Source organism: Quercus robur, chromosome 2 (assembly GCF_932294415.1).
Source record: "Quercus robur chromosome 2, dhQueRobu3.1, whole genome shotgun sequence".
Lineage (NCBI taxonomy): Eukaryota > Viridiplantae > Streptophyta > Magnoliopsida > Fagales > Fagaceae > Quercus > Quercus robur.
Genome location: NC_065535.1, coordinates 32365478 through 32437566, shown reverse-complemented (window position 1 = coordinate 32437566; position 72089 = coordinate 32365478). Strand labels below are relative to the sequence as shown.

The following is a 72089-nucleotide window of genomic DNA, read 5'->3' as shown; positions in this document are numbered from 1 at the left end:
AGACGCTTCTTTTAAGGTACTAGCACTAGATTTGGATGAATTTTCATAAGTCAACTTCTCTGTGTTTATCAACTCAACCAAATCCCATGGACATTGTAAATTGGGAGATATATTAATGCTGATACTTGACAGCCAAATAGATATAAAAAAAAAAAATAAAGTAAAAATCAAATTAAGATCCGCACAAAGTTGAGACCCTTTTTGCAAGTGCCTTTGGCAATAAAGATCTACCCTCCAAGAAATGCAGTACACTATTAGAAGAAACAATGGAGTATCAAGCATCTTATCAGGCCTATAAAATAAAATGGCAATGATGAACAAAAATTGAACACATCATAGCATAATAACAAAGACAAAAGATTGTCAAGGATAGAATTATCAAGTTTGTTTAGTCATTCCATTTTTCTTTGTCCCATCTATTTCCTCCTCTCTCTTTCTTTTATTTCTTTTTATTTAAAGGCACTAGGCAACCAAAAATTGTACTGCCTTTCTATTTCCTGTGGTTGATGCATTGTTTCTTTTTTATTCTACTCGTGATGGGTGCATTGTTCTTTTAAATGTCAATCTCAAGTTTGCCTTGTAAAAGTGCAATGTTGGCATGCTTTGACTTGAAATGCTACTATTTGCTAATCTTGGTCCCATATTCTATTTAGGGTAAAAATTATGGACAATATGGACAAAGTGATGGGTGCATTGTTCTTTTTTCTTGCATATGATTAATGATGCCATATACAAACAATATTGAAAAACAAGTAACAATAATTTTGTGTATCATGGTGTAGGGCTTCGAGTAACAATTGATTGCAAGCAAGAAAATGGACACTTCAAGACAAGAGGGGTAGGGAAACTCGATGAAGAAGGAAAGTTCAAAGTGTCTGTTCATCGTAAGATCGTAAAAGATGGAAAACTGAATGAAGAGTGCTATGCACAGCTTCACAGTGCATCAACTGCACCATGCCCTGCACATAATGGCCTAGAGTCTTCAAAAGTAGTATTCAAGTCCAAAGCCAAAGGAAAATACACGTTTGGGTTGGCTGGTAAACTCAAGTTCTCCCCTGTGACATGCACTTCAACTTTCTTGTGGCCTCACTATAAGTACCCACCACTAATCAAGAAGCAAGAGGTAGAATGTATAGTCAAGCAATAAGCTCACTAATTGTAGAAGTTTCATGTTATTATAATCAAAGTGTTTATTTCAATGGAATTCTTGTTATGTGATCAAAGTGTACATTTTAATAAAATTTGTTCATTTTTTTTATTAAATTCTCTTATTGTCTACTCTATTGGATTGAATTTTGATTGTAATGCCAAGTAACTCATAGGGGTGCAACCCAAGTACACAGATTAGGTGAGCAATGTAAAAGAAAGTGATTAACTGCTTTGCACATGTGTACTTGCATTTTGGCCTTAAACCGCAGAAAATGCAGAAAACACAAACAGTTATGCAGAAACAGTGCAAAAAAAACAAAAACAATTATGCAGAAAACACAAACACAAACAGTGCAGAAACAGTTATGCAGAAAACACAAACAATTATGCAGAAACAGTGCAGAAAAAAACAGTTATGCAGAAAACACAAACACAAACAGTGCAGAAACAGTTATGCAGAAAACACAAACAGTTATGCAGAAACAGTGCAGAAAAAAAAAGTTATGCAGAAAACACAAACACAAACAGTGCAGAAACAGTTATGCAGAAAACACAAACGGTGCAGGAAAAAAACAATTATGCAGAAAACACAAACAGTGCAGAAAACACAAATAGTGCAGAAAAAAAAATTATGCAGAAAACACAAACGGTGCAGAAAACACAAACAGTGCAGAAAACAACAACTAGGCAGAAAACACAAACGGTGCAGAAAACACAAACAGTAATTATGCAGAAACACAAATAGTAATTATGCAGAAACAGTAATTATGCAGAAACCACAAACAGTAATTATGCAGAAATTACAAACAGTAATTATGCAGAAATAGTAATTATACAGAAACACAAACAATAATTATGCAGAAACAGTAATTATGCAGAAATTACAATCTGCAAAATGTACAATCTACAGAAACAGTAATTATACAGAAAAACATAAAAATTTCTGCAGCAACAAATAATTATGCAGAAATTAACACCATGCAGAGATACATCAGACATGCAAATCACTGTCAGTTGGTAACAAAAGGAAATTTATGGATCATCATAACTTCAATCTTAAAGTAAGAAAATTACAAAACTAGAATACTTGGTCACAAATGTGACTAAGTTTGAACATTTGAATGTGACCAAATGTGACGACTAAGTTTTGGACCATCAAAACTCCAGTCCTAAACTAGGAAAATTAAAAAACACTTCCTTGAGTCAAGGGACCTCCACTTGCAACACTTCCTTGAGTCAAGAGACCACCTGCACCATTAATTTTGTCGTTGGAGCCTACAATACTTGATATACTCTCTAAATGTGATGCTAATGCAACACTTGCTGATGAGCCTCCCTGATGTGATGGAGAACTTGTAAAAGCCGACTACAAAAAAACCAATTACACATTACACATATCACAAGCTTAGCATTAAAATTATCAAATCATGCATCTAAACTATTATTAATATCAAAGTAAAATATGTAATTGTAAATATCTTTACCATTAAAAGTTGTGTAAAACTAGTAATATTTCCAGAAGAGATATCCTCAGTTTTCTTTTGTGCCATGACGTCATGTGCATATATTTCCTGTAAAAATTGTACTAGTTTAGCAACAATAATAGTATACTATATTGATATGTAAAAATAAAATAGAATAGTGAAAATAAGGATAATTTAGAAGATTACCTCCTGCACTTTTCTTTTCTTTGTTTGCTTCTTTGATGTGCCTTCCTTTGGTTTCGGCATCTTTTCTATCCATGATTTCGTCCTACGCTTTTTATTACGATAAATCTCCCTTTTCTTTATCCCTTTTGGTATAATCGTAATCGAAGCACATAATTGATCTTCTTTGTCTGCAAAATCGGTGGAAGGCCTAATAATGTCTTTTTCTACATTAGCTTTGCAATTCCTAAGGTCACAAATTTTTTTTTTTCAAATCTACAATTGCTAAGCTTAGAATATTATGGTCTTCTTTAGTTTCACATGCCTCATTCACCAATTGAATATACTTTGGACATAAATCTTGATACCGATCTACATATTCCAGTCGAGTATCCGGCTTAATGTTATGTGTTGTGCAATTTTTTCTGCTTCCATCTTTTGCATCTCTTCTCCACCTCTTCATGATATATCTATTAGGAATCAACTTGATATCCAATACATCAAGAACTTTCAAACAATGCCTACATAAAATACCAAATGACTCAAACTTTCTGCAACTACAAGATAGAGTCTCATCTAATGGATTCCACATGACCTCATATTTTCCATTTTGATTGAAAACTCCAACCACATAACTATGTGTTTGACTCACATTGCGTTCTAGGATGGAAAGTGTCATTACCTCTTCAACTTCTGTCTGAAATAAATCAAATAACTTAGGCGTGTACACTGTTGCTACTTGGTTAAGCATAGGAGAGCTTTTGAGCTTCAATCTTGGAAATTTCTGTCTAGAGTTGTATTCTGCTTCTAACTCCTAATCCCGCTTTTGATTGACAACTGTTTCAAAATGAGTGAAAAACTCTACTATATTGAGATCAGTACGCAAGCAATCCTTCAAGTCAGCATTGAAACTCTCACTAAGCTGGGTTGTGTTCATTCTTGCAGTGAAAGTTCTCTTAACATATGCTTGGGCCCATTTTTCCTTCAATTTAAATAGATCAATTAGCCATTTATTTTCACGAACATCGTACTTATCTAGCATTTCATTCCAAGCTGTAAGAAACTCATCTTCACCGTCATACTCATAGATACATGCTAAGAAATCAGCATTAAATTGAGACTCATTTTTGAGTAAATAACCCAAGTGTTTCTCAGCATTCTGCCACATATGCCAACTACACAATGCATGATATGTCTTAGGCATGACTATTTTTATTGTAGCTGACATTGCTGCATCTTGATCTGTGAAAATAGTGATTGGCTTCTTTTCAGACATTGCTTCTAAGAAGGTCTCAAATAACCATACAAAAGATTCAATTGTTTCATCATATAAAAGTGCACCTCCAAATACAATAGTTTCTCTATGGTAATTGAGACCCAAAAATACTCTAAGTGGCCTTGCATCTCTATTTGTACTATACGTTATATCAAACGTTATTACATCACCGAAGTGGCTATAGTCAATGATCATTATTGCATCGGCCCAAAAGATATTAGTAATCAACTTTTCACAGTCCAATTGAGTAGCGAAATAATATTAAGGACTTTCCTTAAGTTGACGACTGAAATATCTTCCCAAGCTAGTAGCTACCCCATGCTCCATGTCTCTCTGTTGCTTAGTGCGTAAATAGTTTTTATGATCTTGCTTGGTAAAACCAAGATTATCATATCCACCAACTTGCTTACTAAGAAGCTCATAAGATTGCTTTAATCTTAATCCCGATTCATGTGCCAAATCAATTTCAATAGCATGAGTTGCAGCCACTTTCCGTTGTGATGGCATCATGTGCACAGTTGATGGAAGGTGGAGATAGTGATTATGCTCAGCAATAAATTCACTTACCACATATTTTTTACTATCTCGATTAAGTACAATAACCAAACGTGTTTCACAACCACATCTTGTTTCTGCTCGTGGATTCTTTACATTCTGATCTCTCTTGTCTTTGCCTCGAACTCCCTCCTTCGCGCACACAAATCTCCTTGAAGTAACCACTCCAGTCTTTTTACATTTATTTACATACTCTTTTCTAATACTAAAACCAGGCTTTCTACCATATTCATTATAAAAATCATATGCAATCTCATCCGCTTCAAACTCCATCCCTTTTAATGGGGTAGATTCCATGGGCACATTAGAAGGAACATGTATTCCCATCATTATCCCTAGAAAAAATTGAACATAAATTTATTATAACTTTCACCTATCATTTGTTTTCAAAACAGAGAAGATGTAAAAAAAAAATGATTATGTAATGAATGATCAACATAGTAATGAGGATGTACCTCATATGAGAGAGATGTTATATATCTTTGTTACTAAACTTAAAAATTCTTATGTCATCTACTCGGTTTGCATACATTATATTAGAATCAACCTAATTTGAATTGGGTCAAGATGACCAAGCATGATTTCAACTCGGCTTACTCAAAGTCCAGTCAATTTAAACATGACAGTAATAAACATGTTCTTTAAAATCTTGCATCCATAATATGCCATCAAGAATCATTATAAAAGAATCTTCTTATTATGATTAAAGAACTTATTTATTATGAGATTTTTTTTTTTCAAAAGAGAGAAATTTATTAATTTAAATATCTAAACCTTGTGATCAACACCACAATAGTATCCTTTTGATCACCTCTTTATATGTCCATAATCCACATTAAGCGTACAAGTAATCATTTTTTAATTTCACATAAACTCATCATTGATACTATTTTCTTATGAACCGATTATAATAAACTATATTAACAGCTGTGGAAATATATATATATATATATATATTTTAATTGTGCCACTAAACTTATTGATTACACTATGAATTAGGATCATGTGTGTAAGGATTTTAGTGTTGATCCATTCCATAACATTTTATGGTAATAAATTCAAATTTATTGATGTAATTTTATCCGTTTGAAAATCTAGTTAGTTTTTTAGTTTATACTTTCCTAGTCTACTTTCCGAAGTGGTTTCTCCATTAAAGATATTCTTCTTTGATTTTCCACTTCATCACAATGTTATGTCATGCTCAATTGTGCTTTTTATATTACTTATTGATTTGTTAATTGCTTAACTATAATGAAAAATTAATTGTCTAAGTGGATCACTTCACCAATATAATTTGATAATTTTGCTCATTAATTCACATTGGGGTCTAAATAGAAATTTCAATGTTCAATCTTATTTAATTATATGAAATTTTTAAGGAAGACTCTAACTTGTGTCCAGCCATCAAAACAACAATATAAACTCACCAAGACAACAATATAGTGACCTCATGCAATGAGTATGATATGTATCTCATTTGCTAAAATATTTTAGTGACCTCATGCAATGAGTAATGTCATCGTTACCTATTCTTATTTAATGATGGTGACACCCATTCTTATTCACGACATTTCCTAAAACCCGAACCCATATTTGAACCTCACTTTCTCCTTTCCCAACAATAATCATCAGCAAAAAAATCATGGGCAAGCCCCCCTTGGGAGGCAAAAAATAAAAATAAAAAACCACAGAGAATCTTTTTTTTTTTTTTTTTGGGATAAACAGAGGATTTATCTATTAACTAAATAAATCATTTTGAGTTGTAGATAGATTGTGTAAGATCATTTTCTTACGTTAGGCCCACATAAGCTTGTTTCTCTGTGTGTAGCTTTTATTGGTGGCCTAATTAATTTGTCATTAGCTTGTGAAGATGAGAGAATTTTAACCAGGATAATTTGTGCATTTTTGTGGGCAATATAAAGAGTTGAATCACCAGTGCTGTCCATGTGATTTTTGTTAGTCAGTAAGACCACAAGCATAAATTGATATTCCAAGACCACTAATCCAACTAAAATTGCAAGAAACAAAAGACATAGCCAAGTCTTGAATGTCAGCAATCAAATGGGAAATAGACCAGGCAGAACAGAGACCATTGGTGTGGATAGACCAAGCAATCATATATGCCGTATACTAATAAAGATTCAATCTTAATCTCAAAAAAAAAAAAAAAAAAGATTCAATCTTTATCTCAAAAAATTAAAAATACTCAAAGAATCATCCAGCCATTATAAAGATTCAATCATTATCTCAAAAAATTAAAAATAAAAATTTAGATAGACTCTAACTTGCATCCAGCTATCAAAACAACCATATAAACTCACCAAGACAACAATATAAATGCAGAAAAATTATCAAACATCAAATAAGATAAGCATAAACAAGTTTTACGAATATACCTCTGTTTGGCAAGATAGAAACAGAGATGTCTTCTCTGAACCTTCTATGAAGCTTTTTTTTTTTTTTTTTTTGGTTAAAATCTGTGAAGCTTTGAACGTGGGCTACCTTTGTTTCACTTTTCCCTCTAAAAGGTTTTTTTTTTTTTTTTCCAATGCATGGATATACTTCTGTGAAGCTTTTTTTTTTTTTTTTTTGTTTAAAATCTGTGAAGCTTTGAACGTGGGCTAACTCTGTTTCACTTTTCCCTCTAAAAGGTTTTTTTTTTTTTTTTTTTTGTTTTCCAGTGCACTAATATACCTCTACCTCTGTTTCTCCATTTCCCCCCAAAAAGGTTTTTTTTTGTCCGGTTGAGTTAAACAAATCCTCTAGTTTAAGAGTTTAACCCCAGTTAAGTGTAGTGTTTACATTTTAAATGACGTGGCAGGTATTTGGCCGTTGATGATTTAAAAAAAAATCTTGTCCGTGAACTGGAGCTCCTTCTGGATGGGAGAGAGAAACTCACTTATATATTTTCATTTAAAAATTAGTTATTATTACTTTTGAGGCTTGTTATAAAATTTTGGGATTTTTTTTTTTTTTTTCAATGGGAGGCATTGGAACCCTTTTGAAAATGTTTGGAGGGTAAAATAATTATATTACATATTTTCATGCATTGTGTGGGTTTGCGACTGGTAATATCTAAAAACTAAAACGTAGTATTTATTATTACAACGCTCATTTAGAGTCACATCAACTAGCATTTTGGTCTACATTGGTCCATTTTAGTCCAATTTGGTCCACATTAGCCCTTTTTGTCCACTTTAGTCTCATTTGGTCCACTTCGATTAATTTTGGTTCACATTGGTCTATTTAGTCCAATTTAGTCATTTTTAGACCAAAGATTCATTTTTTAAGTATTGGGCTCAAAAATTCATTTTTTTCCCCTTAATTTTTGGGTTGAAAAGTATGAAATTTAATTCTACTTGGGCCAAACTCTTTAATTTTGGACTTAAATACAAGCAACATAGACATTAGAAATTAGAGATATAGGCCTTAAAAAAAATTGATAAATATTTAAAAGATTATCGTAAAATTCAAGTTTCAATAATATAGGCATTATACTTAATTATATTTGGAAAGAAATAAGAATACTACAATTCTAAACTTATATGATAATTTAAACTTAATGTAAGAAGTTACATGTGTTCTATGAGTCCAAATCTTCTGTCCTATTCTTTCTACTCTACAAATAAAAACATATCATATGCTCATCTACTTAATTAAAATGCTAGATCTATGTCATTTTCTTATTTCAATTATTTTCTTATTTAAATTTATAATGAGATTTTGATTAAAAAAATCATCATATTCCCACCGCCATCAACGCCAAACTTTGCTGGAGTGGCTGTCTTCGTCAACACCATTAACGCCTCCGGTCACAGCCATCTGCCGTCGCCAAGCTAATACCACCGTTCACTGTCCTCTTCAATTTCAAACAAATTTCACCTCTACCAATGAAACCAACCACTTCGTCCCTCTCATACCCAATAAAAATCCCACCCAGCATCAAAATGAACGTTATATTAAGGTGTCTAATTCATATTATTCAAGCCTTCAAACCAGCCTTGTGGCTCTCCAAAATAGATCTCTTCAAGTTCAATCCCAAACACAGTCCCATATATATACAAGGCCAAACTCTCAACCGAGAAGCACCTCTTGATCACAGTCACCTTTGTACAACAAACTTATGGGCAAGGCTTCTTCATTAGCATTGCTGACAAACTCTCCAAATTGAATTCAGATTCTCAACGATTGCAGAGCAAAAAAGGTTTAGAACTTTCCAGTCTTGCAATTCAAAGATTGAAGTTTTCTGGGATTTTTCAAAAGCTAACTTTGATGTGGGACCTGAGCCAATCACTGGCTTTTTTTTAATGGGTATGAGAGGACGAAGTGACCAGACCATGCCCAAAGGGGTTGATGGTGTCGGCAAACTTTTGATTGTGGTTCCAGTGATTGACTGGTAGTGGGAATGCGTAGAGTTATTTATTTATTTATTATTTTTTTTTTTTTATCTTAGAAAATTGAAATAAGAAATGGCAAAAATTTAGCATTTTAATTAAATAAATAGACATATAGCATATTTTTATTTATGAAGTTTTGAGTGGAACAAGAAAAATAAGACAGAAGATTTGGACTCATGTTCCATAGAATAGGGGAGTACATTTTTAAAAAAAAATTCTTAAATATATTCAAATTAATCATTATTATTTATTGTTATTGAAAACAAAATATATTATATTTTTAATTTCATAAAACTTATAAAAATAGTGGATGAGAAAGAGGAGTACATAATGTCTGTTGTCATAGTGGAGCAGAAAGAGTGGGCAAGACTGAGTAGTTGATTTAAAATTGAAGGTTGTGCAAACGTGCATGTAAAGAAGCTTTGAGTTTGATTAAAGGTGAGTTTGGAATTAGCTTTAAACTTTAGCTTTTAACTTTTAACTTTTACGTATATCTTTTTAAAACCTCATTTTTTTTTTCCCTTTTTTTCTCACTTTTTCAATTTTTTCAAGGTATAAGTATATTTTAGCTAATTTTCATAAAAAAAAAAATTCAGTAATAATCTAGATTAAGTTGTTTCCAAACAAATATTAAGTCAAGTGAGCTTAGCAGGGAACAAATGCAAAATTGTGCATAGGCTGGCTCAAAGTTTTCATGGAGGTCATTTAAGAACTAATAGAGGTAGAACTTATTTCGATAAGTATATATTTGTTTGGCCTCATCTTTTTTTTTTTTTTTTTTTAAGAGATAATTACAATATGCTGCTAATCTCATAACTCGAACCCTCCCCCTTAGACCCTCGAGCACTTTATGCATGAAGAAGTACCAATTCAGCTACAAAACCCTTGACCTTACTTGGACATTGCTTAAGATGGGTGAGTTGAATAGAGAGTTATAGCTCAAGAACAATTAGAGTTTGAAAATCTTAAGGTAAGGGGATCTAGGGCTTCTTATTAGTGTTATAACTTCTAAATTCAATTAGCCGATGTCTTATACGATGAGTGTATATGCTATAACTTTTTTTTTTAGAGGAAATTTATTTTTTTTACCAATTTATAATATTCATTAAGTTATTATCTATATCAATATATATCTAAAAGCTGAAGTGTAGCATATATTGTTGCTACGCTCCAGTTAAGCCACATCAGTGCCATGTAATCATTAATTTTCTTTCTTTCTTTTTTATTTTTATTTTTACCAATTGCCATTTATTGAGTCTCTTCTTAAATTCAGGTGTTACTTTATCTCCAAATCTATTATGTGTCTCTCCATTAACCCAGACTCTTGAGATGCCACTATCATATGAAATTCTTATAGTCATCGATACTTTTATCTCCAAATCTGTTGTATGTCTCTTCATTAATTCAGACTCTTGAGATGCCGCTATTATATGGAATTCTTATAGTCATCGATAGATTGCAACCTCCTCACCTCCTCACTTCTTCTTCTTTTCTTTTTTTTTTTTCTTTTTTTTTTTCTATAAATTTTCAATTGTTCTCTCTTTACAAATTGATCAGTATGGTCTTCAATGGGATGGTTTCTTGAGTGTTTTTTCCGTTCTTTTGGTCATGGCTCAAGTCCGTCTACCAAAACCCAATCAAATGAGTGCAAGAGACAGATAGTGACTCTAAAGCTTGCAGACGAAACTGAAGCAAATGAGAGGTGAACATTAGTAGCCCAAGTCCAAAAGGTATAAACTCACAATGAGTTTTGCTATTTGTATTATTCTTATTCTTTTTTTATTTATTCCCATCTCATTACTAGAAAAAAAAATGTATTTTAATTTTGGGATTTCATAATGAACGAGATTGAGTTTTCATGGTCTCAAAACTATTAATATATATATATATATATATATATTCTTTTTCTTTTTCAAAATTGATTTGAGTTGGGCATTTGATCATGTTTGTTATAAATTGTTTCATGGTTTCCCTTCTCTAGACTATAGGATTGTTACACTCAATATGTTTGCTATATTGTATGATAATTAACTTCAATGTGATGTTTTTATTTTGGTCTTTGTTTTATAGTAAGAGTGTTATTCATTTTCATCAAAGAGAAATTGCTATAGTTCTCTTTTTCCAATCGTCTTATATGTTGAAATAAATTTAATTTTTATCTCTGTTTCATTTGTCAATTTCTCAACAAATGTCAATGATCAAGACTCGCAATCACTGGACGCTTTTTAATCTATTGAAGGTCATACTAGGTAACCATTCTTTTCTTAGAACCTTTTGAAGGAAAGATGAATAAATTTGTTGCTTTTCTTGGGTGGTGCTTGATAATTTGCTTTTTATGGTTCAATACACATCAGCTATATTAGATTTTCATTTCTTTATACTAATAATTTGTTGTTTATTGTTTAATTTGACTGTTGTTGTCCTAGAAATTGTGGGAAAATGGAAGAGAAAAGAAAGTAGAGTTTGAATCTTACATTTTTTTTTTTTTTTTTTTTTTGTTTATCAAACTTGGGATGTAATAGTTAATTTTTTTTTTAATCTTAATTTTTTAAAGGAAACTCTAATTCTTCAAAGTATATCAGTTTAAGTAGACTATTGTGTTGTGGCTAGAATTTTTGTTTTTGGGATCTTAGTTGGCCTATTTGGTTGATGAATAACTTTGGGGATTGTTTAGCTTATGAGCAATTTCTTGGTATTTTATGAGTGTGGAAATTCAGAGAACTGAATTATTTTTCAATTCCATTAGTACCTAGCTTTATGCTAATTGTTGTGTAGATAGAAAACTAATTGGTTCTTGATTTTTGAATACCTATCTATAATACTGTGTACATGAACAATAATTGGGTTTTTAATTTTAGATTTTGAATTAAGCTATTTTTTCAACAACTTGATTTTCTTTTTATAATTTTCTCTTCTTATTATCTAGAATACTATGTACATGAGTTTTAGACAAAACTTAACAATACTATTTCTTTTGGATTTTACTATTTCTTCCCTTATTAAAAACAATATGATATAGCTGATGTGTTCCAATGAAGGCAGAAACAATTGCTATTTTTGGGGCATAGCAACTGATACAATTTGATAACTTCCCGCAGCCATTTGAAATTCATTAACTAGAATGCCAATATACATCTTCTCCGAGGCAAGAACAATTGGCCGAGTTTAGCAAGTTTGCCACCAACTTTGACCACGTTATGGCAATATGGGTGACTCACTTACTTATAATTCATATACGCATTATTTTGATTATATGTGGGAATTCAGAACAATGACAATTGAGTGATTTGTATATGGACACATTGATAAATGTCTGTAGTGGACATGGGTGGAATCAATGGCACATTACTATTTGACAATTTGGTCTTTGATGAAATTGATATAAGTGAGGGTCTATTAAATTTGATCATTTTGCTGAAGTAAGGTTTGTTTAATATGTATTTTATTTATTTACCTTATTGTAAATAAGTTTTTGTACATGGTGATTCTAACCTATAAAACTTCACTTTACTTTTTTTGTTTTTTGGGTGGTCTTATTCTTTTCTGTTGACAACTAACTAGACATCAGTTTAGGAATTAAGGATTTAGCAATTGGTACAAATGTTTCACCTCAAAATCTAGAAGAATTAAAATATGATACAATCTCATCATGGGAAAAAAAAAAGGAAATCTAATGTTGTGCTAGCATGTCCCTCCATTATTGGGTTACAAATATCATATCTAAAAAAAAAAAAACCCAAAATAATATAATGATATATTTGTAGAGATAGAGAGTTGGAAAATACTTCTAGAAATAGTTCAATTTTTTAGGAAAAACTATTTTCAATAAATTTTAGAGAATAAATTATGGATTATATTATATTACAAAATAATAATATATTCCCACGCATCACGTGGGTCTATGACTAGTGTATTATAATATTTGAGGAATACACTTCAATTATTAATGTCATTAGAAAAATGTAAAAATTTAGCTATTGTAATATTGTTTGTGTAAATTAAATTAGCAAATATTAAATTCCTTTTCTAACTTATTAGCATAATTATTCTTTTCACATTCTTGATTGTGTGTGAAATTTTTTTCAATAGATTTTATTTGAAATGAGTAGTTCTAGATCACAATTTTCCACAACTTTTTTGCCACAATTTTGAGTGGTAGATTGTGAGTGGTAACCATCACTTACCCATGACCCAATATTTTTTTCAGCAATCGCACTTTGTCAAGTCACAGTTGTGGCAAGAAGTTGTGAACTCTTAGCCGTTTCCATTGAATATACTTACAAAACAAGTTTTTGCACAAGAGAGCACTTAGAGAGTCCTTGTGGTCCAAAAGACCTCTCTCCTTTTCTTTTGTTGTTGGCTATTTGAATCTTTTGTTGTTGGCTATTTGAACAACTGAGAGAGTTGTGTTCTTGATCTAGGGCCTTTGTTTTGCATCCCCATGAAATTGCCAACATCATAAAAGAGCCATGCCAAGTGCTCGATCAAATACCCATTGTATTTGTTTGTATTAGCCCACTTATGTGAATCCCAGTTTGAATGTTTTGTGAGATTGAAAACACATAGCCAAATGAAAGGAAATCACTATACAAAAAGACTACACATGTTCTACGACTATTGAAGGCAAGTGGGTCATTTGTAGAGGTTGCATAGAGTCAAGGCTAGCAAAGGTTTTGTAAGTTGCTGACGATATATTTTTTTGTGAGTTTTCTATGAGACTATTTGCATCCTATAATGATTTTTCCATTGGAAACGTTTTCATTTGTTTTTTACATCGTGACCAATCCTTATGTCAGTATCTTTATTGCTTTGAGTCTTTGACTGTTGATTTGGTTTTAATATAAATATATATATCTGTTGGGTATATGATTTTTATTTGTTGTGTTTAACTGATAAATTTATCATTGTTGCAAGGTTAAACATTGGCCTTAAACAATATTTTTTACTAAGAAACAGATATATCAACAATTTCATTCATTTCAAATGATAAGACGATTCGTTTTGAAAAATACAAGGACTAACTTGATGCATAAGATTCATTGAAAAAGAACATGACATTTGGGTGATGTGTTTAGGAACCAAAGGTATATTTCAACCCAATTACTAACAATGCCTGAAGAAATTGCACATGGGCATTTCCTAGCAGCAGCTTAATTTTGTATTTCCAATCACATGATGCACACAGTCTTGCTAGGAAATTGAGAAAACTATTATACCCAGTTGTTGCATCTAGTAGGCTTCGTTAGAAATCTTCTGAGTAAACGCTTCCACTTGCAGAATGAGACCAATATTCCTTGACAAGCTGACCAAAAAGTGAACCCTCCTTGTTCATCAGCTTTAATGGCTCATCATACTCTGCTATTTTCCCTGTTAATGCAAAGTAATATATCAAATCCACTATAATTGAAAAGACGGTATAGTTCTTTTACAAGAACGCAGGGATACATCACTCACCATCGCTGATAGCAAGCACCTTAGTGCAGTCCATGACAGTTGGTATCCGATGGGCCACTGTTATTACAGTGCAGTCTGTGAATTCTGTTCGTATAGTTTTCTGAATTAGAGAGTCTGTTACATTGTCAATTGATGCGGTGGCTTCATCAAGCACCAGTATCTGACTTCTTTTAAGTAATGCACGTCCCAAACAAAATAATTGTCGCTGTCCAAGGCTCCAATTTGATCCATCTTGCATTACTGCAATGTTGATTATTAGTTGTGATTTTCTAACCAAAGGAAATGAAAACATACATACACAATTTCTTACCTAAGGAATCCAGGCCCTCCTCTTTTCCGCAAATAGCCTCTCGAAGTTGACATTTTCCTAGAACCTGTAACACAATAATAAATACTCTTAAGTTAATTAGCAAGTGTAAGCAAAGTACAACTGTTATTAGTTCTTGGATGTCAGTATGATGGGAATTAGTTTCCTTTAACCACTACAAGTTGACAGAACATCGAAATTGATAACATTTCCAGCAACCTGCCAGATGACTATAAATATTGAATCCAGCTATTATTAAAAGAGTGTAATAATACAAAAAAGCATCTTAACAAGGTAGATTGCAATGCACATTTCTCAGTCCATCCTAATAATTAAAACAGGTTATAAAACCTTACCTCCCATATTTCCTGATCAGTATGATTTGATAGGGGGTCTAGATTGTATCTCACTGACCCACTAAAGAGTGTTGGATCTTGTGGTATGATTCCTAGACGTGATCTTAGATCATGAAGCCCAATTGTAGAAATGTCAATTCCATCTATAATGATCATTCCCTCAGTTGGCTCCACCAGACGAAACAAAGCACCAATAAGAGTTGTCTTTCCACTACCAGTGCGGCCAACGATCCCAATTTTGTGCCCTCCTTCAAAAATGCAACTTATCCCCTGAAGAACTAGCGGAGCATTGGGCCGATACCTCACCTGATTGATGCCATATAATAATAATTACATTTCCATAATTCAAGAACTTGTTGATGTATAGAGTAATACTCTCTGCAATTTCTTTTCTTTGGTTTACCTTCAAATCACATATTTTCACTTGTCCAACCACAGGCCAATTGTGCATGGGTTGGTGACCTTCTATTTCTTCTGCAGCTTCACTAGGAATATGCATGTATTGTTCTAGCCTTTCTACAGAGGTAATTGAAGTTTCTAGCAAGCTCCAGTTTAGGACAAAAAATACAACATATACATTTAATGACAGACCATATGACAGTGCCATGCCAACATATCCTGCCATCACATAGTAAATGTTGATCAGAAAATACAGTATAGATAGATTTATAAACTAGCCTCCAATATCAGTAATATAGCTTGCTCAATTATATTTTAGAAGCAAAATAAATTGTATCTTGTACTACCCATCCCTGATTTTATAAATCCCAAATTTTGTAGCAAGTCGGGCATGTTGCTGACGCAAAACCAACAGATGCCTTTGGTTGACTAAGCTAAAGGATGTGAGGGTAGAACCATAAAGAAGTCAAGTTTCGGAGTGACTAATTCATGCAAGGAATCCTAAGGAATGCCCAAATGATAAAATAAAAAAGATGGAGGAGCTTCAGTTAAGATGGTTTGTACATACTCACAGAAGAAGCAGATCACTTCTGTTACTGGGAGAGAGAAAATGGAATAATGGTATTTTTAGTTGCAGCATGGGTTGTATTACTGGTTGGAGGGGTTGGATTTACATGTTGCTTATAAGAAATGCATATCTAAAGCTTAGAGAACTGATAATCATGAGATGTAGTAGCACCGCAAGAATTTAACTGAAACATATAAGATTATTATAATTCAATTGGGTTAAGTTGATATTACTAACCAGAGGCAGAAGCTCCAAGATGAAGCATAGTCATGGAAAGTGCTGAGAATGAGAGAACAATTGCACATAGAATTTCCACACGTTGGATCAGCCACTCGTTTGTTGAAAAATTATGAAAGCATGGACTTGCGTTTCTGTCAATAAGGTTCAAGTTCTTTACAAAGAACCGCTCCTCCTCTCCAAAAGCTCTAATTGTCATGGCTCCAGAAATGGATTCGGCAAGATGGCTGGCGATTAAAGACTTGGTTGTACCATCCGTTCGCATTAATTCTTTTGCAGAAGCAAAGTAGTATCTCTATATTTCCAAAAAAAAACAAGTTCAGTATTTATTTGTTGAGAAGGCTGCAGATAATAGGAAATGGAAGACACCTCTGGATGTGGATGGAGATTTCTATTTTGTAAGTATTTCATTATGACATCAAAGAATGTTGTAAACATTCAGAAACATAGAAAATCCAGAGTTTTAACTTATGTTAGTTGACCACCAATGTATTAGAAAATACTAACATCTTAAATGTCAAGCTATTGGAAAACCAAGTACTAAACCACCAATTGGAGAATTGAGAATGCACTGATGCCACACCCCAAGTAAATACATAGGTCATGCAATATGTCAAAATAATTACCAGAGGCATGGACAAGGAAATGTTCCCTTCCAATAAATATAAAAATTTTGTGAAAGAATCATTCTGTTAATTGTTATTGGTGCGTGTATTACCTGTAACAGTATAGTCAGATAAACCATGGGCATTATGAGAAACAAGATTGGCCAAGTTAGAAGAGCTAATATTGCATAGCTAGTGTACATAATCATAGATGCCCCAAGAGCGAAACTTAATTTGAAAGCCACATCAAGGTCGATGACAGTCAAATCAGACGATACCTATAAAAGTAACCATTAGTGTAAGTCCAACTGTGTTTTTCTTAAGGAAAGCATATAACTTCAGTTTTGAACTCTTACCCGGTTGAGAATCCTTCCCAGAGGTGTTGAGTCATAAAACGACATTGGCGCCCGGAAAAGAGAGGTCATCAGTGTAGAAAAGATCAAACGCGATGCCCCAAAACTTAAAGTAACTACGTAAAAGGATCTAAGAAACAAAAAAAGTACTAGGATACATGCAATCACTGAGTAAACTGTGATAAGCTCCACTCTATTTACATGAGAATCCTGGATGTGAGCAGCTAACCAGTAGCTTTGAATAATTTGAACAAATATGAATATGATATGGCATATGGTTGTCAAGGAGAAGTACAAAAAGCCATTGTTCTTATTCAGATACTGTATGTAAGGCTTAAAACCAGTGTCTCCAGTTTCTCTTTCTTCTTGTTTAATCAATTGATCTCCTAGAGATGACATTAACTGCTTCTTGTTATAATTCTTCTTAATTTCACTTTTGGAGGGTTCAAATTTTCTAAAAGAAGCATACTTGGCTTTTCTCTCAAAACCAACAGTGTCATGGTGTGCACTAACAAGATTTTGAAATTCTTGACTAGAAGCCGCCAACTCATCATATTTAGAAGCCCTTAGTATATCCCCTTTAGTCATAAACTGCCAACAAAATGAAGTTTATTTAGTCCTAGAGTTTTTCACTAAACTTCCAGCAGATAATTGAAAATGTTTAGTAAAATTAATGGAAAATGAAATCTCAGTTATTTTTAAGGTATCAGAACCATAGTGGTGAAAGTAACCCCAACCAAAATTAATAAATAAATGAAAGACACAGAGAAAACAGCACAATTTCACTGGTATACCAACCAAAACAGAATCAAATGCAGGAAGGAAGTCAACTTGGTGAGTCACCAACAAGACTGTCTTCCTAGATAGAGCTCCCATCACATATTCCTGGACACAAGGAAAAAAAATAACTGAGATAAATAAAAGAGTACTACTAGAAAAATCCTATTGGATGTTAAAAATAATTACATGAAATAGTGTGGTGGAAGTATGTGCATCAACAGCGCTGAATGGATCATCCAAGAGATATACATCTGCATCCTGATAGAGTGCACGTGCAAGTTGAACACGCTGCTTTTGTCCACCGCTCAGAGTAACTCCTCTTTCTCCTATTTCTGTGAGATCACCATATGGAAGCATCTCAAGGTCTTTTATTAGGGAACATATTCTAAGCACTTCTTGATATCTAAGAATATCCATGGGGGACCCAAACAGAATGTTTTCTTGTATAGATCCTGTCTGGATCCAAGATGTCTGAGAAACATATGCTATCTTTCCATAGGCAGTAACCTGAAAATATAGATCCAGAAAGCTTTATTAACACTTTTATCGTATAAGAATTATGAAATCTACATGTAATTGATGCATAAATAATTAATCGGGAAAATATCGTATGCTCTAGATATTAGTAAGAGGGAGACCTAAGTCTCATGAAAAATTTAAAATATACAATTCTCTACTTGAGGGCTTAGTCTACTCCATGGATAAGGAATAAATGATTACTTACCATGCCCTTGATGTTTGGCACCTCTCCAAGAATTGCAGCTAGAAGGGTAGATTTACCTGATCCAACCTCTCCACAAATAGCTACCTTTTCTCCTGGTTTCACAAACAAGTTAATGTTTCTTAGTATGACATTTTCTGAATCAGTCTCCCAAGATATTTCACTGGCCCTCATAAATATGGAGTGCTCTTGCTCTTTCCCATAGCACTTTCGCCTTGTATTTCTGTTCTCCAACTCAGGCTCCTCAAGAAACTTGACAATTCGGGTTAATGAAACCTTTGCTTCGATGAACACTCCTGCAACATCAGGGATCATCCTAATAGGCTCCTGAACAATGCGTAGACTTGATAGGAACATGAATACATTACTAGTAGAGAGTGGAATTCCAAGGAAGTAGCATGACCAAAAGGTGGCAGTTGATACTAAAATCTGAGATGACCAAAATAAAGACACATAATGCCCCTTTTGTGATAAAACTGGTAGTATCCACTTGGATTCTTCTTTCCTTAACACTTCTATGACATTCTTAAAATGTTTCTCCCAGGCATACAACTTCAAGACCTTCATATTTGCAAGAGCTTCTGTAATGGCCTTTAGCCTCTTATCTTGTGCCACCATAAGCTTGGTCTGATATTTATGCTGCAATTTGGCTAATGGAGAAGTTGCAATCACAGTCAGTATGATTACAATTAAAGCTCCAACAGTTGCCAGCCCCATAGCATAGTAAACAATAGATAAAGCAATACATAGCTGAATGATTGTTGACCATATCTGATGGAACCAGTATGGGAATTCACCTATTCTATAGGCATCTACTGTGACATAATTCATTATCTGGCCAGGAGAATGAGTAACCTTAGCAGCATTTGAGAGTTGCAGTTGCTTTTGATAAATAGCTGCAGACAAGGAGGATCTTACCTGGAGACCAATCAATCTGGTTCGGAAGAACCATTGCCTCTCAGAGAATGACTCTAAACACTTTGCCACAAAGAGTCCTCCTGCCAGTGCATAGCCCTCATATTTAAAAGCTTCTTTGCCATCTGCGATCTCAATGAAGGCTTTAAGAAACAATGGACCAGTGGACACTGTGAGGACCTTGATCAATGCAAAAAATCCAGAAATTAAAATTTCTCTCTTATGGCAGGAAAATATTACAGAGAACATTGAAGGAGATTCATATGTTGCTTTCTGTTTCTGCTTGCTTAGTTGCTCCTTAAACATTAAGTAGCATGTTTGAGCCTGGTCTTCCTGCCTTAACTGCGGAATATCATTTTCCTCAAGAATTTTCTCTTTACCCTGCTTCATTAATGGATTCAACCACCAAAATGTCATAGTACTAAGAAATCCAGCTTTTGCAAAAGGAGTAACATTTTCATTAGAACAATTTTCACCTTTGGCATTGTCGTCTTCACTTTGCAAAGGTGCATAGGAAGTATCATAACTAAAATATGGATCAGTTTCCACAAGCTTGTGTCCCCGAAAAACACACAAGAGAAGCAGGACTGCTCCTGGAAGGGACAAAATATCCAATATCATCTCCATAGTTGCCATTTTGTCCACAATAATAACCCAAAGAGATGAAAAGTAGAGGAATCCAGCATACATGAAGGCTACAATCGAACAAAGCTTTGCAGTTGTGGTGTGCTGAAGGCGTACGCTGTCAATAATTACTGTAAAATCCAGCATCAACCATGTGAACCCTTGGAATAGCATTTCTAGCCATCCATGCAAAGGTAAGATGGTTCCTGTTGCATTGAGTTCCTTATAACATATCCAAAACCCAGATCCCAAGTAAGCCAAACCCAGACCACCATTAAAAATGGCTGAAAAAATCAGAATTGGAGAGAAGCGTTTAGACTGTAATGGCTCTATTCTCTTCCTTAAGAATGTTCTAAACAGTACCAAATATACAAACATGAGCAGAAATAGGAAATTAACAGAAATGACCAAACAATTGTTGATGCATGTATTTGGATCGATTATGGATAGAAAACCATAACTGCATCTCTTTCCAACTTCACTTGAACACTCAGAATTCCCACAGAATACAGTCCAGAAACCCTTTTCCATTCCGATTCTTTCAGAGCAGAAGCTTCTAACAAGAAGCCTTATGTTGTTGATAGGCAATCCAATTTATAGAGCCTAGCAGGAAAGAACAATTAAACCGGTGAATAATTTCAACAAGTTAACAACCATTTCTTACAATATTACAAATAGGTTTTCATCATAAATTTCACTAATATTAATCATACAAAACTATTTTTCTTTCATGTGAAATACAACCTTTCCTTTTCATGCTAGCTAACACTCAAATATGGAGTTTGTAGTTTAGTTAACCATGTTCTGATATGGCACTTTCTAAATGTCCTCAAGAGTATAAAGCCAATTCGATCTTGTATATTATCCTAGTTTCAGTTCATTGTTCTAGAAATCCTACTCTTACTTGTACTACAAGTACTGTAATCCAAGGACTAATACTCCTAAGTTGGAAGAAAAAATGAGAAAGAAAATTTGTTTGAGATTCAAAAGATATTATTACCCCTATTACCTCATTATTTCAAACTACAATACTGGAATAATAGTAATTTACTTTAATATCTTTTCACTTTTCTACCCTTTCTGACGAACACATATGATGGAAAACTAAAATCTTTTATATCGTCCTATTAATCTTCTCAACATTTTTCACCCTCTCACTTTTTCATTCTTTTAGCTTAAGATTAGCTTAGGGATAATCTACTATGTATGCTTTTCAACCAATTCATTGCAACACATAGAATTAAGGGTCTGTTTGGTTGAGGAGATGAAAAAGTGGGAGGATAAAAAATGATGGAATGATAAAAAAAATTTAGTTTTTTTCTCATGTGTTTGGTTGGAGAGATGAAAAAGTGAAGGGAAGAAAAACTCTTTTATTTTGTTGAGAAGAAAAATGAGAGGATGAAAAATATAATTTTACAAATTTGCTTTCATGCCCTTATTGGATAAAAATAAAATAAAAGTAACAAATTAGAGGGAAAAAAAATGGATAAACCAAAAAAAAAATCAAAACAAAAAACAAACTGAATGAGAAGTACTGGGGGGAAAAAAAACCAAAGAAAAGTAGAAAATCAAAGGAAATTTAAAATAAATAAATAAAAGGAAACAAATAAGTAAAAAAAAAAAACTTTGTACTACATTTGGTCACGTGGGCTTTTTGGTTCTTTTTTTTTCTTTTTTTCCCGGTTTTCACTTGTATTTTCTCCCTAATTTGGTGGGCTCAGAAAAATACACTCGGATTCCACCAGTTTTTCCCTTTTTAAAGTCCATCCAACCAAATTCTCCAAAAAACATTTTCTCTCTCCTTTTCTTTCCTATTTTTTCTATCTTTCCTAAAATTCACCCAACCAAACAACCCTACTAATCACACAAAAATCTCCAACATTCTCTCTCACACATATCCTCCTCCTTATCTTTTCTTAATTTTTTTCAAATATGTTTGAACGTTTCCATCCACAGTGTCATTACCAGTCGCGAAAATCTATTGCATTTCCCTAACTATTTGACTTGCAATGTATTTTTTTTTTTGCATTACAAAAATTACATTGCGACAGAGAAGGAGAGAGGAAGAGAGGAGAAGCAAATTTTCAGATGAAGACAAACAAAAACTTAGTACAGATAAAGCTTGCATTAAACAAATATACACCTAAAAATCCGAAACATAAAGCTGAAAATATAAGTTGAAAGTATGGCTAAGAAGGAAAAAAATTTTACCTCCAAAGTAGTTTGGAGTAAAATTTCTCCAACCACTATATTTACATATGCTTGCATTACAAACCAAGCAGGACAGGAAAAAAGAAAAGACAAACAAATTGTATATTTGATTTGTAAGTACGGACTCTAAGAAGACAATGATTAATACTTGATTTACAAGAAAACCAGAAAATCTCTTCTTACCTTAAGGGAATCTACCTTCTTAACTGGCTTGCTCTTGAACTAACATGCAAGAAACTTTTTGCCCAAGCTGACACCTTTGTTTTGCAGTGCATAAGTGTTATGGCTAGCTCTTGTCATGTTATATATAAAACCACTAACCCAACGAAATTTTACAGATTTACAGAGTGTAAATTTTATGAACCACGAGGAAGACAATGAGCTAAGTGGCTGTTATATATTGTTTATTTAGTTAAGCATATAATATGATCCATGCGGAGGATGTTGATCATTACATGTTAGCTGGCAATCTGGAAACGTTGGTGAATCCATGTGACTTTTATTCCCCGTTTGTCTTTTTCTTTTACCTTACTTTTGGATAAATTATAAATTATTAGACACGGTTGTCTTGTGGGATTTTGTTTTTTTGGTCTCGTGGAATTCATTTCTCTGAAGAACTTTGAACTCCTAATTCGTCAATCGTTCTAGACAATATAATGACAAAAGTTTCAAAATTTAGATTTCACAAATCACAATATTTGACTTCTCTTAAATATTCTAAAGCAAACATCTCAAAGGCTCTGCCGAAAAAAAGCCATTTCCATTGTTTAGTAGTGTGGAAAACGAGGCAGGAAATAAAAAAAATACATGTGGATGTCATATTTTATCAAAGTTATGCTACGAGTGTCCTTAAAATATTAGTTAATAATCTAGTTAAAGAAAATTTTTATAGAAAAAAATAAATAAATAAATAATTTATATATATATATATATATTTTTTGACAGTTTTTTTATTTCTCATAAAAGTGATATCAAAACTTTCTTAAAATAGATTATTAATCAATGCCTATAAAAAATTCAACTTCTCAAGATGAAAGGAAAATTGAAGGCAAATGAGGGTGCGACTGTGGGAGTAAAGAATGTATGAAAATAGGATTAATTGTACTTTTTTTTCCCCTTATAGGTCACGCACAGTGTCCCTCAAAATTATAAAATCAACCCGTCCTTCCTAAAACCATTGGAAATTAACACTGTTTTTCAAATAATATAATTAATATGCACTGTTTTCAAATTATATATATTACTAACATCTTTAACTTGATTTTTATGGTCTGATCGTATCTAATGTGACGTTTTTTCAACGTAGCATCCATTTAGAAATCGAGTCTATTTTATATATGTTTTTTTCTTTTTTTTTTACTGAAAAAGGTAGAATCGGTATATTAAAATGACCAAAAGTACAACAGTATAAAAAAGGGTCCTGCAACCATTCAGTGCTAACCTCACTAAGAGCATTAGCATTGGAGAATGCTAATGCTATATCTAAGGAAAATTTAGCATTTGTAGAGTTAAAATCATCTGCATCAGAAAATTCTAAAAGCAACTATTGTAAAATTTTTCCAATACTTGCTACAGTGCAATTCTATCTTTAGAATTGCACTGTAGCAGTATTCTAAAAAAAAAATTAATATTTTATCTCTACTCTCTCTCCTCTGTCTCTAATCTTTCTCATTTTTTCCTGATCTCTTCTCTCTCTTCCATCTCTACTTCTCTATGCTCTCTCGGCTCTACTCTCCATCTGCTCTCTCATCTCTCTCATTTTTTTGAATGGGTTTGCTCTACTCTCCATCTGCTTCTCTATGCTCTTCGGTGATGATTTTTTTTTAATGGGTTTGCTCCGGAGGCTCCGGTATCTCTACTCTCTCTCCTCTGTCTCTCATCTCTCTCTTCTGTTTCTGCTTCTCCATTTGCTCTCCATCTGCTCTCTCATTTTTTTGAATGGGTTTGCTCCGGTGGCTCCGGTGATATTTTTTTTGAATGGGTTTGCTCCAGTGGCTCCGGTGATGATGTTTTTTGAATGGGTTTGAATGGGTTTGCTCCGGTGATGGTTTTTTTTGAATGGGTTTGATCCGGTGGCTCTAGTGATGATTTTTTTTTAATGGGTTTGAATGGGTTTGCTCTGGAGATTATTTTTTTTGAATGGGTTTGCTCCGGTGATGATTTTTTTTTTGAATGGGTTTGAATGGGCTTGCTCCGGTGATGATTTTTTTGATCGGTGGCCTGGGTTTTAAATCGGCGGCGTGGGTTTCAGATCGGTGGCTTGGGTTTGCTGATCGGTGGACTGGTTTGATGGTTTGTGAGTGTGGCTCTGTTGATGGTTTGTGTTTGTGTGTGGCTTTTTGTTACTGGTTTGATGTTTGTGTGTGGCACTTTGTTGCTGGTTTGGTGTTTGTGTGTGGCTCTTTGTTGCTGGTTTGATGTTTGTGTTTGTGTTTGTGTTTGTGTTTGTGTGTGTGGGTGTGGTGATGGGTTTGGGTAGGATGATCGGTGTATCATGGGTGTGTGCGTGTTGTGTGTTGAACCGGTGCTAGAGGTTGAGAGAGAGGAATAAAAATTGCTGTTGGAAAGCCTAGGAAAGCCCAGGAAAACGGTTGGAAACAAAATAATAAAAAAAGGTAAAAAAATAATATTTTAATAAAAATAGAGTTTTGGGATGTGGAGGAATTGTAAAATGGTATGGTATATTGATAAAGTGGTGTTTTAGAATAGTAAAATAGAATAGCATTGGAATTTTCCAATGCTAATGCTCTAACTCAGTCCTAGCCACAAGATAAAGGACACTAAAAAAGCCACAGGACAAAGGAGACACAACTACAATATTAAAAGTCTCATGCCGCCCAACAAAAACAATATTAAAAGCCACAGGACAAAGGAAACACCAATACAATATTAAAAGCCCCATGCAGCCTAACGTGTTTGTTGATTAGCAACTAGAGTTTGGTACTCATGCAAAAGAGTTGTGGTCCCACGAATTTGAATTAAAATAATGAAAAGGTAGAATTTGAATTAAAATAATAAAATAAAAGTACAAAGGTATAAGTAAGGGTCCTGATGTGCTCTAGGGTTATACATACTAGCCTAACACCCAAGACAAAGAAAAAAAGAAAATCATCATTACACCCATCTTTTCAAACACCTAATGTGTCCGTTGGTTTGCCACTAATGTTTGATAATCATGTAGAAATGATGTAGCCTCGCGAAGGATAGCTTCAGGTCTAGGCTGGAAGTCCTTAAATGTAAAGTGCTTTGTTTTGTTTGCTAGCATAGTCAGCTTATAAATCAAGTGTTACTTGATTTTCAAGTTATCGTCGCGTAGAAAAAACGCTATATCAGACGTGATCAGACTATGAAAATCGAGTCTTTGAGACTCGATTTATAAGCTCAAAATCGAGTATTTTAGACTTGAGATGTTAATAAAAAATATAATTTTGTAACAGTACCTACTGATTATATTGTTTGAAAATCAGTGTTAATTTCCAATTTTGGCCCATTCTCCTCCATGGAAAAATATTTCGGAATCATGCCATCCAAATTAAGAACCCATAAGATGCATTTGTTATGTATTTACCACAACTGAAAAACCTTCTTCCAAAATTCTCCTCTGTGAACGATCTTCTCAATGGAGCTCCAGACGAAAAACAAAAACATTCTTTTTGTTGGTTTATATTACTATTACTTGCATATGACATTTTTATATCCACAAAACAAACCATTATGCATCGTTATACTTTTGCAACTAAACCAATTTTTTGAGAATGCATCGTTATACTACTGTGACTTAGTCGGACATTTTTTTTAAACACCAACTGTGATAACAATAAACTAGCCGTGAAAAATTTATACGTGAAACCCCAATATTCCAAAGTCCCAAAATTAATCAACCAAAAGAATTGGGTTACACTATCAAGCCAAAATTTAAAATAAAACCATCCTAAATTTGAAAGAGAAACCCTGAAATCCTTGCTAACACTGTCTTTGCACTCAGTGAATCAGTGATGTCAGGTTTTTCATTTTCGTGTCAATTAGGCCTGCTTGTCTTGTGTGCCACCAATTCGATTTCATGCCGATCGGATCTATGATGGGTTTTAAGAGGAGTTTCGAATTAATGAGAGAAATAAGGGCTATTTATTGATTTAAGTTTTTTTTAGTAAGTTAAAAAAAAAATATATATATATATATGGGTTAATTACACTTATACCCCTAAATTATTTGGTCATTTGCCATCCCCACTTTAATTGGAGGGAGAGCCTTTTAATAATTTGGATGTTTAGGGTATATTTGCTAAAATTGAAAAATTATTGCCCAAAATACTATAAATAAATATAAAAGTTAGTTGAAATATTACAGTTGGGTTCATGAAAAGTGCCAAAAAATGCAATGAAACTCATGAATAGTAACAAAAATAAGCTGAATAGTGAAATAATTTTAATTTTTAAGTACTACCCAAACACACACTTAATATAATGTGAATTAAAAGATTCCGACTCCGCTGAATCTTACTAGCAAAGTGGACGACGATGAGATATTTGCTTTTTTTCCAATGGTTGAGGGGTGGCATTGGTAATTGAAAGTTCAAATAGTGTAAAAACACCCTTGAACGTTTAGACCCCCAAATTACAACTTAACCAATTCAAGCATTATGTCAAACAACTAGTGTGTGGAAAATTAACATAAGCTATAATATGGAATTGGAAAAACTATCTAAGCCAAATTAAAATCACAACCCACAGCAGATAATAAAAGGCAAAGATAAAAGGGAAGGAAGATACAAACACAAAGACAACACGCGATATGTTATCGAAGAGGAAACCGAAGCCCTCGGCGTAAAACCTCTCCGTCGCCCTCCAAGCGGTAAACAATCCACTAGAAAATGTAGTTGGGATACATGGACAGCAATAGACCATCCAAGCCTAATCTACCCAGTGCATCTAAGCCCTCCAAGCTTCTTGCTCCAACGAGGTTGCGCCGAACCTTTTTCTTTTCTAGCTTCCCGGATTCCGCTACTAGACCATAGCATCAACCAATGAAGATTGGTTCCTTCCTAACTGCTTCCCAGAACACCAAACAGCCCTCTCACAGTAATGGGTATAATGAGAACAAGGTTTTGGTAAAAAGCCTCTCAAGGGTTTGGCAATGGAGAGGAAGAGAGTTGAGGAATTTGAAGAGGCACTTATGTAAAGATTGTAGATGAATCAATCTTGTTTTACTCTAGGGTTTCTCTCTCAAAATTCTCTCTGAAAGCTCTCTTTCTTTTGTAGGTATAAGGGGTATATATACTAGGGTGAGAGAGGAATGTGAAATGTCAGGTTTTTCAAAACAGGGCTGGCTCGCGGCTTGGCCTCGCGACTTGACTGAGTCGCGAGATCTAGTCGCGAGATAACCGTATGGCCAGTTGTCCTATTTTGTCTTGTAGTGCTCCAGCTAGCACGACTGTTCACCTTCTGGCATGCTTGGCACGTGTGCTGCGTCTGACGGTTTGCAGCCGCGAGTCACCCGCGAACGCCAAGCCACGAGTCTCTGTTTTCTTGCACACTCTTGAGCAAACTTCACTCTATCTCACTCACTACCCTTACAACAAGCCCACCTAAATACAAGGTTACTAAATGCTGAAATACAAGCAAATTTGGCACGGAATAAAGCCAATTAGATGGTTGAATAAATTCAACCTTACAATCTCCCCCTTTGGCTATTCCGTGACAAAACCCTAAAACTGGCTCTAGACTTAACATGTGAGTTGGGAACAGTTGAGCAAAACTCACTCACACCTAACTCTAGAAGCTGTGAAGCACTTGAATCATATGAACATAAGACTCCTGAAACACAACAATACATCATGATCATTGTAAGTAGAAAATCGTGAAATGCATATGAAACAGGCAATATGTGATCAAGTAAAGATGGAGTTAAGAAAAAAACCATGGCTTGATCAACCAAGTAATCACTACAAGGTAGTGACCACAATGCTCATTCACACTTGGAATGAACACTAGGACATACAAGCTAACAAGCTCAATGCAAGTCTCTTGCATGCCAAACACTCAACCAATGCATAATACACTATGTATATGCATCTAGGAACAATCCTACAAGGGCACAAGAGTGACAGTACTTAAAAGAAAATGCAATACATTTATATAGAAGTACTGATTTAAACAAAGTATAAAAGGCTGCATAAAGCATGGTACAAACCATAAAGCCTACAAACTATGCATAAAATATAACCCTAAAAGCTTACAAAAGCAACATGGGTACAAGACGGTACAAAACACAATATATCAACTTAAACAATATAAGCTAAGAGGGCATAAAGTTTCTCCCCTTCAAAGTGATGAGAAGCTGTGATGCACTTGGAACATATATACTTGTAACCTGAAACACTTGCACAAAACACATTAGACCCTCAAGGTAAAGCAAGTAATAAAAGGACAAGTATAATGTAACAAGTAAATTGCGATCAAGTAAACATGATGTGAAACATGTGAGCAACTTGATCATACACCAAAACAGTCATATAGAAATGACTACAAAGATCACATAGCAAAGCAAATGATCATCCGAACATGCATTCAATGGAGCACAATAGCATAGGGATATATGCATGTCCAAAACAAACATATGATGCGATGAGAACCACAAAGCATAACTCAAAGCACAATAAAACCAACAAGAAAACAAACAGAGCAAAGTTTTCTTATTATCTCAATGCCTTCTCCCCCTTGGTATATGCATCTCCCCTATGGAATAGCTCTCCCCCTACAAATGTGCATGAGAAATAGAATTTCTCCCCCAAAGGATGTGCACAAGAGTCATATTGAAATGAAAAAACACTCCGGTATACTCTCTAGAGTATACTCTCCCCCTTTTTGTTAGGAATAGACAAAGGGTCAAGAAGAAACGAGGGCAAGAGATGAAGGTACGAACAATGCTAATGATGCATGAGGGGTGGGAGATGAATGAGAAAATGAAGCTCAAACCTAAGACAATGTAAAATGTTACAGAGCATAAGGTAGATATGACATGCTAGGATGAAGAAGCAAGGTCTAGACCAATGCAAGACAAGGGTAGCAAAGATGTGTGCAAGAGGTGGCTAAGTGCAATGCATGACCAAAGCATGAAAAATGCACATGTGTGGCAAGGTGTGTTAAATACACAACCAATGAACCAAACATGTTCCTAATGAGGAAATATGAGAAACCCCAAAGTTTGGTACTCATCGGAGTCCAAACAAGCGAGAAAATGTCTAAGAGGCATTTTATCAAACACCTAGCATGCACACTATGAACAATAATGTGAAACAATGCATGAACATCATGAAATCCTCCCTTAATACATGTTCTTTTTGCCACAATGGGCCAACATCCAATGCAAATCAACAAAAGAAACCAATCCCATGAAGAAATTTGACAAAAATTAAGTTTTCCCAACCCTTATGATAAAAATCCCAACCAAGAGCACAAAACTCTCTAAAACATAATCTAAGGATCAAAATTAATGAAAATAGTTTATAATTACCTTAGAAATGTTAATGGAATGAAAAATTATTCAAATTGGTTGGGTTTTGATGTAAAAATATTGAAAGAGGGGTTTTAGAGAGGATGGGAGATGTTTAAAACAAGTTTCCCACAAAAAGCCCTTTAAAAAGCTATTTCTGGGCGTTTCGCGACTGGGCGAGTCGCGAGGTTCAGTCGCGAAAATTTTCGCGAGTTGCGAGTGAGTCGCGAGCAAGCCGCGAGTCGCAAGGTTCAGTCACGAAAATTTTCGCGAGCCGCGAGTGAGTCGCGAGCAAGCCGCGAGTGAGTCGCCAAAAGCTTCTGGATGAACTCGCGACTGGGGTTTCACAACTGGCGAGTCGCCAGCTGAGCCGCAAAAAACTCTGACACCTGTTTTTCAATACAGAACATGTTTAAACAATGAAAAACAAAGTAAACACTAAACATGAACACAAAGAGTGATAAAAATCACTTCCAAAAACATATAAAATGATCAAAAATCTTTTTGGATTGAACCATATATGATTGAGCACACACACATCACATTTAGACAAGTACAATCTAACAAATGAATAAGACATTCATTGAACATTAGGCATGTGTGTTGTGTGTGTGTATCAAATGTGGAATAGTCCTTAGTCTAGAGTGAAATTTCAATGATCAATTCAATTAAGTCATACACAACTAATACTAAGTCAAGTGGTCTATCTCAATTATAGAAGTGAACATATATGACCTCCCACAAGAAAATGATTACATAAGATTGAAGCTTTTCATTTGGCTTCTTACAATTCATATCATTTGATCATTTTGAATCAATACAACTCATTTTGAGCAATACATCTCATTTTTGAGATTGATGCCTGAAATTTTTGATATTTCAATTTGGTGAACAAGCCTTTGGCTTTTGGGCATCAAACATTTTCAATAGAAGTCGCTTTCCCTTTTTCCTAGTCAAATACTAGTATATGCGACGGCTTTTACAACTCATTATCTCTTTTCATTTTGAGATTTACATTTATTGAGCTCTTTAAGTAATAAAAGTAAAAGAGTGGGAAGAGATATAAGCATAAGTCTACGCAAGTATCAAAACCAACATGACTATTGACTAATCATTCATGACAAGCTTGAAGATCGATTTACAACAATCACACAAAGATGTCAAGATTTTTCCCACAAAAATATAAATGCAAAAATAACAAGCTAAGCTCGTAAATGCACGAAGCCATTTGTACAAAGGTACAAGGCCAAACTCACATGTGATACGTATTCAAACATATACGATCAAACTTTTTGAATTTTTCACTTTTTATGTGGTTTTGGATGTTTTACTCACACAAAACTAAAATATAAAAGTAAGATAAAAAACAAAACAATGCAAACAAATAAATGCAAGATGCACAAAATGCATGAAGATATGACATTAAATGCATGAAGGGTCCTACAAAGATCAAAAGAATTAGATCAAGGACCAAAAGAGTAAAAGCTCAACCAGAGGAACCCTTCCTCATCCAAACGGAATGATTGTTTGGAATGAGTGTCTCATGGGAAGTGAGACGAGGGTTGGAAGAATGAAAACCGGAGATGCACATAGACAAGGAGGTAAGAGCATTAACCACTTTCTTCAACAACTTACCATTTTCCATCCAATCCTGTTTAGATTTTAAAGCACAACTACCAAAAAGCTCAAGTTTCTCTTTTCTTTTGATTCTCTTAAGAGCTTGAAACTTAGAGCAATGAGGTCTTAGATGACCAAAGGCACCACAATGGTGACAAACAATGTGTTTAGGTCCACTAGGCTTTTTGGGAAGGGATCTAGCAACATGGTTTTGTTCCCTCTTCAACTTATGACATTGAGGTCTTATATGACCAATCACACCGCAATGGTGGCAAGTTGGAACAAACTTAGATCCATTCAAAACCTTAGGTTGAGACCTAAATGAAAGCTTTGACTTAACAGTCTTTCTCTCTACCTTTTGATTTCTTTTATGTGGAGGAATGTACACCAATTTGTCCTTTGAGATAGAACACACAATAGGCACAAAATCGAGTACCACAACATGATTGCAACATATATTTTCTTCCATTTTAGCAACATGTTCAACAATCAAACACTTGGCATGCATCTTAAGAGATTCATTTTTAGATTTAAGATCATCAACAAGTTTGTTAGACAAAACAAGTTTAGCATCCAAGTCCTTATTTAAACATTCAAACTATTTCAGCTTTTCAAGAGAAATTTCAGCAAGATTCTTATATTTCTCAACCAATTTGTTGGATTCATTGAGTTTAGCAATCAAATCATCATTTTCACAAACTAACTTACTCAAATTCTTTTAAAACTTCTTAGCTCATTTCTTCAAGAGTTTGTCAACAACACCCATAGATTCAAGTAACATGTCATCACACTTATAAGGATTAACACTCATAGAGGCATTTTCACAAACACGTGGCATGTTACATTCATCACCAACCAAATCATGCAAAGAGGCATACAAAACACAATCCATGGCAAATAAACACAAGGGGTCAGGGATCACACTTAGGTAATAAAAACCAAAACAAGTGTACCCGTTCTGATACCAATTGAAAGTTCAATTATGTGTATAAACACCCTTGAACGTTTAGACCCCCAAATTACAACTTAACCAATTCAAGCATTATGTCAAACAACTAGTGTGCGGAAAATTAACATAAGCTATAATATGGAATTGGAAAAACTATCTAAGCCAAATTAAAATCACAACCCACAACAGATAATAAAAGGCAAAGATAAAAGGGAAGGAAGATGCAAACATAAAGACAACACGCGATGTGTTATCGAAGAGGAAACCGAAGCCCTCGGCGTAAAACCTCTCCGCCGCCCTCCAAGCGGTAAACAATCCACTAGAAAATGTAGTTGAGATACATGGACAGCAATAGACCCTCCAAGCCTAATCTACCCAATGCACCTAAGCCCTCCAAGCTTTTTACTCCAACGATGTTGCGCCGAACCTTTTTCTTTTCTAGCTTCCCGGATTCCGCTACTAGACCATAGCATCAACTAATGAAGATTGGTTCCTTCCTAACTGCTTCCCAGAACACCAAACAACCCTCTCACAGTAATGGATATGGTAAGAACAAGGTTTTGGTAAAAAGCCTCTCAAGGGTTTGGCAATGGAGAGGAAGAGAGTTGAGGAATTTGAAGAGGCACTTATGTAAAGATTGTAGATAAATCAATCTTGTTTTACTCTAGGGTTTCTCTCTCAAAATTCTCTCTGAAAGCTCTCTTTCTTTTGTAGGTATAAGGGGTATATATACTAGGGTGAGAGAGGAATGTGAAACGTCAGGTTTTTCAAAATAGGGCTGGCTCGCGGCTTGGCCTCGCGACTTGACTGAGTCGCGAGATCCAGTCGCGAGATAACCGTATGGCCAGTTGTCCTGTTTTGTCCTGTAGTGCTCCAGCTAGCATAACTGTTCACCTTTTGGCATGCTTGGCACGTGTGCTGCGTCTGGCGGCTTGCAGCCGCGAGTCACCCGCGAGGCCAAGCCGCGAGTCTCTGTTTTCTTGCACACTCTTGAGCAAACTTCACTCTATCTCACTCACTACCCTTACAACAAGCCCACCTAAATACATGGTTACTAAATGCTGAAATACAAGCAAATTTGGCACGGAATAAAGCCAATTAGATGGTTGAATAAATTCAACCTTACAATAATTTATAAGAAATAAGTAAGGCATAAAAATATCAATTTTCACCGGATTGTACTTTATTGTATGGCGCAAATGCACTTTTAGTCCCTACATTTTGACTTTTTTTTTTCATTTTAGTCCCTGCATTTTAATTTTACCACTTTTAGTCCTTAAATCAATTAACGCGCTCCATTTTGGTTCTTTTCATTAGCCCACCAACAGAAATTGCTTAAGTGGCAAACTGATGCTGACGTGGCCAATTAAAAAATTTAAAAAAAAAATAATTAGCATTTAAAAAAATGCCATGTCAGCTTCTAAATATAAAAAATTTATTAATCAATTTTAACGAAATTAAAAAAGAAAAAACAAAATAAAAAACAATAAAATACATCAATTCAGATCTAATTCAATTTGAACAAGAACACAATCATAGATTTAAACATCAACACAAGAACATAAAGCACAAACCCAGAACCAAACACAAAAAACACAAACTCAAATTTAAACATTAACACAAGATCACCAACACAAAGAACACAATAACAAACATAAACCAATTAAAAAGAGTAATTAAAATTTTTTCTTTTTTTTTTCTTTTCATTATTTTCAGAAGAACAAAGTAACATGTTCTTCATGTTCTTCGGGAAAGAACATGAAGGTTGCCCAGAAAATTAAAATAATCAATATTTTCTTTTCTTTTATTACATTTTCTCAGCAAATAAACATGCAAAAATTCATTCAAAATCCCTTTCTTCCACCAAATCCTCCAACAAATTAAACCCATAAACCCAAAAAAATAATAAAATCCACATGAAAAGAAGCAAACCCAGAAATTTAAAATAAACACAGCAGCAACCCGAAACCCAGCCCGACATTGTTGTGCTCAACGTTTTTGGTCAATCGCCTCATCAAAACCCAAAAAATACCTTGCAATCCGAAGCCCAAACCAACAACAAACCCAACCAATGATCACCAATCTGACCAACCAACCAACTACTCCTGCAATCTGAAACCCACATGAACAAATCAGACCACCAGTCACCACCACTATCACCGATCAGTCCATCAAGCCACTGCAACCCACACCAACGTCAAACCCATCCAACGATCCACCCCCACCAACCACCACTTCACAACCATTGATCCGAGAGAGAGCTTTAGAGATTTTTCCAAATCCACAATCTGAGAAAGAGACTTTAGAGCTTTAAAGCTTTAGAAAGATGAAAGAGAGAGGGAGATTTTGGTCAAATAAAGAGATCTTTAGAGATTTTCGTTTGGGTAAGCAAACCCAGATCTACGATCTTTCTCTCTCTTCACCCAACCTCCAACCCAATCGGCTCCTTCCAACACAGACTGAGGTCCATCCGTTGACGGCAACTTGATTCGTCTGCCGCTACTCATCCTCTCCTCATCATGCAATGACTCATTCCTCTCCTCATCTTGCTTTTGAAGAGAGAGAGAGAGAGAGAGAGAGAGAGTTATTGTGTTCTTTGTGTTTGTGATCTTGTGTTAATGTTTAAATTTGAGTTTGTGTTTTTTGTGTTTGGTTCTAGGTTTGTGCTTTATGTTCTTGTATTGATGTTTAAATCTGTGATTTTGTTTTTGTGTGTTCTTGTTCAAAATGAATTAGATCTGAATTGATGTATTTTATTGTTTTTAATTTTGTTTTTTCTTTTTTAATTTCGTTAAAATTGATTAATAAATTTTTTTTTTTTATATTTAGAAGCTGACATGGCATTTTTTTAAATGCTAATTAAAATTTTTTATTATTTTTTAATTGGCCACGTTAGCATCAGTTTGCCACCTAATCAATTTCCGTTGGTGGGCTAATGGAAATGACCAAAATGGAACGCGTTAATTGATTTAGGGGGACTAAAAGTGGTAAAATTAAAATGTAGGGACTAAAATAGAAAAAAAAAAAAAAAAAAAGTCAAAATATAGGGACTAAAAGTGCATTTACGCCTTATTGTAATTAAGTTGGGTTACGTGTCTCTCAAAAAAAAAAGTTGGGTTACGTTGTGCAAATGTTGGTCATATGAAGCAGGGACGATCCATTTTTTTATTTGTAGTTATTATATATTTCATTTTTGTAGCTGGCCCCATTTTTTAAAACCTAAAGCCTTTCTCTTCCCCAATCAGCCTAACTAGCCTAATTCAAATAACAACTATTTAACTCAAAAACTTAACAAAAACAATAAAAAAAATTCATAATAGTGATTGTATATTAGCAAAAAAAACTATTTTATCACCAAAGAACTAAAAAATCATGTGTTATTGGAGAAGCTAAAAAATTATGAGTAAGTAATGGTTAACCACTTACAGTCTGCGACGTTAGAATTGTGACAAAAAAGTTATAAAATAATTTGTGGTCCTAAAACTACTCTTATTTCCATGAAGGCATGTTAGGTATACCCGATAGCATTGTCAAATTTGAGCAGTATACCCAACCCAAGGACTCAAAAGGACACATGGAAGGCCAAGATCTGAGGAGAATGGTGCTTAAATGGCATTAGAGAGTAGGAGCATGATTGTCAAAATTGTGATCTAGATCGTAGGATCGCACGATTTTATGATCTTAGCTCACCAAAACGTTTAGGATTGCACTAGAATCGTAAAAATGGTAGGATCGTACATAAAATCGTGTAGGATCATAGAATCATATGGGATCCTACCAATCCTACCAAAAACGTAAATTTTCGGTTTTTTTATGAAATAAATTTTTTGTTTTGATGAAACTTTAAGGGTTTTTCTTTTTTCATGTTGTGATGGTATGAGTTTTTATTTTTTATTTTATAAAATTATGTTAACCTAAGTAAATGTTTTCTAGTTTCTAGTTTACTTGTAATCAAAATGAAGGAATGCTTCATTATTTCTAAATGAAGAATTTGATATTGGTTTTGCTGCCTTTTAAGCTATAATGTTATTAAATTTGTTTGATCAATATACTAATTTGTGTTCTAATATTACTAAAATATTTTTATATATATAATTTTATTAGTTACGCTTGTATTTGTATATTGATTGATTGATTTTTTTGAGCATGCTCTTTAATTGTTGTTGAGTGGTATAACTTGAATAGTTGAGTGTGAAATTGTATCTTTATGTCTTTTGCAACTCTAGTATACAAATATATAATGTCTACATAGATGATGAAATAGATGATAATGATTAGGAATTTAGGACGGTGGTTATAAGAACCTTAGAATGAGAATAATTAAATATTCACTTCACCTTAATATTCATTTTGCTTTTGGATTTCATATTGTAGTTAGCTAGTTTCCATTTGCTAACTTATTTTGGATTTCAAACTTGGAACTTAGAACTTGAAAAATATTTTCCATATGTTTTGATAAATATTTTGGTATTTGGTTGCTAATTAAACATTTATTGAACTTTTTAGATACATTGGATCAAAACTTAAATATAATTGTTTTGTTAGTAGAGACTTAGCGATATATAACATGCAAATTACATCATATGATGCAAATCTAATTTTTTTTTTTTATAGATGAATTTATAATTTACGTGATTATTCAATATACAAAACCATTATCAATGTGTTTTTTTGCTTTAAATTTGAAAATATGTAAACTCTTATGATTCATGATCTGATCCTATAATCTACAATTCCACTTACCTTCAACGATTCTACATAGGATTTCGATTTTGACAACCTTGAGTAGGAGGGACTTTGGGCAGAAATCCCGGAAGAGAAAAAAATGGGTGAAATTTGCCATGTAATTTATAGACATGTAATCCTGGCTAGGACTGCCAAAAATTGCATTGCTAACTCTAAAGACTAGTACAATTAATAGTAAAATGGCCCTACCATCCTAAGCCCACGCATGGCCTTGCACCAACATAACTCAGGCAAGTGTTAGGCTTATTGTGTGCATTTTTTAGAGTTAAAATTCTTCGTCCAAATATCTAGCGTCCGCCTAAAGCTCCCTCAAGCAAGAATTAAGAGTTCATTTGAATTAAATTTTGCCTGTTACCACTTTTGGAATACTCTAGTAAGAATCTCGCTTGTACGAGACCAACATATGTAATACTATTTTAAATGGACTTTTATATGTTTTTACATTGTATTAAATTATATATATACTTTTTACAAATGTATATAATATTGTACACATTTTGTGTGTCTACAATGTAAATTTATTTTACTAGTACAATATATACTAAGAATTTTCTATTTTAAATTACTCAGCATGTTGAGAAAGTATGGTTTGTATTTCTTTTTCTAAAGAGAATATATGATAGTGAAAGACAATTGACATTGAATATGGACATTTGTTAATGGTTGTTTAGGCTGCATTAAATATACTAAAATAGGAAAAAAGAATTAATGAATATTCTAAAGACACTGGTTTAGAAAGTATTTTTATAAACTTTTTATGAGAAAATAAAAAAGTAATTGATTTTTTAACTGCTTTTTATATTTTCCATAAAAGTAATATTAAAAATTTCCTAAAGTAGTGCATTAACGAATGTCCTAAGGGCACTTATTTAACCAAACTATTTTTGAAAATAATGCATGTGTATTATAAAAGCACAAAAAAGTGATTGCAACATAGTACGTTGTATTAGATGTTTTCTTATAAAATACCCTAGGGCACCTGGTAACCATACCCAAGGTGGAGATTGAGTTTTTGTTGAGCTCAAGAGAAGGAAGCTTGACTCGATTTCAATAGGCAATTGGCAGAATTTTTAATTAAATTGTGTGCCATCAACTAAGGGCATTTGCATTAGTGCTTATATGATAGAAAAGTGAGCACATTTTAGTCAATCAAGCCAAAAATTCACCCACGTGTTGTGTAAAAATATATGATTGCTACACTAACAATGTAAGTTTACAATATCACTATTTATTTTGTATTCCGTTTTTATTCTCTCTTTGTATATCCCAGGCATGGAGGAAGAAAGTGAATGGTGATTTTTTTTTAATTGTTTTGAATGAAAAAAATAGATAATCAATGTAGTATAATAAAATAGATAATCAATATGAAGTATTTTAAAAAGTGAGTATATAAAATGATAACAAAAATTATGATAAAATAGACAAAAAAATTTGTCTCCTGATGCTCTTAGAAAGATGCTGCAAAGGCTTGGCTTTTTTCTTTCTTTTCTTTTTTTTTTTTTTCATTTTTTTGACTATATATATATATATATATATGGGCACAATTGAGCACTGGGATAGTTTTCTTCCTTGCACCACCTTAGCCAAAATGAAAAACACACAGTTGACAGTATAGTACGTGATAGCAAAATAGAGAGAACCCATGTAGGTCGAAAACCCTTTCTCTCATTTCTTTTGTTCTTGGCTCTTTGAACAACTAAGAGAGTTGTGTGCTTGTGCAATACAGAAAAATCTCATCTCTTCTTTCTAAGCCTTTGTTTCTTAATTAACCAAGTGCCAAGTGCAAGGACGGAGGCATTAATTGACCAGGGGGGCAATGGCCCCCCCTAAATTTTTTTTTTTTTTAAATACATTAGTATATATATATATATATATGCATTAAATTTAGCAATTTTATTCTATAAAATTACATTTTTCCCCTTTAACAATATCTTTGATTCTTTTTAGAGTAATGTTAAAGTTACAAACTTACCTACAACATTTTTATAAACTGTTGAAGTACAAATTCTTATTGGTTCGTATCTGAGCCTATCACTTACATAATTTTTTTACTTACCAATAATCACTCACTATATCAACAATATACCTCTAGTACTTTCATCATTTTAAAGGCCATTAAAAAAATTTATAGATCTAAAATTTAAAACAACATATACTAGCCGAAAAACATTTGTGCGACAACAAATAATCACCAATAGCAAAGCTAAAAAAAAATTAAGTCCAATTAACCAATTTTACTCAAACAAACAACTGGCCCTTTAAAAAGTTTTAAATAGAATAATTTTGCCTTTACCCAGCAGGCGCACACATATTAAAAAAAAAAAAAAAAAAAACCTCAGCGGCTAAGAAGCCGCCGAGCTAGAGGTCAGAGTCGCCCCCCCCCCCCCTTAACTTAAAGTCCTGGCTCCGTCCCTGACCAAGTGCTCGATAAAATACCCATTGTGTATTAGCCCACTTTTGTCAATCCCACTATGAACATTTGTGAAGTTGAAACCACATAGCCAAATCTTCTATGAGGTTCATTATAGTGTCAGAAGAACTGGGTTGGAGGAAATCATTGTACAGAAGTATTCTACATGGTCTATAACTATTGTGGCAGGAAGGCAAGTGGGAAATTTGCAAAGGCTAGCAAAGTTTTTGTAAGTCATTGATTATTGTAACTGTTCATTATTTAGTGAATACTAGTTGTATACCCGTGCGATGTGCGAGAAATTTAGACATTTGATTTTAATTGATAAGTGAAAGAAAAAATAAGTACGTGAAGCTTATAAGTATTAGTCTTAAACTCAAAATTATATAATTATTTTTCTAATTAAGTATGATTGGATATAATGTAATATATATTTTGTAACCTAAGTGGTCAATAATTTTTAACCTGAATTATAAAAAGTTTGCTATTAACTCCATTTATAAACAATTTGCTTTTATAAAAAGCAAACTTATTCAAGACAAATTGTTTATAATTATCCTTTTTTTTAAACTTGAATTGTTGTAGGAAAGAGAAATGACACCATGTTCAAAGCAACATTTAGATGTGTACATTTGAACATGATTTAGTTTGCAATTGATCATACAATCTATGCTTTTGTAAAAAAAAATATATATATATATATATATAAATTATGTAAATATCTAGATCATGCATTTGTTCATATGCTAAATCTAGTTTGACACCAACATTTGTTTTTGTAATACCATGGAATGATGAAGAATCTCTATATTATGCTGAGGTACTACTTGGGACATCATCTAAATTTCTAAAATTTCACATAATTGGAATATCATACATATGCAACAGGGAAATGAAAACTCTTAGTGGGATGATTTCCCCTAAAAATTTGTACCTATATGCCAAACTCCCTTCTCATTGAGAAGTTAGAGAGAAAAAGTAAAACTCTTACGAGTTATGAGCAGAAAAATTTGTACTTTTTACTCATTGCTGATTGAACGTTAGTTACATGGGTATTGATTGATTATAAGAAAGTCATTGTTCTTCCAAATCAACTTTACTACTTTGGTTCTCCGAAGATTCATGCAGTAGCTTTGGAACCACCTATCTCTTCAAGGTCCATTGCTTTCACCCAAAGCACAACATATAAACCAATGATCATAGAAAAAAAAGCCTAGCAACTTAGCAAAGCTAAAGCCAAACACATTTTTTTTTTATTACATAAAAGGCAAATGGTTACATTGACTATGCATAGAGAGTTGAACATTGTTGAGAAGAGGGGACCTCTTTGTGATGCACCAAGCCAGAAAAAAAAATAAAAAAATAAAATAAATAAAAAATAAAATAAATAAAATAAATTAATTAATTAATGGCAGATCCAATTCAGCTTCCGCAAGAAAAATTTTAAGTAATAAAAATGTGTACATTACAATGAGTCATTAGAAAATATCCAAGTAAGAAGTAAGGCCATGAAAAACTGATTACTCACTTCACATCAAAATTCCTAAGGAAAAAAAATACACCAAAATTCAATAGTTAAATGCAGATACCATTCTTTTAAGTCATACCCCGAGAGAAATGCAGCAATGATTGGTTTGCTAACGCTAAAAAACATCTCTATTATCTTGGCAATACTTCTTGAGATTCATATATTAACCTTATCCATTCTAATCAATTTAAATACTTTTAGAACATTTAAAAAGTTTATTTAGTTGAATATAAAGAGTCACACAAAAGAAATATGCATTACATTGACATTTTACAAATTAAAATAGATCAACATGGTCTAGTTGTGTTCCTATTTTATTTATCTATGTTATTTTTATCACATTTTTTAATATTCCAAAAGTATCAGGAATTGAACAATAATATATCAAGTTGCGAGCCTTGTCCAACAATAATAATTTATTTTTGAAGGACCCATTACATTGGTTCACTTTTCTTTGTTTAGCAGCGAGCTATAAGATATTTTTATAACATGCAAATCAAACATTTAATCTTCTACATAATGGGAGAAAATGCAATTTGTACCAAACAAACTAAAGAAGATGGAGGGAAAAAGCAAAAAGGGGAAAATTCACCACAAAGAGACTTTCCAACCTTGCTTGTACTTTGGCGACTTCTGTGGAGGTGGAAGGAGAATTGGAAATCTATACATAAATATAAAAAACCCAATGAATGGGTTTTAGTTCTAAAGGGGTAGGCATTGAAGATTTTGATAAGGAAACGAAGAGTACAAACAAAGAGAGTTAAAGGAGGGCTAAAATGATAAATTGGATTTAATGGGAAAGTAAATAACGGAGAAATGTTAACCATTTTGTGTTTTAATGGGGCATACGAGGAGTCTTGTGAGTTGGATGAATAATATATAATTACGATGGGACACTTCATTAGAATTAATGAAAAGTAGTAGTAAATAAGGAATGAGGGTTTATTGGAAATATTAAAGAGAGAAGTCATAGATTTCTGAATGCATTAAATAATTGTAATTAAATAAAGCAAATTTTGGGGGGGGGGGGGGAAGGAGAAGAAAAAGAAAGAGACAAAAGCTAAATGTAAATCGCTTTAATAAAGTGACATATAGCAGAACCTCATATTTTTCTGCATGAATTTCTGTTTTTATATATTGATTAATTGATTGATATTGATGATTTTGGAAAATTTATACTAAAATATATACACATGGTTGTACCTTGGGATATTTTTTTTTTTTAGCAAGACTTAGGTACACTACTTAGATGCTGTTCCTTAGGTTCCCCTCTTAAAATTCTGTCATTTGGATTTTTTCTCATGGGATGGAAGTGTATTTTTTAGTTAAGTAATCACATGGAAAAATTTTAAGAGGAGACCTAAGGAACAGCACCTAAGATACTGTACCTAAGTTTTGTCCTTTTATTTTTCTTCTTCTCTTTGGTAGCTAGAACATTGGACTCCTAAGTCTTGATTAACTTATCAATCTTCTAGACACGTTCAAATGGACAGAATCTAATTCTGTTTATTTTACAAATCACAATATTTGACTTCTCTTAAATATTCTAAAACAAACATTAGAAAGGCTCTGATGAGAGAGAGAGAGAGAGAGAAACAAATTGTGATGTTTTAACAACTGTGATGTTTTAATATATATATATATATATATATATGGGTAATTATATCGTACCCCCCAAACCACTAGTAGGTAACCTGCTATACCAAGTTACCTTTTTCTCATATTTGATGGTTTCATCCTTATATTGTGCAGTTCCAACATCACATGTAACAGTTCTTTTGTCACATTTGGTGGTTCCCTTACTTTTTTCTCACATTTGAAGGTTTCATCCTCACATTGTGCAATTTCAACATCATATATGATAGTTCTTTTGTCACATTCGGTAGTTCCCTTATTTTTTTTCTCACATTTGATGGTTTCATCCTCACATTGTGTAGTTCCAACATTACATGTGACAGTTCTTTTGTTATATTTGGTGGTACCCTTACTTTTTTCTCACATTTAACAGTTTCATCCTCACATTGTGCAGTTCCAACATCACATGTGACAATTCTTTTGTCACATTTGGGGGTTCCCCTTTTTTTTCTCACATTTGACGGTTTCATCCTCACATTGTGCAGTTCCAACATCATATGTGACAATTCTTTAGTCACATTGGTGGTTCTGTCATTTTTTCTCACATTTGACGGTTCCATCCTCATATTGTGTAGTTCCAACATCACATTTGATAGTTCTTTTGTCACATTCGGTGGTTCACTTTTTTTTTCACATTTAACGATGTCATTCTCACATTGTGCAGTTCCAACATCACATTTGACAATTCTTTTGTCACATTTAGTGGTTTCTTTATTTTTCTCAAATTTGATGGTTTCATTGTCACATTAGGCAGTTTCAACATTGCATCTGACTCTACTTTTGTCACATTCAGTGGTACCCTATTTTTTATTCTCAAATTTGATAGTTTCATTATTACATTTGGCAGTACCAACATTACTTCTAATCGTATTTTTGTCACATTCAATGGTACCTTTTTTTTTTTTTTTTTTTTTTACATTTGACAGTTTAATCATCACAGTGGGCAGTATCAATATCACATCTGACCATAATTTTACATTTGGGCCCATCACTAAAGTCACTTTTTTACTTACTAATAATCGCTCCTCAAAATTGCAATTTTTTAAAAGTTATTGAAAAATTTAGATCTAAAATCTAAAAATAAAAAAGCATCCCAAGAAATTAGCCCAACCACAATAATTACTTTTGTTCACAAAAAAAAATTAGCTGGAATTATCTTGGTTTCTTCCACAAATATTTGAATATACCAATTAACTTCCTACGTATCTCCATTGGTAGCTTTCATCACATTCAAGGGCATACCTCCCTATAAATAACATAGTTGATGTCACTTTCTTGATGTTTATATTTTTCTAATTTATATATACTATAAAACCGAAGATGTATAACCTTATGTGCTCTCTAATTGTTCTAATGCAACATCTGCAACTTAATCACAATTGGCCACATTGTATAGTGTCACATTTGATGATCCCCCTATGTTTTGGTCACATTGATGGTTCCAACATTAAATTAGCGGTACTAATATCACATATGACAGTACCATTACCACATTTAGTTGTCCATTTTTTTTTTGTCACATTAGATAGTACTAACATCACAATGGTCAGTACCAATGTCACATTTGGTAGTTCATTTATTTTATTTAGTCACATTGGATGGTACCAACACGATATTCTCTCTCTCTCTCTCTCTCATATGTCCTAGCCATCTTTGCATTTTAGATATTTTACAATTTTTTGTAAAAATTAAATTTCATATTTTGATAAAAAGATATTGGATTATATAAAGCCTTAGTATGTCCATCACTCTTACACTCTCTACCTCTCCGAGTAACTCTATGGAATTGGTGGTTGTTCATCAATTTTAATAAAACCCATGACAATAATTTTATATAAGTTCCAAAATATCACCATTAATATCTCAAAGTTAGAGAAATGTTTTAGATTTTTTTTTTTTTTTTTTATAATGAAATTAAGGGGAAAATGGATCAAAGTACATCATTCTATGCCAGAAAAGAAAAATTCATTTAGCAAACACAAGAGATTAAATCAAAATGATATAGAAGATAATTCATGACCTCGCACAACTTGTGAGCTCAGCGCACTTTGATGGTCATTTGAATTAATCTATGTGTGGTGATATGAAACTTTTTTTTTTTAATAGATAATTATTTTTATATGAAAAAACTTGATCTACGAGTGGTCAATGGAATCTATTATTTCAATTTTGCATAAAGTTGCAATATTTCTAAGGGGAACACACAGGCCATGTCTTTTTTTTCTTTTTTCTTTTTGAGAATCCAGGCTGAGAGGCCCTTGTTTTATTCATTGATGAAATAAATTACAAAGCATCTCTAAAATGGAGAAGCTATATCATCAGGAATAGACTCAAACCAAACTTGTAGCTCATTGCCTAACTTAGCACGTTTGGCAAGAAAATGGGCAACGGAGTAGCGTTTGACATGGGTAAAGTTACAGACCCGAAAACCAGAAGCAATAAACAAAACATCTTGGATAACATGGCCATACTCTGGATGAGAGACATCCCTGGCCAACAACGATTTGATAATTATCTCAGCATCGCCTTCAGACACCAAATCAGAAATGTTCAGCTCCCTTGCAAACGTCAAAGCTCTTTGGCAAGGCTGCACATATGGGAACTGGGATATGCTTAGCCATAGCTGCTATCACTCTACCACAGCAATCTCTAATCACAACTCCTAGTCCAGCAGCCCCCTGTTCAGAGAAGACAGCCCCATCAAAATTAATCTTATAATGTGGGAAGATAGGAGGGATCCACCTAGCAGCTCTCAAGCTTTCTGAACCTCCCCTCCGATCCAACACCTGAGCTAATTTGAAATCCAACTGCAACAACTCAGCCTTAGCTCAGATCAGTTGGTATTCCATGACAGCTTCACCCAGCCTTACAACATTTCTTCTATCCCGGATTAACCACAAAATTGTTGCTAGAAGGTCTACATCAATTCGATCTTTCGTCATCAACACCACTGCCCAAAAAATTTGCAAAGAGAATAAATTTTTTACTTAAAAGCTTCTTGAGCTCATCATCAAGTTCCCATATTACAAACAATCTTTGACAGCTCCATAGAGCATGGATAGTATCCTCACCATCAGATTTACAATTCGGACAGCAAGCATACATAACCACACCTCTACACAATAGGTTATGCAGAGTTGGTAAAGCCTCACCAACTGCTCTCTAAATCAGGTGCTTCACCTTGTAAGGAGCCTGTAGATACCACATCCCCTTCCATAACTGTGTACTCCTTTCCCCTAATGAGCAGCTTGGCATCGAATTTCTGTCATTCCTTGCTAGCAATTTATAGGCTGACTGAGTGGTGTATTTGCCATGGTTTGAGGGTAACCACACCTGTTTGTCCTGTGATTCATAAACACTAAGAGGTATCCCTTTTATAATCTTGCTTCATGAGGCAGAAAATTATTGTCAATTAACTCTACCTTCCACTCATGCTTGTCATGTCTTTAAAAGTGATAAAATCAAAGCTAAAATCAAAATTGACCACATGAGACTTTAAAATGTTGTTCAATGTTTTAATTCTTGAACAACTACAATTAAATAACAAGACATGAAATAGCTAAAACTAGCAATATTTTGAATAACTGATTAAAAGTACTCAACATCCTTGGACTACATTGTCTTTTCTCTTAACAAAATTTTATAAACACAAAGATAACTTGATTATCTCTCCCTCTTATCTATTTTTGCTCCAGTGCACTATTTGCATCTCTCTGGTAAGGGGGGAAAAAGAAGAAACAAGTAAAAACAGCCAAATTTATGAAGAAATAAAACCATAATCAAAATCTGTCAGACTAATTCTTCTTATTTATTCTTAAGCTGTTACTTGCTAATCCTTGGAAACCCCAAATAACATGATAATGATTCCAAATTAACTACAAGGCTTTTTCATTTTCTCTGCTTTTAAACCCTTGTGTATTTTTAATAGTTGGGGTTTCCAAGGAGTAGCATATAACAGCTCAAGAATAAATGAGGCTGAAAAGGAAACAAAGAATAAATTATTCATATTGATAAGCTGAGTTATTAAAATTAGATATTACTTTAAAAATAATTAAACTTATTTAATAAACCCATCAATAAAGGATTAGTCTCTGGTTTATACCACTGGAATAGGAGTAGGTTCTTAGTCATAACTTATAAATGGGGTAGATTTTTATTAAGGAACTTAGTTCATTCCAATTAGGATAGTTTCAAATTTAACCCACAAAACAAAGCTATTGAATGGTATGTTTCACAAGGTTTTCAGTTCAATCCCATTAGGATAGTTTCAAAACTAACCCATCAAAACAAAGCGAATGAATGGTATGGCTACAAAATTTTCACAACTGCAATAGTCATCCCTCTACTTCCACGCAACTTTCCCTGCTCCTTGACTCAAGCTAAGGCACAATTTACAGTTAGCATTTCAGTAAATAATTAGAAATTCCTCCATTTCTCAATATCAAGACAGATAAACAAGTTTATTATCTATTGCATTTCACAAATCAACCCCTAAAGGTCTTCTATCACTATTGCTTAATTAATTTAACTTTAAAAAAAAATAAATAAATAAAGCATTTTTTCCTAGTGAAATTACCACAGTTCCATAGATAAATGTCATCCAAATACCCCAAACAACTCACATGGTTAGGTAGGACAAAATATAAGCAAAACTAGCTTTTTATATGAAAAATGAAACAGAAAGGAAAAGGGCCAAACCATAAGTGAAGAACAGCTCTTTATGTAGTCTCACTTTACCTTAAACCCCAATATTCACCGTCAGCAATTCATTTCTTAACTCAATCATCGATCAAATGGGCATCTAATAATCCACAATTCAGAGCCAGCAAATTATTGCTCTTTACTCGTGCAAACAAAAGGCATAACCAAATTTCAGAGACAAAAAAAAAACAAAACAAATTTTCAACTTGAATTAAGATAAGGAAAAACAAAACATACCCAGAATTGAAATGGTACTGAAAAAGCTAAAAATACCCAAAAAATTAGAGTTAAAATGAGAAAAAAAAAATAAAAGAAGAAAAGAGAGACCCAATATCGAATACAAATTGATAAGACTAAAAAAAATATTAAGAGTAAAGAGAATTGAAGAAATCTCACAGGTCGATGATAGAGATCCATTTGAGAGTGGAGTAGACAAAATCTAGGTCATCAGGTTTGAAGGAGTTATTGACGAAGCACACGATCCGAGAGAATGAGTCCTTCTCTCTCTTGGGGGATTTTTTTAGAAAATAACAATAAAATTCAAACAATATCATTAGTTAGGAAACGTTTGAAACTAATTTGGAATATAACAACTCGAGTTCAGAGGGGACGACTTGTATGCTATAAAATCGAGTATGGTTTACTCGATTTTCCTATTTTGCACTGTGGGTCTGATATGCCAGAAATCGAGTTCGTAGGAGTCGTTTTGTAAGACTAGAAAACGAGATTAATAAACTCGGTTTGTATGACTGGAAAACGAGTTCAATGAACTCGGTTTCCATTCTTGCAAACCGAGTTCATTGAACTCGGTTTGTTTTCAAAAAAAAGCACCCACGCCATCGCAGGCCTCACGCACTCAAAAAAACCAAACAGCACTTCAGCACACACCAAACACACAAAAAAAAGCTAAGTTTTCATTCCCTCTCTCTCAGTCCTCTCACTCTCAGTCTCTCTCTCTCACGAGACGTCTCTCTCTCACTCTCACACGAGATTCCGAGCCTGTCGCTCCTTCGCCGGCACCGTCGCCGTCGCTGCCTTTCGCTTCCGTCGGTCTGTCTCCGCCTCGCATCTTTCTCCCTCAGTGGTTGGCGAAGTACCTCACAAAAGAAGGGATGCATTAAACCCAATATAACAACAGAAAAATCAAATTTGTTGCAAGCAATTGAATGCCTATCTGAGTTCTGTTGTTGTAGAAATTCTGCTTCGCCTGTGGGATGGGAGTCATTGGACTGGTTTTGCATACAAAGAAACCGAGTTCGAAGGACTCGGTTTCTAAGCCTAGAAAACGAGTGTAGTGTACTCGGTTTCCAGGCTTTGAAACCGAGTGCAAGGGACTCGGTTTCCATGCTTTAAAACCGAGTCCTTTGGACTCGTTTTCCAGGCTTAGAAGTCGAGTTCTTTCAACTCGATTTCTCGCAATAATAAAATAAAAAACCCAGGAAATCGTCCCCTCTGAACTCGAGTTGTTATATTCCAAAATAGTTTCAAACGTTTCCTAACTAATGATATTGTTTGGGTTTTGTAGTTATTTTCTGAAAAATCCCCTCTCTTGGGCTATCAGTGGTGGAAGCCAAGCATTGCAGAGATGCATCGTTTAGTATTTTGAAGTAAAAGAAGGAACACCCACCAGGTTTTCTGTTTGAGAGAGAAGACGCGAGAGAGAAGATGCAAGAGAGAGAACACTAGTTTATTTGTCTATGTATTCTTGCTTTTATATATTACCTACTGAACCGGTAACTAGTTTTTCATTAAAAATAAATAAATGGTCAGGATTTAAATGTGTAAAATCTATGGCCAAGATTAAAGAGGGTACCATACCCCTTTCTAGGGGTATGGTATATATATATATATATATATTAAAAACCTTTATATCTTTATGCAAATATAAAAATAAAAAGAAATAGAAGAGACTATAGAGATTACTGGGCGCAGAACAACAAATATGAGGCAATGGGAAGATGATCTCAGCAAAAAATATAGATTATTATCGGAAAAGTGGAACCAACAGTGGTGATGTATTTGGTTTTTTTTTCACACTGTTGATTTTGTTTTTATTTTCATTCTTTTTTGTACCAGCCAATTTGCATTTTTGGGCTAAAATATATCTCGATATAGCTAAAATGCCCTGATATGATCAGTATTTAAACCAGTACGACATAGCCACATTTTTGTATTAGCTTAAGCTCCGGTATAACAAATATTGTACCTGAGATTGACTCCTTTGGATGATCTACAACATGTGGCACGGCCTTGTTACGTTAAAACTTATTTTTGTTTATTTGTTTATGTTTTTCCTCTTTTCATTAAATTTTGTCCCTCAAATTTGCTCTTTTTTTATTGTGTAGGCTATCCAAGCTACTGATGAACCCTAGAATTTTTATTAAAAGAACTTCTTTAGGCTACAAATATTTCAAGGTCAAGGGACTAGTCTTCCTTATACTTTTTTTTTTTTTTTTTTTGAGTAAATCTTCCTTATACTTTGAATTGTCACTACAAACTTGCAGTGCATAACTTGAATCATGAGGCAAGGATTTCAGACCTAGACCATTTATTGAACCGTAAAAATGAGAGGTTCAAAGTCTTTAAGGTTGAACCGGAGTCAAACCATGAGGGAAATTTAATGATTTTCGAGCATATATTTAATAATTAAATAAGAAAGTTAATAAAATAAAATAATAACCATGAAAACATTAAAATTTATGATTAATTTTAGAAGTAAAGTTGAATATCTTTGAAGGATTTTAATTATATATTTTTTTATTCCTTGTAAGAGATGGATAATTTAATTAAGTAGAATAAAATTGTGTTAAGTTGTTTTTATAATTAAAAAAAAAAATTGCTAAGGGGTTGGACCACACGGTTCTTGCCACCGGTTCGTGCGGTCCAACCCCGATTTTAGGGGTTCATGGAATTGCCACATATACCCGGTTCTTTATGCTTGTTCAAATATTCTATAATGATGTTTTTCATGGCAAGACTAAGGACATTGAGATCGATTTTCATTTCATCCAACACCATCTCCTTCAAGGAATGCTACAACTTCATTTTGTCTCATTTGAAGATCAACTTGCCAACATCTTCACCAAATTTATCCACCAAACCATTTCAAGTAGGCTTCTCTACTTACTTGTATCCAAACTCAAGTAGGCTTCTCTAAACCCATCTTCACTTTAAGGGGACTATCGGAGTTATATCAACCCAAGCCTATTTGTGAGCTCAAGCCCGTTGTAATAATAATAATAATAATATTATTATTATTATTTTTTTGGTCAAACGGATACAAAAGGAAGAACTAAGCTAAAGCAGAAAGACCAGGGCAGAGCGTATCTAAACAAGCCCCCCCTGATGTCAGCCTCAACAACATTTAAAATATCCAAAGGAGGATTATCAAAAACAACCAAACTCTCATTCAGCTCAACACCTTTCCTTGCTAGCCTATCAGCACATCTGTTGGCCTCGCGGTAACAGTGTCTAATCCTAGTTTGCGGAATTTGAGACACCAGAAGCTTGCAGTCCTCTAGAATTGAAGAAATTGACATATTATCATACTGCAGGTCTATTAGCATGTCCACAACTGCCTTGGCATCTAGCTCGACTTCAACCTTGGAAAAGTTGTGCTCAATACAAAGCATTAAACCATCCCGGATGGCCCAGAGCTCCGCCAACAGGCTGGTTGTAATGGCAATTTTTTTGGTGAACCCAACGATCCATCTACCTATCCAATCCCGAACGACACCACCTCCACCCGCCAATCCTGGATTCCCCAAGGACGACCCGTCTGTGTTTAACTTCATCCACCCCTGTTCAGGCTTATCCCAACACACCTGAATAGTCACCCGAGGTTGAATATGCTTTGTAGAGACAGCACAATGAAAGAACTCCGTGGCATAGTCCATAATGTCCTTCGCAAGCTTTGGATTGTGTGGCTGCCTTTTAAACACCATTTGATTCCTATTCTTCCATAAATTCCACACGACAAAGGAAAAAATAATCTTCCATGGAGGAGAGAATTGGTTAAGAGCAATATCCAGGTTCCCATTAGACACCATCCAGTCCCCAAGGTTGGAGGCAAAAAAAGCACTATCAATACCCAGTGCTCCCAACTCATTCCAAACCGCCCTTACCAAGTCACAATCCCGAAGAACATGAAGAATAGATTCTGATTCCTTTGTGCATAAAGGACAGGTAAGGTCAATGTTCACACCCCTGACAGCTAGACATTCATTAACTCCTATGCTATTATGGGAGCACTTCCACAAGAAAAACTAAATCTTTGGGAGAGATTGCAGCTTCCAAATCCAATGCCCCCTATAATCTGAAATCTGATCCAACCCAACAGCCAACCTATAAGCACTTTTCATGCTGAAGTCACCTCTTGGAGAATCCCTCCACATCAACCTATCCACACTACTAGCAGCAAGCGCATAAGGGATGGCTTGAATTTCCAACTTCAACTCCTGAGGAATAGCAAAAGGAACCCGCTCCCACTTCCAACCTCCTAAAGCTGCTATATCCTTAACTTTCCAATCCGAAACCCCCAATGGAAAAAGACCTTGAATTAGCTGCCTTAAAGGTCCCTTATGAGTCCAATTATCATACCAAAAACTAAGATTACTATCTCTTCCAATCACCCATCTTGAACCTTGCCGAAACAACTCCACTCCCCTTTTCATACCTTTCCAAGTTTGAGAGCAAGGAAGGCAATTCGGATCTTTAGAGCTGATACGACGATTGGAACCATATTTTTCTTTCAATACCCTCACCCATAAACTCTCCTTTTTAGTATGAAACCTCCAATTTAATTTTGTTAGCAATGTCGTGTTTCTTCCTCTAGCACTTTGTAGCCCAAGACCACCTTCCTTTTTCGATTTAGTCACCTTATTCCATCCCACCCAATGAATCTTCCTAGCTGTTTCAAATGATCCCTATAGGAAGGAATCGTTGAAGACAAGGACTGGATGAGAACTGTTAGGACATATGTGTTTCACATGTTAAGAACATATGTCATGATTTTATGTAATTGGCTTATCCTTTGACAAAATGCACTTTACTTGTATTTGGGTAAATTTAGGATGTCTTTAAATACTTCAAGAAACCTTGTTTCAAAATCAAGTATTGAAGCCTTCAAGTCTGTTCAAGAAAACAAGTTCAGAGTGCAAAATCATTAAAGCTCGACAGCTGCATCTATCGAGCTTAAGGAAGCCGTTCTACATTCGATGTGCTCGACACCTGCTCGACACCTACTATCTGTCGAGATTTAAGATTTTCAAAATTCCAATCTGATTTTCTTGGGATCCGTGAATGTGTCCTTGGGCTTTCTTTTCTCCTAACTCTAGACATATAAAAGGATCAGTTTAAGGGCCGTCAAAGAGTTCACAAGTTGCACAAGGTTTGAGCAAACTCTGTTCAAGCAAATTGTGACCAGAGACGAAGTTCTTGCCCTAGTTCATCTATTTCTCTTGAAGAAGTTGTTGTGTATGTGCACCGTAGGGTTTTGTGACCAAGCATCTTCTTGATCGTCATCGTGTGGATGAACTGAAGAACTTTGCAACCAACAACCTTCTTAGTTGGTGATTGAAGTCGCGTACTGGGATCCACGCAATTGGTTAGTCACGTACTGGGAGTCGTGCATCTGAAAGGGGAACTGTCACTACAGAACAAGTCCAATTGGGTATTGGAGTAAGGATTCAACTGTAAGTTGATAAGGTACTTGGATTTCTTTACTTGTAACCGCTTGTTGTGATAATAGTGGAGTTTCGGGAGTGATGACCTGAAAATCACCCGGTGGGATTTTTGCCATTAGGTTTCCCCCATTCGTAAACAAATCATCGTGTTATTTATTTTTCGTTGCATATTTAGTTTGTTGGTGATTTGTTTGTGCTACCACGCGTTTGCATGATAAATTGATTAATTAATAACTTGGCTAATTAATTAATTAATTTTTATCACAAGGGGTCATTCAATTTGTGGCCTATCAAGAACAAACCTACCAACTGGTGATAGAAGATTAGCCTTCCATCCCGCAAGTTTTTGCTTGACCCTATCCAAGACAAAATTGACATCCATCAGTGTACCTGGATGTTTAATGGGAATCCCTAAATATTTGCCTAGATTTGGAGTAGATGCAAAACCCAAAATGTCATAAAGAGACTCCCTTTAGTCTCTATCCATATTTGGAGAAAAGAAATCCCGAGACTTGGCTTCACTAATGGATTTTGGCCAGATTTGCTGCAAAATTCGTCGAGAATGTCCCTCATAGTTGAACAAATAACATGGTCAGCTCTAGCAAAAAGCACCACATCATTAGCAAACATGAGATGGGAAATAGGGAGCCCTCCTTGGGAGGTTCTAACCGAGGGCCAGAGCTTTTGGTTGCATTTTCCCTTTATGAGATGACTAAGGTACTCTATACAAATAATTAAAAGGTACGAAGACAGGGGGTCCCCTTGTCTAATACCTCTCGATGGATAGAAAGTCTCAAGACTGCCACCATTAAAAAGAACAGAAGATGAGACCGAACAGACACAACTCATAATGAGGTCAATTAAGTCTTGCGGCAAATTTATCACCATAAGCCTTTCTCGAATAAAACTCCATTCCAGCTTATCGTAAGCTTTTTCAAGATCAATTTTTATTGCCATATATCCCACGGTACCCTTCCTTCTACTGATCGAGTGGATTAACTCTTGCACAATAACTGCATTATCTATCCCTTTCCTTCCAGGCACAAAAGCCGATTGGAATGGGGAAATAAGTTTCTCCGGGTAGGGTCTTAAGCGAGCCACAATAGTCTTTGTAACAATTTTGTAAACCGTGTTATAGAGGCTAATAGGCCTATAGTTCCCAAGAGTTTCTGGACCTTTGATTTTTGGAATGAGCACTATATTGGTACGGTTTAGGTACTCCGGCATTTTCCTTGAGACAAAAATATGCTTAACCTTTTGGCACACCGACTCCCCCACAGTTGGCCAGAATTGCTGGAAAAACCCTGCGTGAAGCCCATCCGGAGCTGGGGCTTTATTTGCTTTCATTGACCATAAGCTTGCCTTTATCTCCTCATCCGTCACACTAGAGCTTAAGCTATCCCTCTCCTTATCAGTAAGGCATACACGCCCCCTATCGAATTGATCCATTTCCCTTGTAGAAAAGACTTGAGATGTGGAGTATATATCACAGAATCCCCTTTGGATGAAAGCCATCACTTCTTCCTCACTGTTTAGCCACTCTCCCACACTATTTTTAATCACAGTGATCCGGTTTTGGTTCCTTCTTACTAGTGTAGAAACATGGTAGAAGGCCGCATTACGATCCCCTTGCACCATCCAGTTGACCCGAGATTTCAACGCCCACAATTCATGCTCTTGGTCTAGAATCAATTCCAGTTCTCGGATCAGATCATTTTCAAGCTCCAGAAGATAACTTGAAGGCCTAATAGCAATAACCCTTTGCAAACCATTCAGCCTAGCTTTGACCCGGTTATTTTTTTTAATAAAAATATTGCCAAATTGATTCCTAGTCCAACTGGTAGCCTTCACAGCAAAATTGGAGATAGCTTCGTGAAGATGAGAAGCCAGATTCCAAGCCCGAGAAACCACCATAGGAAAAGATAAATCTGATAACCAGTATCTTTGAAACTTGAAGGGGCGGTCAAGACAGACATTGCATTGATGCTTTGTCTCAAGAAGCACTGGGCAGTGGTCTGAGTGGCACTTGGTAAGATGGGTTATCCTTGCTTCTGGATAAATAAGATACCAATTCGGGTTCACAAAAAATCTGTCAATCCTCTCTTGTATGAGACCCTGCACTTCCCTCTGATTTGTCCACGTAAACCTTGGGCCAGAGAACCCTAAATCCACCATATTACACTTATCCAAACATTCTTTGAATAGAAGAGATTGATTGACACTAATCACTCTGCCTCCAAACTTATCTGCATCATTGAGGGGTTCATTAAAATCCCTCGCAATAACCCAAGGCATATTATGAAGATCAGCTACATTGGAAAGGTTACTCCACAAAACACATCTCTCAGCACTTCTAGGACTAGCATACACAACAGACAACATCCAACTAAAATTAAAGAAACGTAGCTTAATTGTAGAGTGAATTTCTTGCTCTGAGCTAGCTAGGTTTGATACTTCAACTCTATTTGAATCCCAAAGGAGCCAAAGCCCACCCTTGCGCCCGATGGCATCAGTATGAAAGGCACCATCAAAAGGCAATTTATTAGAGATGTCTCGAGCTCTATCTCCACCAATGTGGGTTTCCACAACCACGAAGATAGTTGGATCGTATTGCCAACCAAACAAGATCATGAACATAGTCTTGAAATTTGGGCTTCAAGGCGCCCCTACAATTCCACACAATTAAATTCATGGATGCAGATCACGAAAAGAATCATGGTGGATTTTAAAAGAGAGGGCGGACTTACTCCTTCTTCCTTAAACTCCATTTGATTTTCCACACCGTGGCCCTTTCCCATCCTATCCGTAACTCCCACTCGCATGGTGCCATTCGCTATCAATTCTTGATAATTTGACTTCGACCCTCCCTGACATTCAGCTTCAACGGCCATATCTGCTACTATCGAAGTAGTTTTAAAGCAAACCAGCTCACCATTGTTTCCCCCACCTTCATCAGGGGAATTACCTCCATGTCCGTTTGCACTGCCATCTGCCCTTCTTCTAAGCCTTTGCCCATTGATTGCCCACTACTAGTAGCTTTAAAGTTGAAGGATGGGTTTAGGTTAAAGCCCCTATTATCTAAACAAGATGCCATAGTAGGTAAAGGTGATTCTAAGCCAGCAGGTTTGACTACCAAGTTGTTATCTGAGCTTAAAGACGCCCTATTCCTTGCAATCCCTTTTTTACCCCTAACGGATGGGCTTAAAAATTCCTTTGGACTTTCAGCTTCGTTATGGGCCTTTCCAGAGTTTTGGCCTAAGCCTCTCGCCCCCTTTGCTATGGATTGAACCACCTTGGCCATTTGGGCCTCATTTGGGCTATAATTAGCCACAGCTTTTCTCTTGCCTTCCCTCGACGGCAATTCATTAGCACCAAATATTGTTGCCTCCTGTTTCTTCAGCGTGTGTTGCTCAGAGTGGTCCCCTTTTTTTGTCGCTTTACTCCCATTCCGTTTTCGTGTTACCATTACCCATGGGCAGTACATGTCCTTGGGATTGTCCTCTAGCTTATCCTCACACGATGTGTCCACGCACTCTCCTGCATTCTTGGACGTACTCGTTTTCGTGCCTGGACTATCCAAAGCATGCGCCATGCATTCTCGATCTGCCTTCATGTCGTTATCTCCATCAGACTCCCTTGCCTGGGTGGCTTCACGTCGGACAACATAGGGACAGTTGTCCCACCGGTGCCCAATCCTTCCACAAGCTAAACAAAGCCTCTGGACTCCTTTATAACAGACGGCCTGCTCCTTACCACCAATAAGGAGGGCAATGACAAGCGGTTTCCCAATGTCTACCTGAATGCAAAGGCGTGCAAACCTGCCTCTGGGCTCACTTGCTGTGTGTGTATCTATTCTCAAAACCTTACCAATCGCATTCCCTATTAACTGGAGGGCTTCTACGTGATAATATTCGATAGGGAGTTCATCCAACCTCACCCAAATTGCCACCGAAGAGATGTTTGCCTCAGCTGGTTTGAAGTTTGGTTCCCAAGGTCTAATGGATAAGAAGTTCTCTCCAATAAACTATGGACCATTCCTAAGCACAGCCTCACAATCCTCCTTGGTAGAGAACCAGACCAAGAAAAACTCTTTACCTAAATCCACACAATCGATCTTTCCCATTGGCTTCCACAGAGAAATGAGTCTACCATGAAGAAAAGAGAACCCAACTGATCTTCCATAAACTTTCACAATAAGCGCTCTACTCCACGGGGACCGAATCCATGATTTAAGCTCCCTGGGAAACTTGACAGCAATGAGACCATCTCTCAAATCATTTGTTTCAGAGTCTAAGTCCTCATCAGCCTCCATTTGTTCGGTGTAGTTGAAGGCTTGTACATAGGCGCCTGGTATCTCTCCTACCAGCTTGTCCCTGAATGACAGAGGATGACGGACACTTCCCTAGCTCAGTGGAAAGGTAGACTGGTCTTCCCTCATATTGCCGTCGAACTCGGCATGGCATACGTCCTTTACTTTCTTATTGCTACGGGTTAACTCGACTTCTTCTTCTCTAGAGAGAACAGTGGCGCTCATGGTCCTTCTCTAATATTAAGAGATTATTTTATCATATTATTATTATTATTATTATTATTATTATTATTATTATTATTGTATTTGTTCTACTAGTAGTACAGGTCCTATTAATTCAATTAGTTCTAGGATTATTAGTACCAGTTCTATAACTTCTATTATTCATAAGGTTTTGTACCTATAAAAATACTCCTTTTGTATAATTTAGATGCTCAATATATACAATACCTACTTTTCAACCACACACACATATATCCAAAGTTGAGAAAATTCAATTAGATTTCAAATTGAATTTTAATTGGGGTCTAAATTTGTGCCATATGTCAATTTAATTTCTTAATTTTGTTGTAGTATTTATCAAAAATTACAAAAATCAAGGAGTCCAATTTTTATTTCTAACTAGTCGCAAACCCATGCAATGCGTAAGAACATATAATATTATTATTTTATAAGAATATAATGTAAAATTTGTAGGTTAAATAGTGCATGTCTTATTTAAAATTTTTTTTTTAATTTTTATGTAATAGAACATATAAAATATTTTGCATTTAATAACAATACACGTGATGACTAATTTGAACATATCCAAGAATATTTAAAAAAATGTACACCCCTATTCCATAGAATACATGTAACGTATTACATTAAATTTAAATTATTATATAAGTTTAGAATTATAAATTTTGTTTTTCTTTTCAAATATAAGTACACTACTATATTATTAAAATTTCAATTTTAAAGTAATCTTTTGAATATTTATAATTTTTATTGCTTTTTTTAGTGCCCATATATTTGATTTCCAATGCCTATTTTGTTTGTATTTTTTAGTCAAACTTTTCAAACTTTTCAACCCATAAATTAAGGAAAAAAAATTTACATTTTGAGCCCAAAACTGAAAAAATAAATTTTTGTACTGAAATGGACTGAAGTGGACTGAATGGACCAATATAGATCAAAATGGACCGAATTGGACCAATATAGATGGTATAGTAAGGACCAAAGTGAAAGCAATGGACCAATGTGGATCGAATTGGACGGAATGAACCAAAACAGACCGAAGTGAAGTAGTGAACCAAAGCGGACCAAATAGACCGAATAGACGGAAGTGGCCTATTTTTTTTTTTTTTTTTAAAGAAAAGAAACCGCAAGTATACTATCACGTCTTAGATCCAGAAACTCAAGAAATTGACCGAGGATAAATACTGGTTTTAGTGGCCTAGTAAAATTACTTCATGAACACTCCACCACAAAGACAATCTCTATTCTCACATTGATATAATATCAACAACAACATGATCATTATCAAAATCTGGTCAAATCCAAATCCAAACTCAAAATTGACCGGACCAATTAAAGAGCCCGGATTCATAACCGCCAGCACTCATTTCCGCCATAATGACCAAGCTCGACATTGCCTCCATCCGCTCCGCCGCCTCCACGTGTACAACTCTCTGCACCTGGGCCTCTCACATCCTCTCATTTCATTTAAAAGCAACTAATTAACATGGTACATTGCTATGCTAAAAATTAAAATTGGTAAATAAAAACCTTACCTCCCATATTTCCTGATCAGTATGCTTTGACAGGGGATCGAGATTGTATCTCACAGAGCCACTAAAGAGTGTTGGATCTTGTGGTATGAAACAAAGCACTAATAAGTGTTGTCTTTCAAACTTTTTAGTGCCCTCAGTTGGCTCCACCAAACGAAACAAAGCACTAGTAAGTGTTGTCTTTCCACTACCAGTCCTCCCAACAATCACAATTTTGTGCCCTCCTTCAAATACACAACTTATCCCCTGAAGAACTAGGGGAGCATTGGGCCGATACCTCACCTGATTGATGCAATGTAATAATAATAATAGTTAGTACATTTCCATAATTCTAGAACTTGGTGATGGATACCTTTTTTTTTTTTTTTTTTTTTTTTTTTTTGCAATTTGTTTATGGTTACCTTTAAATCATACATCTTCACTTCACCAACGACAGGCCAATTGTGCATGGGTCGATGACCTTGTATTATTTCTTCAGCTTCACTAGGAATATGCATGTACTGTTCTAGCCTTTCTACAGAAGTAATTGAATTTTCTACCAAGCACCAATTTTGGACAAAGTAAACAACGAATAGATTTATAGCCTGTTTGGAAGTTTAAAAAAGGAGTGGAGTAGAGTAGAGTAGAGGGAGAGAGAGTAATTCAATTACCTTATTTGGAAATTTTTTAAGAAAGGAGGGGGAAGAGTTTGGAGGGATTTCAACCACCTTCAACCCCTCATTTTTAATTCCCCCAAATTGAAGAGATTTGGAGGGAAAGTAGAGTAGATAAATTATTGATTAGATAAATTTCCCAATTTACCCTTTCTAAATTAATAATAGACCAATGTTGCAAGTCCATTTTCAAGTAGGGGTAAATTTGTCTATTTTAATCATTTCCTCTCCTCTCCATCCTAATTTTTAAAACATCCAAACAAGGAAAATGGCTAATTACTTCCTTCTCCCTTACTAATTTTAAAAACATCCAAATAAGGTGGAGGGGAACTATTCCCCTATGCTCTCTTTCCCACTACTCTCCTCCCCTCTACTCCCCTCTACTCTCCTCCCTCTCTAAACTTCCAAACAGACCATTAATGAAAGACCATATGATAGTGCCAATCCAATAAATCCTGCAAGCAAATTATTGGCAAAGAAAATGTTGGTTAGAAAATGCACTAAATAGCTTAAGTTCAAAGAAAATCCAATTCAATTTTAATTGGATTCTCAATTTTGCACGACGTGTTCCATTTGATTTTTAATTTTTTGCCAAGTAAATTATTGAGTGTAAAAATCGAAGAGTCTAAATCCAATTAGATTCTAAATTGGATTTCAATTTGAGTCTAGTTTTCCGCCACGTGTCCATCTAAGTTTTTAATTTTTATGGATAGTGAATTATTGAGTATAAAAACCGAAAAATTAAATTCTAAATTATATATATATATAATACCATATATAATTTGAATCTTTTCTTAAAAAAAAAAAAAATTGTATAATTTGAACTGTATATTTATGATTATTTTTGGCGATTTTTATAACAAAAGAGAGCGATTTTTATAACAAAAGAGAGGCCGTTTTCAAGGGTAAAATATTTTAAAAATTGGGAGCCTAAACCTTGACACACCCCTGGTATCAACAAGGATATGACATTTGTACTAAAAATAATCACGTGTTAATCTGGTGCAATATCTAGTATTGCCACGTGCTTGTGCAGAAACCTTAATGGGGTAAATAGTACACACGTTGAGAAAAAATTGGGGGTGGTTGAGAGGCGAGGAACCAATAGCAGCGAGACACCCGTCAGGTGCAGGCAGCTATACCTACAAGCCTCTCATGGACTATGTCAACTTGGGAAGTTTTTCACGTTGTGCATCGGCACTTCTTTTTTGAAACCGCACGGGGGAAGTGTTACCGGATAAAGCCCCGCATCATGATCCCCATGCAATATAGGGAGAGGGTTTAGGGTTTAGACGAGCGCGTGGAACTCCCAGCCCCCACCCCCGAGCGTTGTTAATGTCTTTTCAGATTATTGTATATAAGCAGTTAAACAACTTCATACGAAATCCATGTGGGACTCGTTTTAAAGTGCTTTCAAAATAATCCACGTACTTCTCCACGTTTCAATACTCGTTGCTCTTCTTGGCAACCCTCTCTCCTTGCTCTGCAGTCAAGTTTTCCCTTGTCTGTGCTGTCCGCCTTTTTGATAGCTCTAGGACCTTCCAAACACAACTTTGCACAGATCTATACCCAAGTCTTTAACCTTTTCAATCCATCCATTCTTGAGACTTGTTAATATATATATTTGATAAGTACCGGTTGATCTGGTTAGAACATATATTGATGAATTAGTATCATTAATATAGCATGGTCAGTAGTGGACTAAGCTCGAAGAAGTGAGGCAAGAACATTAAAGAATCCAACTTTTGGTATGAAGATTTCATGTGAGGAATCCTAGGGAATGCCCAAATGGTGAAGGTTTGCACCACGAGAATGTAACTAAAGCATGATTATAGCAATACAATTGGGCTAATGAAGCTGAAATTACTAACCAGAAGAAGAAGCTCCAAGACTAAGCAAAGTCACAGCAAGTGCTGAGGATGAGAGAACAATTGTGCACAGAATTTCCAGACGTTGGATCAACCACTCATTTGCTGAAAAACTATGAAAGTATTTGAGTCCCATTTCTGTCAATAAGGTTCAGGTTCTTTAAAAAGAACTGTTCTTCCTCTCCAAAAGCTCTAATTGTCATGGCTCCAGCAATGGATTCAGCGAGGTGGTTTGCAATTAAGGACTTGGTGGTACCATCTGTTCGCATTAACTCTTTTGTGGAAGCAAAGTAGTGTCTCTATATTTCCAAATAAAAACGAGTTCAGTATTTATTGTTGAGAAGGCTGTAAGTAATCAGAGAAGAAAGGCACATCCACATATGGAAAGAGGTAGATTCCCTGTTAAGATCACATAGTCTTGCAGTTACTTCATTATTTACAACACCAAAGAATGTAGTAACCACACCATGTGCGTTCAGAATCATAGAAAATCCATAATTTCATGGAACACTATCCTCTACATTTCACTTGAAATGTTAATCTGGAGAAAGAGTCTATTTCGTAAGTAAAATTTTATTTCCAGTTCTAATAGTGTATAGAGCCCTACATCATTTAAAACTTTAAATGATATGACACAGTATAGACCTTTAGAGACAGGGACAAGTGAATGCTTTCTTTCAATCAAATAACCATTGAAAGAATCATTGTGATCATTTTATTGGTGTGTGTATTACCTGCAAGAGCATAGTCAGATAAAACATTGGAATTAAAAGAAACAAGATTGGCCAGGTTAAAATAGATAATTTTGCATAACCATTGAAAGAATCATTGTGTTCATTTTATTGGTGTGTGTATTACCTGCAAGAGCACAGTCAAATAAAACATTGGAACTAGGAGAAACAAGATTGGCCAGGTTAAAATAGATAATATTGCATAGCCAGAGTAAGAGATAATAGCTGCCCCAAGGGCAAAATTTAATTTGAAAGCCACATCAAGGTCGATTGCTGTCAAATCATATGACACCTACAAAAGTAAACACTATAAGTCCAACTGAGTTTTTCTAAAGCAAAGCAAACAAATTTTACTTTGAACTGTTACCCTGTTAACAATCCTTCCCGAAGGCGTTGAGTCATAAAAGGACATTGGTGCCAGGAAAAGAGAGGTCAGCAGTGTAGAAAAAATCGTCTGTGATGCCCCAAAACTTAAAACAACAAAGTAAAAGGATCTAAGAATCTGAGAGATAATTAGAATACACCCAATGATTGAGTAAATTGTGATCAGTTTTACTCTATTAACATGAGAATCCTGTATGTGAGTAGCCAACCAGTAGTTTTGAATAATTTGCCCAACTACGTATGGGAGATGGAATATGTTTGCAAAGGAAAAGTACAAAAAGCCCTTATTCTGCTTCAAATACTGTAAGGCTTGAGACCAGTGTCTCCTGTTTCTCTTTCTTCTTGTTTAAGCAAGTGATCTCCTAAAGATGACATTAATTGCTTCTCATTATAGTTCTTCTTGATCTCACTTTTGGAGGGTCCTGATTTTCTGAAAGAAGCATATTTTTCTTGCCTCTCAAAACCAACAGTGTCATGATGTGCATTGACTAGATTTTGAAATTCTTGACTAGAAGCCAGTAACTCATCATATGTAGAAGTTCTTAGTATTTTCCCTTCAGTCATAAACTGCCAACAAAATGGAGTCTATTTAGTCCAAGAGTTTCTAACAACACTGATAATTGAAAATGTGTAGTAAAATTGGAAATGATATCTATCAACTATTTTTTAGGTATCAATACCAGAGTTAAGAAGTACAGGGGAGAAAGTGCCCCCAACCCAGAAGGTAAATGGATAAATAAATGAAAGACACTGAGAAAACAGCATAGTTTCACTAGTATACTACCGAAACAGAATCAAATGCAGGAAGGAAGTTGACTTGGTGTGTCACCAACAAGACCGTCTTCCTAGATAGAGCTCCCATCACATATTCCTGGCCACAAGGCATATTAGATTTTCTCTCCAATAGCAAGAAAGAGTACTAGTAGCAAAAACCCATTAGATAAAAATTTTAAAAATTATTAAAAAAAAAAGAAAGAAAAAAAGAGAAACTATCACATCAAACAGTCTGGTTGCAGTTTGTGCATCAACAGCACTGAATGGATCCTCGAAGAGGTATACATCTGCATCCTGATAGAGCGCACGTGCAAGTTGAATGCGTTGCTTTTGTCCACCACTCAAAGTAACACCTCTTTCTCCTATTTCTGTGAGATCACCATATGGAAGCGTCTCAAGGTCTTTTATTAGGGAACATCTTCTAAGCACTTCTTGATATCTAAGCATATCCATGGGGGACCCAAACAGAATGTTTTCTTGTATAGACCCTGTTTGGATCCAGGATGTCTGAAAAACATATGCTATCTTTCCCTTAACGTTAACCTAAAAATAGGCCCCAAAGCACTATTAAGAACTTATATATCTACACTGATGGATGCATATAGTTAAGCAGGCAAATACAGAAATTTAGTAGAGGGTAACAAGAGAAAATGAAGGAAAAATATCATATTCCTCCTAGGAAATTTGCTACCTTAGTCTCATGAAAAACGTAAAATATACAATGCCATGATGAGGAATGAAATAATTACTTACTATGCCCTTGATGTTTGGCACCTCTCCAAGAATTGCAGCTGAAAGGGTAGATTTACCGGATCCAACCACTCCACAAATAGCAACCTTTTCTCCAGGTTTCACTACCAAATTTATGTCTCTTAGTGTGGCATTTGCAGAATTAGTCTCCCATGATATTTCAGTGGACATGATAAATATGGACTGCCCAAGCTCTTTCCCATCGCACTTTTGGCTTGTACCTTTGTTCTCTAACTCTGGCGCCTCAAGAAACTTCACTATCCAAGTTAATGAAACCTTTGCTTCAATAAACACTGCAACAACATCAGGGATCATCCGAATGCTCTCCTGAACATTGCGCAGAGTTGCTAGGAACATGAATACATTACTAATAGAGAGTGGAATTCCAAGGAAGTAGCATGCCCAAAAGGTGGCAATTGCTGCTAAAATGGGAGATGACCAAAAAAAATCAAATAGTACCCCTTTTTTGTGTTAAAACTGCAAGTATCTGCTCGGATTCTTCTTTCCTTAACCCTTCTATTGCATCCTTAAAATGTTTCTCCCATGCGTACAACTTCAAGACCTTCATATTTGCAAGAGCTTCTGACATGGCCTTCAACCTCTTATCTTGTGCCACCATAAGTTTTGCCAGATACTTGTGCTGCAATTTAGCTAATGGAGAACTCGCAACCACCGTGAATATAACTACAATTAAAGCTGCAACAGTTGCTAGCCCTATAGAATACCAGATGACAATTAATGCAAGACATAGTTGGAGATTTGTTGACCATATCTGATCAAACCAATATGGGAATTCACCTATTCTATAGGCATCTACTGTGACATAGTTCATTATCTGGCCAGGAGAATGAGTCACCTTAGCAGCATTTGAGAGTCGGAGTTGCTTCTGATAGATTGCTGCAGAAAGAAAGGATCTTACTTGGAGCCCAATCATTCTGGATCGAAAGAACCATTGTCTCTCAGAGAGTGACTCCAAACACTTCACCAAGAAGAGCCCTCCGGCCAGTGCATAACCCTCATATTCAAAAGCTGCTTTGCCTTCTGCAACCTCAATGAAGGCTTTTAGAAACAATGGACTGGCGGACAGTGTGAGCACCTTGATCAATGCAAAGAATCCAGAAATTAAAATTGCTTTTTTTCTGGCAGGAAAAAATAGCTGAGAACATTGAAGGAGATTCATATTTTGCCTTTTGTCTCAGTTTGCTTAGTTGCTCTGTGAACATTAAGTAGCATGTTTGAGCTTGGTCTGCCTGTCGTAACTGTGGAATATCAACATCCTCAAGAATTTCTGCTTACCATGCTTCATTAATGGATTAAACCACCAAAATGTCATTGTACTAAGAAATCCAGCTTTGGCAAAAGGAGTAACATTTTCATTAGAATCATTTTCACCTTTGGCATTGGCTTCTTCACCTCGCAAAGGTGCATAGTAAGTATCAAGGTCCAAGTCTGGACCAGTACTGTATCTCTTTGCAACGTCACTTGAACACTTAGATTTCCCACAGAAAACGGTCCAGAAACCGTTCATCACGCCTTGCCTCTATCAGCTGAAAGTTCAAACAAGACGCTTTATCTGGTTTAGCGGCAATCAGATAGAGCCTAGAAATTTTTTTTCAGGGACCAAGTTGAATATACAATAAAAATTCATGGCAAAAAAAAAAAAAAAAAACTTTATTTCATAAATTAATTTTAATTGAGCAAAATTTTATCATACATTCCTTTCTAAAATTATTTACATGAAAAATTATTATTGCACAAACGATATTATGCATAACCATACACACAATATGTAACTATCACTATTTTTCTTCTTTTTTATTATGAGAGTAACTATCACTATTCTGTTTTATATATAAAGTCAAACAATAAAGTGAATTTGTAGTTATCTCCTCATTATAATAACTAGTATGCAACCAGAATGATAATTTATAATGGTACTATCAATGTTAGTTTAGGTTATTAAATATATAAGACATTGGTTTGACCAAGGCATTTGGAAGTATTAAAATAATTTTCAATATCTTCAAATTTTAATGATATTAGTTACACCAAATTTCTCATTACACTACTGTTATATATATATAATTTTGAAAATCACTATTGGACACTACATATACAATATCAATTCACTATCACTGTTTGTGAAATTTTACTAAATACAACACAAAATAAAAAAAAATAAATTGGTTCAATTATATCTCCTAAATTGAATGTAAATAGGTGCATGAGATCGTTTAGCTCAATTACAGTTTGTTACGTTCAAGATTTTCACATACAAAATATGTAAATAGAAACCGTATTAAAAAAATAAATAAAAAACACTCATTAGTTCAGAAGAATAAATAAATAAAAGCAAAAATCTAAACAATTTAATTTGTATGAAAAACTAACAAAGGCAAAATCTAATTTTAATTCTAATCAAATTTTCTCTGAGTTTGGTTTTAAATTTATTTATATATATATATATATATATTACCTATGTTTATTTATATTGTACTCCTCGTTTTTAACACTAAATTAACTTACTTTGCACAAAAATTTAAAAATTTTATATTAGATGGAACATGTGATGCAAAATTAAACTCTAATTGAAATCTAATAATTTTTACACTAAGGGTCTGTTTGGGATCTGCTTATTTTGCTAAAACTGAAAACTTTTTATTGAATGTACTGTAGATAAAGGTAAAAATTAACTGAAATAATACAATAGGACTTATGAATAGTATCAAAAAGTGCAGTGAGACCTATAAATAGTAACAAAAATAAGTTGAATAGTAAAATAATTTGGCTTTTTAATTTGCAGCCAAACGCACACTAAATTAACTCACTTAAAACAAAATTTTGGAGTTTGGATTAGATGAAACACATGACGTAAAATTAGACTCTAATAGAAGTCCAATTTGAAATCTAATTGAATTTTCTCTCATATTTACCTATTATTATTATTATTATTATTATTATTATTATTATTATTATTATTATTATTATTATAGATTACACATATTTCTATTATTAAATATAAATATAACATAAACAAAACATAAGTATAATAATAAACATAATCAAACAACAATACATTGTTATTAAAACTAAAGTATAATATAAAATAGTAAAATTAACATTTAAAGTGAAGCTGAAAGAGCATTAATATTGGTGATGCTAAAAAACTAAATTACTATTTTTAGCACCACAAACAACAAAATACATGTTACATCAATGATGGCATAGTTAAAAATTTTAACAACCTTGCTACAGTAAACTGCAATAGTTGGCAATCTTTGGCGGTCTACTATAGCAACAAAGACAAATATATATATTTGTTTATTCTTTGTCTCTCTCTTCTCTCATTAAAAAATCATTTTCTCTCTTTTTTCTCTCTCTGGTCTTCTCTCCTTCTTTCCTTCTCTCTTTTTCTCTCCAGCACTCCCCCTATCTCCCACTCGACTAAGCCTTTCTTCTTTTCGTGGTGTCTCCTAGTTCGTTGAGATCGTCGATGTGAGTTCGTGGTGGTGGGCCAATGTGGGTTTGTGGTGTGGGTCGGGTTTGTCTAGGTTTATGTGGTTGGGTGGTTTGGATCAATGGTTTTAGTGGTGGTGTGGGTTTGTGTGGTCCAGTTGTGTTGATTGTGTGGTGTGGGTTTTGGCTTTGGCAATGGTTGGATGGTTGATTGGCTTGTAGTAGCGGGTCATGTCGTGGATTTTTGTGGATGTGGTGGATCATTGATCAGGCCATGTTTGTTTGATTATTGTTTGATGTTGTTAGGGATTGGAGATTTGGGTTTGGGTTTGAAAGGTGGGATTTTATGGTGGTATGTGGTTTGATTTTAGTTTGTGGTCACGGTGGTGGTGGTGGTGGTTGTGACAATTGTGGGCAGTGGTTGTGACAATTGTGGGCTGTGATTTGTGGGGGTGTGGGTGTGGGTGGCAATGGTGGTGTGGGTTTGTTGTTTGTTCACAAACAGGTAGAGGTAGAGAGAGAGATAGAGAGAGAGAGAGAGGAAGAATAAATAAATAATATTTAAACAAAGTAGTAAAAAATATATAACTATTGATGATGCATGTATTGTTAAATATGGTGTTAAAATTGATAAAGTAACTTTTTAAGTTGTTAAAAACTAAAAAAGATAGTATCACTGTTGTAAATGTTCTAAATCACAGTTTTGTCAACGGATATATAGGTATTCGATAACACGATTACCAAAAATAAATATAAAATAAAATATATTCACAAAATAATAAAATAATACTGCATGCAACCTGTAAAACACAAAATATTTTCCCAGCTGTCAAAAAGTCTATTGATAGATATACACTATTTTCTTTTTATTAAGTTGAAGTCTCAAAGTCTATAGATATACACTATCTTCTTCTTATACAGTTGAAGTCTCAGTAGACTCAGTAATATTTTTTTGCCGAAAGGTAGATGTCATTGAAACCAGCAAGAAGGCAATTAACAACAGCCAAAACAAAGCCAACAAATTAAACAACCAACAACTAGACACAAAAACTAGCCAGCTCGCTAGAACAAAAGCCAAGAAACCTTGCTAGCAGCTAAAACATTCAAAAGTAACCACATTTAAGATAAAGGGAGGAAGCTCCCCAGGTGCAAGCAAACCTAGCCTGGAGCTGGACTTTCCCCACTTTCCTAACAAATGAGCCGCTTTGTTACATTGTCTTGGCATTCAAAAGTAATATGAACACAGCCTACTCAGTTATTTAAATCTCAAACACAGAAGGATATACCACTGCACATAGCACACTGATGAACATATCTGGACGGATCCAACACCGGTCTTCAAGTGAAGGCTGGAGTGAAGTCCGGCTAGCTATGGCCTAGGCAGCGACTAAATTAAAGTTGGGTTTTTTACTAATCAGAGATTTTAGGTATTTGCTTACTATGTCGTAGCTATATATTTATATGAAAGTTTTTTTTGTTGTTTGTTTCTATTTGGAGGGGATACCAGTTATATGGGTCAATGAATGGGCTGAATGCTATTCTTTTTTTGGGTTTCTAATGCCGATCGAGCTAGCATTTCCATCTACACGACAATGACAGCTGCATGACAATCAAATGCCGAGCTAGCATTTCCTAGAGCATTTGACTTGCAAGATATTACTTTTTGCATTACAAAATTTACATTGCTAACAGTACTTTCAGTTCCAAAGCTACAAACAGTGAATAAACTCTTATACAGGGGACAGTGAAAGATGGGAGGGGGAGAAGTAAAATTTTCAGGTGCAGATAAATTGGAACTTATTGCATTTACAAATAATACTCTTGTAATAAACAAATATATACCTAGGAATTCAAAAACAGAAACCTCATAGATTTCAAGAAAGATGCTCTATATATGGTTATATACTGATACTCGAACTGACTGGAATCATGAATATAAGTTGAAAGTATAATGGAACACTCTATATTATTCATACAAGTTTTCATTACAATCCAAGCAGGAAAAAAAAATGAGGAAGTGTATAAGTAAATTTCTGTTTGATTTGTCAGAACAATATCAAGAAGACAGATTAATAAAGTTTCAAGTAACGACTCACTCTACCGTCTAGCAAATCAAATTTCTTGACTGGTTTGCTCCTGGACCAACATTCCTTGGTCTGTCATGCAAAGAAACTTATCCTCTTTTTATAATTCTAGGCAAATAACCCGTGCTGCACACGGTATGGGAATTCTCTGATGCAAATAAAAATTTATAATAAAAAATATATATATCCAAGTTTATTTGCTTATTTCTTAAGAGTTGAGAAATTTGAATAAAATATTTGAACCTTATAAAGTTTATTTGTATATTAGGCAAATAAACTTATCTCTATCTCTAGCATTATTTAGGGGTCCATTTGGGAATAACTTATTTAGTTGAATTTAAAAACTTTTTGCTAAAAGTGTAGGAAAAAAAATGATAAAAACTAGTTGAATAGTACAATGGGACCGATGAATAGTACCAAAAAGTGCAACGAGGCCCATGAATAATACCAAAAAAAAGCTAAAATTCTAAAATAAGTTGAAACTTTAACCAGCTTCTAGACACAAACAAATACTTAATTCTTTGGGCCTTCTTAATAGTGAAGAAAAAAAAATGTAAACTAAATTTTTTTTAATATCTCCCAAAAAAAAAAAATTAAACAATTTTTGCCCACCAAATTTGGAGTCTTTCTCTAGTAGGGAACCCTAGGCAATGGTCTAATTGGCCTAGGCCTAGGGCCGGCCCTAAGTCAAAAGATTAAGACCATCTGTGTTAAGCTTTACAAATGGATATATAGGGAGAGACCAAGACATCCAAACAACCTTAGAAGAGTTTTTGATTGCGGGTTTTGTGTTAAACTTTGCATGATTAACCGAGTTGCAATTTTTTTTTTTTTTTTTTTTTGGTATATATACGATAGGATTTCAACCTATGGAATGATTGCTCTTTATTAGATAAAATTTTAACCTATGAAATGATTACTCTTTATTATCAGGCCAAAAAACCAATTGGTTTTTGTTATAGATGAGATTTGAACCTCAAATCTCTTATTCAATAACCAATTGAGCTATTTGAAACCCATGCTTAAGTTACAACTAATTTCAAAGAAATAGTTTCATTTCTAAAAATTAAGTGGTTTCTTGCCAACCAAATACTACTATGATACCCCAATTTGATTGTGTGATGTGTGTGGGTGTGTGATAAGTCTCACATCAAGTATTTACTGGGTAGATCTAGGCTTTATTAACAACTACAAGGAGCCTCAATTGTGACTAGTCCTTTTAAGGTATAGCACAGATGTAGCTAGCATTTTTCCTTGGGTCGTTACATATGGTATCAGAGCTAAGTTGGTAATCCCATGTGGGCTTAGAGACACTACCCCACAAAGTAGGCCCTAACGAGGACGTTAGGAATTTAAGTGGGGGAGATTGTGATACCCCAATTTGATTGATTGTATGATGAGTGTGAGTGTGTGATAAGTCCCACATCGGGTATTTACTGGATAGATCTGGGCTTTATTAACAACTACAAGGAGCCTCAATTGTGACTAGTCCTTTTGAGGTATAACGCAGATGGGATCCCAAGTCTTTTTTTTACTACAACAAACTTTTATCGATTAAGCTAATGAATGAACATCTAGGACAAAATTGGTATTCATGGGAACAGTTTGAAAAAGGTATACGTCTTCCAAGTAGTAATTTTGTTATGAGCACATTTCCATAAGAAAACTTTGAGTTTTAGAGTGCCTAGAGCTTTCCAAATCCAATTCCAGGATGTTGGATTTGGATTGGGAAGAGGATTATTTGAAGCAATAAGGTTGAAAGCTCTCAATCGGCTTGAAGAGTATAGAATGCACCCGCCCCTTAATAACAAACAACAATGACTATTACAAAAACAACAACCAAAAAAACCTAGCACAACCACAACAATGATAATGGATAGGTTAAGGTATATCCTCAATGCCTTGGAAAATCACGTGTTTTGTATCGTTTTAGTTCCTATACACTTCATTTCAAAATGAGTCATTTTGGTCGTTCCACACTACGGCATCAGTTG

At 34.6% G+C, this 72089-nt stretch overlaps 1 protein-coding gene, 1 long non-coding RNA gene and 1 pseudogene across 3 annotated transcripts; all 3 read right to left on the bottom strand.

The window, feature by feature from the left end:
- Nucleotides 1-13945: 13945 nt before the first annotated feature.
- Nucleotides 13946-22906, bottom strand: LOC126713381 (ABC transporter C family member 10-like). The gene is made up of 12 exons (XM_050413127.1): nucleotides 22737-22906; nucleotides 18807-20945; nucleotides 18269-18589; nucleotides 18101-18187; nucleotides 17306-17893; nucleotides 17063-17227; nucleotides 16345-16639; nucleotides 15544-15758; nucleotides 15141-15446; nucleotides 14788-14851; nucleotides 14478-14717; nucleotides 13946-14390 (listed from the first exon to the last, which is right to left on the bottom strand). The coding sequence occupies exons 2-12, from the start codon at nucleotides 20871-20873 to the stop codon at nucleotides 14266-14268; spliced, it is 4473 nt and encodes a 1490-aa protein (XP_050269084.1). The 5' UTR covers nucleotides 20874-20945; nucleotides 22737-22906; the 3' UTR covers nucleotides 13946-14265.
- A 22318-nt stretch (nucleotides 22907-45224) lies between these two features.
- Nucleotides 45225-48136, bottom strand: LOC126713379 (uncharacterized). 2 transcript variants are annotated; one of them, XR_007651330.1, is made up of 3 exons: nucleotides 48027-48136; nucleotides 47868-47893; nucleotides 45225-47767 (listed from the first exon to the last, which is right to left on the bottom strand). It is a non-coding gene; the product is annotated as an uncharacterized LOC126713379 (long non-coding RNA). The 2 variants fall into 2 exon arrangements; XR_007651329.1 differs by having other exon boundaries at nucleotides 47868-48136.
- A 14419-nt stretch (nucleotides 48137-62555) lies between these two features.
- Nucleotides 62556-66098, bottom strand: LOC126713378 (ABC transporter C family member 10-like; annotated as a pseudogene).
- Between the last annotated feature and the right edge of the window lie 5991 nt (nucleotides 66099-72089).

Excerpts from the sequence above, each read along its gene's own strand:
- LOC126713381 (XM_050413127.1), bottom strand. The coding sequence starts at position 20,873 with ATGGAAAAGGGTTTCTGGACTGTATTCTGTGGGAATTCTGAGTGTTCA. Across the intron at positions 16,640-17,062 it reads ATCTGACTATACTGTTACAG|AGATACTACTTTGCTTCTGC; the intron begins GTAATACACGCA and ends TTGGAAATATAG. Across the intron at positions 14,718-14,787 it reads GGAGGGCCTGGATTCCTTAG|TAATGCAAGATGGATCAAAT; the intron begins GTAAGAAATTGT and ends TCAACATTGCAG.